This window comes from Typha latifolia, chromosome 8, assembly GCF_019914945.1.
Source record: "Typha latifolia isolate L0001 chromosome 8, TyphaL0001v2, whole genome shotgun sequence".
In the NCBI taxonomy this organism is placed as follows: domain Eukaryota; kingdom Viridiplantae; phylum Streptophyta; class Magnoliopsida; order Poales; family Typhaceae; genus Typha; species Typha latifolia.
This window is the reverse complement of record NC_133093.1, coordinates 7,724,629-7,775,308: the sequence shown is the minus strand read 5'-3', so window position 1 is coordinate 7,775,308 and position 50,680 is coordinate 7,724,629. Positions and strand designations below refer to the sequence as shown.

At 34.9% G+C, this 50,680-nt stretch overlaps 4 protein-coding genes across 10 annotated transcripts; all 4 read left to right on the top strand.

Annotated features, from left to right (window-relative positions):
* The first annotated feature begins 500 nt into the window (after positions 1-500).
* LOC140794289 (MLO-like protein 13) lies at positions 501-14,339 on the top strand. 3 transcript variants are annotated; one of them, XM_073146264.1, is made up of 15 exons: positions 524-637; positions 721-938; positions 2,932-2,989; positions 4,307-4,530; positions 9,507-9,623; positions 9,707-9,767; positions 9,866-9,972; positions 10,180-10,254; positions 10,358-10,446; positions 10,529-10,578; positions 12,782-12,822; positions 13,074-13,286; positions 13,358-13,425; positions 13,531-13,591; positions 13,693-14,339. In XM_073146264.1, the coding sequence occupies exons 2-15, from the start codon at positions 816-818 to the stop codon at positions 13,975-13,977; spliced, it is 1,572 nt and encodes a 523-aa protein (XP_073002365.1). In that variant the 5' UTR covers positions 524-637; positions 721-815; the 3' UTR covers positions 13,978-14,339. The 3 variants fall into 3 exon arrangements, with proteins under 3 accessions (XP_073002366.1, XP_073002365.1, XP_073002367.1); XM_073146265.1 differs by lacking the exon at positions 721-938 and having other exon boundaries at positions 501-637; XM_073146266.1 differs by lacking the exon at positions 524-637 and having other exon boundaries at positions 655-938.
* A 1,390-nt stretch (positions 14,340-15,729) lies between these two features.
* Positions 15,730-30,942, top strand: LOC140794095 (uncharacterized). 2 transcript variants are annotated; one of them, XR_012110058.1, is made up of 13 exons: positions 15,730-16,625; positions 17,512-17,641; positions 17,730-17,832; positions 18,399-18,522; positions 19,350-19,415; positions 19,635-19,673; positions 22,771-22,851; positions 22,990-23,037; positions 27,082-27,132; positions 27,223-27,291; positions 29,513-29,752; positions 29,941-30,524; positions 30,611-30,942. XR_012110058.1 is itself a non-coding variant. In XM_073145958.1 (12 exons), exons 1-12 carry the CDS (start codon positions 16,467-16,469, stop codon positions 30,193-30,195), a joined length of 1,365 nt encoding a protein of 454 aa, XP_073002059.1. In that variant the 5' UTR covers positions 15,730-16,466; the 3' UTR covers positions 30,196-30,942. The 2 variants fall into 2 exon arrangements, 1 of the variants encoding a protein (XP_073002059.1); XM_073145958.1 differs by having other exon boundaries at positions 29,941-30,942.
* Positions 30,943-31,830: 888 nt separating this feature from the next.
* Positions 31,831-35,825, top strand: LOC140793315 (uncharacterized). Of its 4 annotated transcripts, none has more exons than XM_073144723.1 (3): positions 31,831-32,352; positions 35,257-35,439; positions 35,545-35,825. In XM_073144723.1, the coding sequence occupies exons 2-3, from the start codon at positions 35,364-35,366 to the stop codon at positions 35,655-35,657; spliced, it is 189 nt and encodes a 62-aa protein (XP_073000824.1). In that variant the 5' UTR covers positions 31,831-32,352; positions 35,257-35,363; the 3' UTR covers positions 35,658-35,825. The 4 variants fall into 4 exon arrangements, with proteins under 4 accessions (XP_073000824.1, XP_073000823.1, XP_073000826.1 ...); XM_073144722.1 differs by having other exon boundaries at positions 31,842-32,352; positions 35,338-35,439; XM_073144725.1 differs by lacking the exon at positions 31,831-32,352 and adding an exon at positions 32,365-33,079 and having other exon boundaries at positions 35,338-35,439.
* Positions 35,826-47,916: 12,091 nt separating this feature from the next.
* LOC140793760 (UPF0481 protein At3g47200-like) lies at positions 47,917-49,822 on the top strand. Its single transcript, XM_073145443.1, has 2 exons — positions 47,917-49,593; positions 49,775-49,822. The coding sequence occupies exons 1-2, from the start codon at positions 47,917-47,919 to the stop codon at positions 49,820-49,822; spliced, it is 1,725 nt and encodes a 574-aa protein (XP_073001544.1).
* The last annotated feature ends 858 nt before the right edge of the window (positions 49,823-50,680 follow it).

Sequence of the window (50,680 nt, the reverse complement as noted above, 5' to 3'; positions counted from 1 at the left end):
TTATAAATATTTTTTATTCCTATCGGTATGTATTCGATACAAAAGATGATAGAATAGTATAATTTACTTAAAAAAAGTTAGAATATATTAATGCATAGCATGCTTATTTTTCATCAATCATTTTCGAAGAATAAAGTTGATAGAAAAAGAAAGAAAATCTCACATGCAATGGAATTTTTTTTTAAAAATTCTTCAATGTATTGAAATACTTATAGTGAAGTGAGTCTAGTCCTACAGACTAAATAAAAATTCCGGTGTGTTTTTTATTACTTATAAATTTATGAGCTGGGGACATGACCGTGGGATTCTTCCACTCGGCCGCCTCCACCCCTCTCTCCCGTTTTCTCCCATCTTTTACAAACGTGTTCGGGTCGGATCAAATTCGGGTTGGATCAATTTCACCCAAGCACGAATAGGACCCAATTAATAAACAAATTACATTTGATAAACACAAACACATCCAAGTATTAAATGGGTAACAAATCAAGATCAGTCGTCTCATTTAACAAAGGTTGTTAACACGACAGGGATTGGTGTCACCGTACGTCTTCCTCCGCTCAGAGAGAGAGAGAGAGAGAGAGAGGGGGGGGTGTAACGGTACGATGTCTTCTCCCACTCTGCAAGCAAGAGCAAAGAAGTAAGTACCCACTTAGCCTCTGCTCTCCATCTCCACTTTATTCCCTCCACCCAGTGACCCCGTGGTTCCTTCCTTCTCCGGAGAGATATCCATTTCCTTCCCTTCGTTTATTCGGTCGAGCACAGTCATAAACCATGATAAATCCTACTGCTTCTCTGAAGAAGCGAGAGGAAAAGAAATGGCTTCCGAAGGTTCTTCGTCCACTCTGGAGTACACGCCCACTTGGGTCGTCGCCGGGGTCTGCTCCGTCATCGTTATCATCTCTCTCGTTGTCGAGCGAGGCCTACATTACCTCGGAAAGGCACGTCTTTAACGAAACCTTTCTTCTCATCTCCTCATTTGATCATTTAGTAACTACCCAATTGCGCAAATCTCAATAAAATCGAGTTGGATCCTTCAAAATTTTGTAAATTTTGCTCTTTTTTGAACTTTCCTGATGCTTTGCCTGTGTTTTCTTGTCATTCTTGTTTGCCTGTTAGTATTAATTTCTGGATTTGAAATCTTTGTGTTTGTACGTTTCACGACAGGTTACTGCTCTTGGTTCTAATCACGTTTGCAGTTTTGTTTTAAAGAACGTGAATCGTAGTAGAAAACGTTGAGTGGTCTCACCCTACTCTATCAGGAAAGGGTAAGATGCGCTAGTATAGGAGTCTCTTTTAAGTCTAAATGCCGGGTAAGGTAGGAAAGAGCGTAAGAAAGTCTGAAGACTAGAGAAGAGAAATAATAAGGTTTCCTGTCTTTGTCTCGTACTATTTTCTTTTGGTGGACATTCACCTTACATGCCTTCGAGTCTACCACATTTGATAAGTTCATTAACCTTTCTTTAGTTACTTAGAATCCATGACCTTTCTTAATAGCTTCTTTTCCAAGTTTTTTGTTGGAAATCTAATACATTCTGATTGATAGGTACCTTCTTTGGAACTCTTTATCTATCTTCTTGAAATTATGACATTTGTAGTGGAATCCTTGTTCTATTTTCTATAAATGCAACTAATAATCTCACTTGGCTCCTAACGTGTTGCACCTGCTTAGGGAGGCCATAAATTGAAAATCACAAGGAATGTTCCCTGAAATTTGAAGGTCTACACCAGTTAATACTTAATAGAGAACTAGCTATCTTATACCCAACTAGTAAAGTTATAAAGTATATAGGATAACTGTCACCAGTCATAAGAGACAAGTTTCTATACTTCTTACTCATATCTAGCAACCAAAGATATCTTCTTGATTCCAAGCCTTCAAATCTATCACATTTGACAAATTCATTAACTTTTCTTGAGTTACTCAGAATCCATGTCCTTTATTATAGCTTGTTTCCCAAGTTTTTATTGGAAATCTAATACATTCTGATTGATAGGTGCCTTTGAAAATTTTATCTATCTTCTTGGAATTATGATATCTGTACTGCAATCTTTGTTATATATTCTATAAATGCAACTAATAATCTCACTTGGCTCCTAGCATGTTGCACCTGCTTAGTAAGGTCATTAATTGTGAATCACAAGGAACTGCCCCTGAAATTTGAAGGTCTACACCAGTTAGTAGAGAACTAGCTATCTTATACCCAACTAGTAAAGTTATAAATTATATAGGATAACCCACCAACGCATCCCACCCTCAGCTCACTCCATTCCCTAGTCTCCCTCACCCATCTCTCAATTCCTTCCTCACCCCCACCGATCTCTCTCCCCTCCTTGTCACGCACCCCTTTCCTCCACCCACCAAAACTCATTGTTGTTGGAAAATCCTAGCGACATCGAGAACTTTGCCAACACGGAGAGAAGGCAAAACCACAAAAGAAGCATGATTACTTGATTACACAGCGTGTGTAGTGATGGCTGATGGGAAAGGCATAGAGGAAAGATTTAATAGAATGGTGGAAATTGACAAAGTGGAGGTGGACAAATAACAAAGAGAATGGGTGAGGTGGAGGAAGAGTGGCTGTCTTTTTGTGGGTTGGGGGTGGAGTAGAAAAGGAGGGGTCAGAGAGATGGGAGAGTTGAGGAAGAAGATGATAATATGGATAATGATAATGAGTTGGCATGTGAGGTGGAGGGAACAAACCTATGCATGTAAATAGTTTGTAAATACTATCATTTTTGTAATTTTTCAAAGATAATATTAAATTAAAAAAAGTCACTTAGCTTCGAAATGTCCGTAAGCAAGAACTCATTGTATCTTTTATTGATATGATTATTGTCTGTCATGCTGCCTACATTTTTAAGGTGTTTATTTAGTGGTACTTGATTTCTTTAGAGAATTCCTTGATTTTATTTCTCTTTTTAATGTTGCAGTTTTTGAAACATAAAGGGCAAGTGGCACTTTTTGGGGCCTTAGAGAAATTAAAAGAAGGTTAGCATGGTGCAAGAATGTTAATTTTCTTTTACTTTATATTTACAAATCCTGCCTTGTGCCTTTGCCATCCTATTGCCGTTTGTGATGTTTTAAGGATAAATACAATCAGACATTGGTATGGTGTTATGAAGAAGGATATTAAATTGATTCGGAATTGTGGATCTATATTCTATAATTGTTTATGCAGAAACATCTAAGAAATATGAAATCATAATTTTAGTATGGGTTTTTTGGTCACTGAATTGCTGCTGCAATGGGTTGATTATGTGAATATGGTTCTTCTTAGAGATTGTCCACCACATATTACAGGAGGATATACAAGAATCTAAACAACAAATAGTGTAAAACATGGATCCACAAGCAGGCTCACCAAGTTATTGAATATCAGATTGACCTTATATGACTGATTTAAGGCACCATCCTTGCAATATGATAAGGTAAATGTCAGATTTCTGACATGTTTCATGCTATTCTGAACTTCTAGAAGATCCAAAAGCATCCAAGAGCAGAGTCTATATTTACAGACTTTGCCAATACAGTGAAAGGAACTCAATGAACTAGAGTACACAAAAAGTATATCTTCTAGGCAACTTTACTTCTTAACTGCCCTTATAAGTCAAAGCACATTTCTCATTTGTTTCATCATTTTCCAAAAACTTGGTGTGAAATTTTATAGCATAGATGCCTGTCTAACAGTGGGTCATCATATGTGGCAAGTCATCCATCGAGCCTTTTTTAATGTTGAGTTATGGTTTAGCCAACTCCATATTGTTGGAAAAGGGCTGAAATCATAATGATGAAAGTTTTCCATCAAATACATTTCAATTACGTTGCAAGTAATCTTGTATCCACTGTCCAAATTCGGATTTAAATATCAATCTAGACTTAGAGATCTGAGATCATGTCATCTGCATTTCATATTAAAACTGATTCATCCTGGGGTCTTGAAGTTCAGCTAAAAGTTTATACCATATCTTGTCTTGAATTCAGACCAAGTAAGTTTTAAAGATTTGTCAGAATTTATTTATATTAAGGAAAAATCATCAGATATTTTTCAATTCTTTTTAAGCTCCATTAACTTGATCAGTTTAGCCTTTACATTTATCTAGTAAACATTCCCTAGGGTGCCATATATTGCTTCTTTAGTATTTCAATTTGTTACTTTTCCTATCGCCAATTATCTTTTCATTTAACTGTAACTTGATATTTCTGATTATGCTTTGTTGGAAAGACTAATTTAAGTTATATTGTTTTCCCAGTATAAAATTGTTGAGGAACTGATCTGACGAAATGACTGACCATGTTTGCATGCAGAGTTAATGCTTCTCGGCTTTATCTCCCTTCTCTTAACTGTCTTTCAAAGTGTTATTACCCACATTTGCATCCCAGAAAGTCTCTCATTGCACATGCTTCCATGCAAGAAGGAAGCCACTATTTCACAAGAAAATCATCTTGGATTAGGTTTTTCTGTTGTACATAACCGGAGCAAGAGGAAGCTCTTATCTGCGGATTCAGATTCTAACTTTTGCAATACCAAGGTATAATTCGTCATTTGTATAATTCTTTAGAAATTCTTGGAGAAAGGATAAGAAGTGATTGTAGGCATTTATTTTACTCAACGCAAGACTTTCTTCGTAGTTGAATACTTGCAAATAAATGATTGTAGCACTTCATACAAACGCTTGCCTCCCTCTCACCAAACTGTGGGGAGGCCAATAGGCAACTTGTGACCATTACCTAGTGTGCAATTTTCATGACTAGAACTTGTGGCGCTGCACCAAGATGATGGACATGCCTTAGCAATCCTTTTGAAGCAAACCATGATTGTCACATGATCGATATGGGTGAGCACGGTCTGATACAAGATTCTCCTCGCCTTCCCACATATTAGTGCCAGTAATTTACTGCCACCTTATTTGTTGCCTCGTGCCTCTTGCCACACCCAACTTAGCAATTTCTGAGTGAGATAGTAGAAGACATAGGAGCAATCTGGTTTTAGCATTATCCCAATTACCCAATCTAGTTTTAGCATTATTCCAATTACCTCCGCTAATGGATATATCGTACCCATGATTTGAAATATCCTCCGATACTTTGAACCCTGCTTAGAACCTTGATTGTACCATGTAAGATCAGTATATGAAACCACAAAGTAGAAGACCAATATGGCTATAGTGACTTGAGCTTTACCAAGGAATTGCAATTGCCATTTTGATTGTTAATGCGTTTTGAAATTTTCCTGCATCAACAGAAGTACATAACTCTATAACTCTATAATCTTCATGAGTTTTCTTGCTATGTGATACTGACATAGATAGTATGGTTGCTAGTAAGCATGAAAGTAAGAAACCTAAGGCCCCATTTGGTTTGCGATTAAGGGGAAATCTAGAGTAACTATTCTAATTTCTTACTCTTAAAATTATACCTCTAATCTAGAGAAAGGTATTCTAATATTTAGTTATAATCTAAAATAATGGTGTAATAATTATCTTTGAAGTGAAAAGTTAAGGTAAAATTATAAACAAGAAGGGAAATTGACTCAAATTGACTAAAAAAACTCTTGTTTTGATTAGAGCTGTTAGAAAAGCTCGTGAGGCATGGGAGCTCGGCTCGAGCTCTAAATGTGCCGAGCCGAGCTGGATTTTTGAGCTCGAAAGGTTAATCAACCCGAGCTCGAGCTAGAGAGCTTGGCTCGAATAGACTCGATATATAATATATGAGATGACATTATATATATATGTACCAAAATAAATATATAAATATATAAATGTCATATAGCATAGTTGGTTAAAACAATTTCTAGTAACTTAGTCAACTTGAGTTCAAATCCTATCATATACCAATTATTCTTTATTTTTTTTCATAGAGACTCTTAGATGTTTAGACCCATACCGGAAATTGGGTAATGTAGATATGCCTTTATAACTCTCATCCCCTCTAAATGTAATGAAATTGGCTATTGGATTAGCTTATTATAACACATAGATTTTGGATTGAGCCACTAGTCCATGTATGCCCATGAGCCATCAAGCCAAGCTCAAGCCGAGCCTAGCTGAGCTTTTTCAGCTCGAATCGAGATCGAGCTCGAGCCGAGCTGTGTTTTTCCACCTCTCGAGCCAAGTTGACTTGGGTCCAGTTCGCTCAAGCTTGGCTCATTTACACTCCTAGTTTTGATATATAAATTTAAATTAAAGTATTGCCAATAATTGTAGGTATGTATTTAGGGGTGAAAACGGGTCGGATTAACTCCGACCTGACCCGCTATCCGATCCGATTCGGATCGAATTCGGATAAAAAATTTCTATCCGATTCGGATATGGATAGAATTTTTGAAAAAAATTCGGATACGGATTCGGATACGGGTCAGATATATTTTTCGGATTCGGATACGGATATCGGATATCCATTTACCCGCATTTTTTTAAAAAAATTTACAATTTTTAGTTTGCTTATCTAAATAGTAAATATTAATATTGTTACTAATAATACGTTATATATTATTTATAGAGATTAATTTCTCTAATTTTATAAATTTGACATACAAAAAAATCATTTGTCGTAAAACTCTTAATAATTTTATATTAATTATATCTAAATAAAATATTATAATTATTTTTAATTCAATCAATATCCGTTTAAGATCCGATCCTCTATCCGAAAATTATCCATATCCGTTTAGTTAGGATATGATTTTAAATTTTGCTATCCGTCCAATATCCGTATCCGAATTCGTATCCGGACTAAAAATATGGATCCGGATATGGGTTGAGCACTATCCGATCCGTATCCGATCCATTTTCACCGCTATATGTATTGCGTAAGTATACATTTGTGGACAGTAGGAGAGAGAAGATGGTAAAAAAATTGAGTATGGATTTTTAGTTTAGGTGGGTGGTACGAATGCGGACAGAGGATTTTTGAAATAATTTAGTCAAATCAAAAATAAAATTGTAATAAGGTGTATGTGTGGAATAATTTGAATATTGTTTTTAATTTAGAGTAAGGATAATTTGATGTTTGGTTTCTAACATGGAGTAATGTTTCTTAATCTAGAATAGGAAAAAAGATAATTCTGAACCAAATGGGGGCTAAAAATCGGCATAGCTAGCTGTGCTTTTGTGCAATTATAAGTGAAATAGTCTATCACAATCAAGGCCCTCATGAAAGTTTTGTTGCCAGCAGCAAGTCCCATGGACTTTTTTTTGTTGTTCTTTTCAGATGACGTCTTGACTTTTGATGACTATATTTCTGGATCTGAATTAGTCAAATTGCAACTTACACCTCTCTAGTGTGTTTTAATGTTGTAGTTAGTCCATTGTGATAGGTCAAAGCAACCAAGTAGTTCCCCTAAATGGAGTGGTATGTCAATAGAGCAAGTCAAAAAGAATTATATTACTGCATAATGAAGTTTGTTGAATCTAAGAACAGAACAGTTCTCTTGATAAAGATTTCCTTATGAAAAGAATTAGGTTGTAAAGTATAGACAAAGTAGTTTATAATTCTTGTTACTGTTAACATGTATCGTCAAAAAGGACCTAAAAGTTAATCATTGAGGCCTTTCCCCTACAACATGAGGTCAACTATAGAAGAATGCCAAGTTCAGATGTTCCAGTGGAAGGGTTACACAAGTTTCGAAATTGATTGTGAGCGGGACCTTGATGACACTGAGTGATTATAGTTGAATTGCTTGAGGCAATTAGGTAAGGTAAGGCTGTGCATAGAACAAGGAAGGCCAGTAGGCCTATTCTGTTACATATTGTTTGAGCTCAGTCTGACTTGAAGGAACCTCCCAAAATTCCTTGGGGAAAAGAATCTGGAAAAAGGAGGGAAAGACAAGATTTTGTACAAGGAACTGCATTGATACTTGGGCATATAAAATCCAAATTCAAACTAAAGACAATCTTTGACGGCAATAAGCACGTAAATGATGAGAGAGAATTTAAATTTCTCTTGCTGCTGCATATTTTAGAAAGTTTGCTCTAATAAAGAAACAAGGAAATCAGCTTAATTGAGTTAATGATAAAAATGTGCCTTAAGATGTCTAGTCATTCCTAGTGCACTAAAGGAATCTGTTCCTTCTTTCAATACTTTTTAACAAAGGGAAATAAGGTCAATATTCATATAAGTACACTGCTGTATGATCTACTGGAGATAGCTCTAATTGGGGTTGTTGGTTTGTTAAATAATAGGTTGATTTTCAGGGTTGAGGAATATGTAACGAAGCAGTAGAATAGTAATTTTACATGGTAGTACTACACTAATTAGGATAGCAGCTTATATAGTAGGATCAATTTCACAATTTTTGGTATTCTTTTGTTTGGTTGTTCTGGAATTGACATTTATGCAGAATGACTAAGATATAGAGCAGGTTGAGTTCCTTAATAAATAATAATGATAAAAGGTGATGGAAGACCAGTCAAGAATTCACATGTTCAGTAAAGATGCAACTGAACGAGCAAGGCAGGTGCTTGGATTTGTACAGAAAGGCAGACAGAAGCTAAGATTATAGAAAGACTATTGTAAATTTATGAGATAAATCTGAAATGTTCAAAATGACCTGGGTCCCTATTTTTCTTGGTATAATCATGTGGTCCCTCAGGTTTTATAGGCTACACATCAGTTCCAAGTAAATCAGTCCTTTTCAGGCTTTCTAGGGTATATTACATTTTGAAATTGGCACATATACACATGATTTATGTGATGGAAGTTCTGCCATTTACATCTGTCTCTTTCTCTCTCTTTCTCTCTACTATGTTTGGAGTACCGTTCTTCTTGGAACAAAATTGATGCTGATTCAGTAAACCTTTAGGCTGTTTTGGAAGAGGGATAAAGTAGCTTTATCCCCCTTTATTTCTAAATGTTCCAAACAATTTTCCTTTTGGGAGAATAAGCTATGGGCAAGCGTGGTAGTCTAGAAAAGTGAAAACGGTAAAAAATTATTATCTTTATCCTCCAAAAATGTTGAACTACTTTTATCCCCTAATTTATCCCCATTTATCCTTGATAATTGACCAATAAAAGGAATTGACCCAGCTATTCCACTTCCAAACACAGCCTTATTGTCTACTTTCTTAGGAAATAGAAGTTACCTAGATATCATTCTTTCTTCATGGAAAGGAATCCAGTCTGTCATAGAATGAAATTTAGACGCTTTATATGGGATTTGTATTTGTCATGATAATTTTTTTTACCCGAGCGACTACCTTTGAAGACTATGTAATTGACTATGTTGAGCTAATTCCCCTTAAATTTAGAAAGATAAAAGAAAGAAAAGGAAAATAAGGAGATGTGCTGCAAGAATATACAGCTCATATTACACAAGTGATGAGAAGTGATTGTTTGTGCAGTTTTGTAGCATTTTTCTAGTGAAGGTTTACTATTTTTTTCACTCTTAATTTCCACCTTACAGCAATGCAAAAGTTTTCTATGTGATGAAGTTCTGTGCTGTCACTAAATTTTAGCAAGTACTGAACTTGTGATGTACACAATGTGCCACATCTTTCTGCAATTGTAGGGGGAGGTTCCATTGTTATCACTCGAGGCATTACATCAGCTACACATCTTTATCTTTGTACTTGCAGTAGTCCATGTTGCCTTCTCTGCCACCACGGTGATTCTAGGAGGAGCTAAGGTGTATTTTCATATGTGAGCATCTGCATTGGAAATAATATTGCTAATGAGAGGAACTAAACAACTTTGTTCAATTTCTTGCAGATCAGACAGTGGAGGAATTGGGAGTTAGAAATTCATAAGGAGATTCCAAAACAGGAGGAAGGTAATATCTTTATATTCTTAGATTCATAGATTTAGTTCTACACATTCTTGATGATTCTATGTATTTCTTTTGGCATGAAATGAAAACCATACTAATAGGGACAATTGAACACCACCACCACCACCACCATCACCACCACCACCTTGAGTTTGTTACGGAGCATGTTCATGGATATTGGAGACAATCAGCTATTATAAGCTGGATGGTACATGTTCTTGCTCATGTTGTATGCTTGTTACGTTGAGAAAAAGCCTTTTCTCCCCCTAAAGTAATTTCATTGTATTATGTCATGGGTAAAACCATTGTTATACTATATCAGGGGAAGCCTACATATATACTAGCTACTTTTTTCCTTAAATATCTGACTCTTAACTACTGAACTTATAAATTTCTGATCATGCTTCATTTGTAGATGGCTTTCTTCAAACAATTTCATGCTTCGGTGAGTAAATCAGATTACAGAGCACTAAGAGAAGGATTTATCATGGTAAGATTGACAGTATAAAAATTTTGGTTTGTCTATCTTACGTTTCCACATTTGATTTTTGTGCAGAGGGAATTCATGAATTGCTGGTTTTTGATAATTTTAGAAACATTGCCAGTCAAATCCAAAGTTTGATTTCTACAAGTACATGATGCGTGCTCTTGAGGATGATTTTAAACGGGTTGTTGGAATAAGGTAGGTTTCTAACTTTTTTTGGCTTCTAATTTTACTTTTGGACTTGCTGGTATCTGCAAGCACTGATGAACTGCATATACAGCTGGTATCTCTGGCTCTTCGTCGTCATCTTCCTGTTACTGAATCTGAATGGTAAGTTTAAGGCAATGGTAAATATTTCTACAAATTTGTCAGTAGTGCACTAGTAAAAATTCTTTCTGAAAGTTCTTCAGAAATGTGGATTATGGTAAATGAAGGCCACTTCTATAGTTCTATCTGAGTTTAGTCCTCATTTTTTATGTAGTGCATGCACTGACGCACATACAAGCCTACATACATATTTTATGTATCAGTAAAGTGGAGAACATTAGCATATTGTATTATGCTAGTATGCCATTTACCGTTTAGGTTTTTTTGGGCCAAGGTGGTTGCAAAGGCCAGCAGTTTAGAGGTATATAATTTTTTTATATAAAAAATGCTAGACCGGCTATCCGCGGCCACCTTTCAAAACATTAGCTAAAAATAATAGGGATGAAATTAGAACGACGAATACTCTTAATGTAGAGACTAGTAAATGATTTTAGAAACTTGACAACTGATCCATATTTTCTCAGATCCGATGATCTAGAGATGGTTCATAATTATATTTACATAGTTTTATCATGTAATCCACAGTTATTAAAATTTTTATTTTTGGGAATTTCATAATTTTCTTACGTAATTCTAATTATTGAACACTTGTATTTTTATGAATTTAGTAGTTAGTTTACCTAGTTAGGGCGTTTGCAATTTAATTGCATTTGATTTTTTTTTGTTGCAATAATAGACTCTAATATGCATTGTAAATATAAATTGTGTGCATTCTAATATAACAAAATGTTTATCGACTATAGAAAATATATGCACTCAGTTTTATATGTTAAATCAAAAAACTAAATGCAATTAAATTGCAAAAGCCTCACCTAGTTTCTAGTTTGTACTGGTCTAGGTCCGTAACTATAACTACGAATCATCTCTGGATCATCGGACCTGAGAAGATATAGATCAACTATCAAGTTTCTAGCATCTTTCTAATTTCATCCCTTCTATTTTTGACAAACATGTAAGTATTGTTGGAAATAAATTCACGTTAAATATTAGTGATTATAAAATAAGTCTTCATATTTTTGAATAGAGTAGTATCTCTCTCACTCCTCCTTATCCTCCTTTTTCGAATTGTAATTCAGAGTTATATTACGTTATTCACAATTTATTTTACATAATTCACAGTTATTTTTACACAATTAGTATTTTTTTATTCTTCCTTTTATTGTTAATGTTTAACTGCATTAAAAATAACTACAAAATTCGTAAATATAATTGTGAAATTGTGTTAGTAAATATCTATTACTGTCCATGTTTCCTAAGGCAAGCATGAGCTGCATGACACAATAGTACATTTAAAACAAGTCAGACTAATTCGCAATTATTTTACATAGTACGTAAATATATGAGAGAGAGCAAGCATTTATTACTGTGAGCATCTTCTTAAGACAAAAATAATGAAATAATATAATTTAGTAAAAAAAGTTAGATTGTGTTAAATGCATAACATGATTCCCTCTCTTCACTACTTAATGAGGGCAAAATTGAAAGAGAAAATAGAAAAAAAATTCACATGCAACAGAAACATAAGTAGTAGGCCTAGGTGACAAAATCGAAAACCAAGTATTTAAAAAATAGTCCAATATTATATTTATCGATACGGCCGATGTATATTTTCAAATGCATAATTCAGACCCTTATCTTGAGTTTTGCCTTAAACATACCTATGGGAATGAAGGCTCCATGATAAATTTGTTTTTTCCCCTGAATTGTTGAGTAATATTGCACTTCTAAATCTGAAATTTCTTTCTTATATGAAAAGTGTGGCAGTTGCAGAGTTTATTTGTAGATTACATAACTAGAGAAATAGTTAAAATAGGCATAGGTTTATGTAGCGAGGACAATATGCTCAGTATCTCTAATTAGCTGAACATGGTTCTAATGTTACTTTCACTGTCCATTTTTGGTGGAAAACTATATTTTATATTTTATGATCTTTCTTTTTGGTAGATAACCAATTGATGTAAAATCTTAAACTGTTAGAGAATGATAGTTTTTTTTATCTTTTTATCTTTTGACATTTTTATTTTTAATCAAGTGCATTTATGGTTTTATGGTTACGTCTGCCATGTTTTGTTCTGAGAGAAATTGTAGATTAGGCATCAGTTTATATAAGCAATATCATGATCTTTCTTTCATTCATAATCAAGTGCATGTTATGGTTTTATGGTCATGTATGCTATTTTATGTTCTGAATTACTTTGCCATGCAGGATGGCACACATACTTCTGGTTATCTTTCTTGCCTCTTCTCGTAAGTATATGGAACTATGGTACAAAAGTACCGCTTTGTTCATAATTACCAAATTTCTAAATCAAATTTCTAAATCTGTACTAGCTTTATATGTTCATCTAATTTGATTTGGTACCTGAAGATCAATAGGTCATGCCTGACCTGAAAAGGTCTATTTTGCAAAGCTGTTAAGCTTTGGATGTAAGTTGTGCTACAGTTTTAAGTCTTGTATTCATAGACAAAATGCTTAAGACTTACTCGAATAATTGCAGCTTCTTCTTATTGTTGGGGCAAAGCTAGAGCACATAATAACCCGGTTAGCTCAAGACTTAGCAAAGCATAATCTTAATCAAGTGGAAGGAGCACCAAAGTTGAGGCCATCTGATGAGCATTTCTGGTTCCATTGGCCTGGTCTTGTCCTCTACCTACTCCATTTCATCTTATTTCAGAACTCCTTTGAGATTGCGTTCTTCTTCTGGATTTGGGTAACTAAGTTGTGGTCTAATAACTTCATTGTCAAAGTTCTTGGTCACTAATCAATCCTAAATTTTTGCAGAGTACTTATGGTTTTACCTCCTGCATCATGGGTAAAACTGCTTATCTCATTCCCAGGCTTGTTATTGGGTTCGTAACTTCTATAAGGAACTTTGTTTACTTGTCTATGTATCCTTGAAAAGTACAAAGCACTATATTGTACTAACATTTCATGAATAATATTATTATTAACAGTGTGATCATACAAGGGCTCTGCAGTTATAGCACTCTTCCTTTGTATGCCATCGTCACCCAGGTACTATCTCATCTCTTCTCCTTCAGTATACTTCAAGATCTCTCTTTTAGTGTGAAGTGGGCTGGCTCTTAGTTCTTACTAATTTTGTTCATGATTTTCAGATGGGCGACATGTTCAAAAGAGCAGTATTCAAAGAGAATTTGCAAACAACACTGCATGGCTGGGCTTTAGGGGCGCGAAAGAAGAACCCCGCCTCCAGTTTATTTCCATCCCTGCCGTCATTAGGTCGGAGAAAACAGAAGCCTGACCTTTCTGGTGAAGAGCCTGAGGTGCAGATGCAGAGAATGGAATTTGAATACTCTGAAGCTTCTCACAATATCCAGCAACCAGCTGAGCTAGAAGGCATTATGTCAGTAATTGGAAACTCACCAACACACTCAGTGTAGAAGAACGGAAACCAGCAGAGCCTAGGCAAGAGATCTGCAGTAAATAATTACAAATGTAATAACTTCTTAAGTCTTCCCATACTATGCAAATGACTCCTTGTTCTTAGAGTCAAGTTATTATTGAATCTTTCAGAGAAGTATGTTGTGAAACTAAATTCTCATCGCCGTTTGACAGTTCGAGCAAGTAAGATTCAAGACCATTTTTAACTGCCTGTAGGTTTGTAGCAAGGTCTCTCTCTCTCTCTCTGTGTGTGTGTGTGTGTCTGTGTGTGTATATATATTGGTTGTAAGCAAAGTAACTCGAGAACTTGTATTCAAATGGAAACAATCTAAATGATAAGCAAATTGTGTGTTTTTCCAAAGTTTATTTGGCTTTGTGGAGCGTGGGCGTGGGATTGTTGTAAAACTCTTTCGTCGTTCTTTGCTTAAAAGCTCTGCAAATCTCTCTCTCTCTCTCTAATCCTTGCACACGATCTCTTTTCTTTTGCACACCTTCTATTTCTCATGCATATTTCTTGTTTTTTTTTTTTGTCATTCTGAGTGGAGATTTCCCATTCACATTTTATTTCACAAGTTGGGCACTAAACAAGAGTTTCTTATTTCTCCTTTTCTATTCTTTTCCAATATTAAAGCTGGACAATGGAGCGATTAGGGTGGGTATATTGGAGAATGCACTAGAGAATATTACTGTATATACAAGATTTTCCAATAGGGGTTAAAATAGTAAGAAAAACACATAAAAATAAGGAATGTATATATATTTTATAGTTTGGTTAAATTTTAAAGTGTATGCTGAACTTTTATTTATATTACTCAGCTCTAAGACTCTTATGTCTTGTTTAGTTTGAAACTAAGTTCCGAACTCGATTAGTTAGTCTTATTTTTTAATTTTAATAAAAAACTTTTATTTACATTACTCAGCTTCAAGACTCTTAGGCGTTGTTTAGTTTGAAACTAAGTTCCGAACTCGATTAGTTAGTTTTATTTCTTAATTTTAATTTATTAAAGAATAAATTTGATTAGATATAAAAATAATAAAAAAATATTTAATTATCGAACCGGTTCATTCCGAGATTTCTAAACATAAAGCAAACATGGCTTTAAAAATTGAGATATTACTCTAATCCTAATATAACTGAAAGATTTGAATATAAAATTCTCAATATAAAATAAAATAATATATATCTAATTATTGTACTTAATATCTCTAAGTACAATTTCGAATCGGATCAAACTTGTTCATAACATAAAAATAAGAAAATATATATATATATATTTTATAGTTTGGTCAGATTTTAAACTGTATTTGTGAACTTTTATTTACATCACTTAGCTCCAAAACTATTAGGCCTTCTTCGGTCAAACCAAAGCTCGAAATCGATTAGTTAGTATTATTTTTTAGTCTTAATTTGTTAAAGAATAAATTTAATTAGATATAAAAAAGTAAATAAAAATTTAATTACTGAACCAGTTGTTCAGCAAACAAAGCCTTAATAAGGATTGAGATATTAACCCTAATCCTAATATAACTAAAAGATTTGAATATAAAATTCTCAATATAAAAAATAAAATAATCTTTATTATCATAATGAATCTCCATACTTTTTTTTTTTTCTCAAAAAAAGAATAAAAATAAAAGTTTGTATTTTTCTCAAAGAAGAAAAGAAAAGGAATAACTTTTGCATAAAAAGATGATGTATTTTGTCTACATACGAAGCATATACTCCATGCGTATACTCGACCGTATGCGTTTCCGAGCCATCGAGCGAAGAAGACTCCTTCGACACCCCCCCCACCTCTCTCTTCTTCGTTCCACTTCCCTCCTTTTTTTTTCCTCCCTTTCAAACCCTAGAAAGAGCTCCACCCCTCCGAACCCTAACCAATTCCAGCTATTCCTCACTTCTTTCCTCGCGATATCTCTAATTCTCTTCCTTCTTCGTTCTCCCTTCTCGGTTCCCCCAACGCAACGCCCATTTCTGCCCGTTCGATCCCGTGCCCTAAATCCGCCTGACTTGGCTGCGACTGCAGTCGACTGCAGTGCCAGAACCGACCTCGAATTGCTCCCGGAGGTCCCTTTTCCTACCTTAACGATCATTTCCTGGCCTGAGGAGTGGGGATTTGTCGGAAAGGTGGCAACTTGGTGGTTCCTTTCTTCGCTTGCTTGGAACTAGGGCATCCCCTGGGCAAGAGAGGAGTCGCGTTCTTACGTTTTCTAGGGCAGCTTCGGCAAGTGGTTTGGTGTTTCGGGTCTCGAGCTTCTAGGGTTTCCTTTTCTTAGACCTGTTTTTTGAATTGGGTGGTATTCCATTTTGAGTTGGTTCGTACAGTTGCTCTATTGGAACATGAGGTGAATTGTGAGCCCTAGTGCTCGCGAAGTGATTTGGAGCTTCTGAGTGATCGAAAGTGCGATTATTAGTTGGTTTTGAGTGCAATGGTGGTGGTATGAGCGGGGGAGTGAAGTTGGTGTTTGTAAGGGAGATGAAGTGGATATGAGTAGGTTGTCATTTAGGCCTCGTCCCCTTGACATCCACAAGAAGCTACCAATCGTCAAATCCATCAAAGAGTTCGAGGATGATGAGGCACCGAGCACTGGAGCTTCCACCCGCAACTCCCAGCTGCAGCGCCTCGCTGTGGAAGCTGACATTGAGGTGATACACGTACCGACTTCAGCATTTCAGTGTAATTTGGCTAGCTGTAATAGTGTAGTTGACTAACATCATGTTGAATCATGTGCTCTGCCGCTGCTTCTTGCTGAATTTTATTTCTTAATGAAGGTCGTTGGGAAGCTATACTCGTGCTATACGAGTCATTTGCAGAAATAATTTTACTTAAGTGGGATTTCTGGACAGGTGGCTTTTGCCACATGTTTGCCTAACTGTTCATGTTCTTCTGCTAGTTTATGGTTTGCTCTCTAGAGAATCAGGTTTAAAGAACCATTATTCATGAATGCAAGAGCAGTTTGTTATGGTGCTTGGCCCTTTTGTCATCTTCTATAGGCTCTTCATAGTGCTGAGAGGATTGAGTATATATATTTTTTTATTCATGAATGCAGAAGTAGTTTTCCTCTTCTATCATTTTTAATCAGTCTTTCATAGTGCTGATAAGAAAGGAATAAGTAATCAAGATGTGCATAGAAATTTAAGATATGAGCTTACTTTTTCATTTGCAACTCATCCTGCTTTGTTTGTTAACAATTTTAGTATTACTTTTTCATCCACTCAATGGCTAATTAGTGCAAAGAGCTAGTTCACATGTCCACTTAATTGAAGCATACGAGCCATAAGAAGTTGCTTTGTCTAGTTGTTTCCGCTGTGTAGCTTTTATGCTATTTTTGAAATTTGCATAACATTCTTTGGGCATTTTGATAGTAAGAATTTGGAATCGTGCAGAATATCTTAAATTTTGGATGCTTATTGCTTGCCTTGTTCTCATGAATGGTGAATTCTTTTGTTGGACTATGAAATTTGATTTATACCTTTATCTCAAACAAATGCTCTTTGAAGTCATTGCCATGTTACTTTTGCAATCTTACAGGTGCATCCAGCTCCTCCAAAGAAAAATTCTCAAGAGATACCTACTCCTCAGTTCAGTGTTGTGGATACTTATGAAAGAGATTATTCTCGCACCTTTGCACAACCTACATCATATTTACGAGGAAGAGGAGGTTTGTCGCAACTGTCTCTGGAAGATTAGTTATCTTTAATAATACAAATCTAATGATACTTTGTCTAACTATTGATTATCTTTTGCAGCCAGGGCTGAGATTGGTGAATTTGTTGAGTATGATGTGGACAATGAGGACGAGGACTGGCTTGAAGAGTTCAACCATGAGAGAAAGATTCTTCCAACTGAAAAGTAACCTGATTTCTGAATGTATATTTGTAAAAATGTGTTTCAGCATAAGCCGCATGTTGTGCTTTCTATATGTACTTCTAGTTGCCAAGTTGGAAACTTTATTTTTATACTAAAAAAAAAATCCTATTTGCTTCTACACTCCTCAAGTTCTGGTATTTTGTGTACTGTATACCCTTCAGAACCTTTCATATTTGCATAGATACTTCTCAAAACTCTTTTTGAACAGATGCCACTCAAAGCTAATTGTTAGTTAAACTATGAGCCTTTTGGAAATAAAAACACAAAATACCCATTTTTTATATATGTATACATCTCTGTTAAAGGCATTTACATCTTCTGTAATTAAATATTATGTATTTTAACTCTAGATTCGAGCGCTTTTATTCTTACTCATCTCTATTTTCTATTTTCTGTTTTCTTCTTTCCTCTTTCTAATCTCACTTTATCTCATTATTCTTAGTAACTACTGCTTACTTCACAAACTGAAGTTCTTCATACATTTCGCATATTTGTACCTTTCCCTTTTGTCATTAAGTATTATAGAAATTTTTGTTTCTTCGATTCAGATTTGAGATCCTTCTGTTCAAGTTGGAAGTTTTGGATCATAAAACTCGAGAAAGAGCTGGAGTCATAACACCCACTTTCGGATCACCTGTTCCTGTCCTTTTGCAGATTGATGCTGCTATGGAGGTGAATAGTTACCTCTTTGATAATTTATTAGTGTTATGTAGCACACAATTTATTCTGGCAATGGCTGGATTTTATTTTATATTATATATAACACTAAATAAATCTCCTAATTATTGATGTTAGTTTCAATGGAAATAAAACAACACAAGGGTGCAAATCCTATTTATTTAAGTTTGTTGATGTATGTCAAAATATGTTTGTACTTCTAAGTAAGGACATCTTGTTTTAAACATTACAATCATCTTTCTAAATATTACTTCAAGAGCTCTTTTTCATCCTTCGTTTTATTCACAATAATGATTGATGCACAAATGGTCGCACTAGATGGATATTGAAAATTTGAGATCATTATAAAGACTTTACAAGTAGGCATAGTTTTTCTAAGATTGCTATGATGATACATTTGATTTGACTTTTGCACGATTTGCAAATCATTTGATAAAATCTGACTGTCTATTTCTAATGTTGCTAAAACTCTAGAGTAAGACAAATTAGCATGTTAATGCAGAAACTGGCCTTTGCAATTTTAATGCATTTTGTTTTTTGATTGACAATAATGGGATCTAGTATTCACTGCATATATAAAATTATGTGCATAGCAAAATGTGCATTAGTTATAGAAAATATATGCACTCAGTTTTCAAAAGTCCAATCTTGTCAATTACAAAATATCTGCAATTAAATTGTAAAAGACCCACACAGAAACACATTTGGTAGTGAATCTTAAACTGTAAGGCTTGATTTTACTGTATAAATTGATCACATTGGAAAATATGCTTAATTTTGTTTAATCATTTTGTTGAATCTTACAGTTACTATATTTGCAGGCTTTACAATCCTTGTCTGTACGGTTTGCAGTTTTTCAGTCTGTATATAGTTATTGGAAAGCAAAGGTATGCTTTATATTACTATTACTCTAGGCTAACTTGTATATCTTCTTTTTGAATATCATGCAAACCTTGTTCAAAACCTATACCTTTGGTTTGTTTGGTTTTGTTATGCAACAAAATTTACTTTCATTTGTTGCGAATTTGTGGTAATCCTGCTTTTAAATTTGGTACTGGATATATGTGATGCTTTATCTATCTTTTTATATTTTTCTATCTTATCAGCGAGAGCGATGGCAGAAGCCTATTCTGCGGCGGTTGCAGGTTAGGTTCTTCACCTTGATTGTAGAATCATATTTATAGTTTGTCTTTTCTCCTTAGATAGATTGTATGTTGGTTGTTTTGGCGTTGCTTGAGTATGTTGATTATGTATTATGTGAAATTCAGTTTTTTTGTTTTTCCTATTAGTACACGCTTTACAATTGCTCTATAGAATCAACTCCCGGTAAGGACCACCAATGCTCTTCAAGGTTCAAAGTTATTTTGCTTACGAGGAAACGATATGTTTCATAGCTTCTGTTGATGAAGTTTCAGATTTTTTTTTTTTCAGTTTCATTTCTTTTAAACAATAAAAGATAAAAAAGTTGAAAATTCTTTTGGAGTTAAGGTTTTGAAAATCGGAATCGGTCATACTCATATCGGCCGCTCATATCGAATCAGACTATTTATTAAGTACGTAAAATTTTAAATATTATCTAAAAATATAGTTTTTTTTATTTTAGAAAAAATGAAGACAAAATAAGAAAATAATAATTACTCATATATGTAGCTGAAAACTAAAAAAAGTATTTGTCCAAAGATTATCTTTTGGTGCCATTTTAATTTTCAACGGAAGGCCGTAAACCAAACCTAAACTGAGATCAGATTCAAAATATAATTCATAATGAAAGGCAATGTAATCCTAAATTTTTAGTCTCTCCCTCTAATAACTCTTTAACTCTATACTTATCTCTATAGTCTCTAATCTACTGCTGCAGAATTGAGATGACACTTTATCATCATAGAGAAAAAGAGGGGTTATTGAAACTTAGAGAGTGGGTGAGAGAGAAAGAGAAAAGAACTTAAAAAAGAAGACCAAAATAAAAGAAGAAAATCAGCTGCTGCTGCAGAGAGTTTGAGTGGGAAAGAGAGATAAAGAGAAGAATTAAAAAAAACTTCTATGGCGCAAGCTGAGAAAGGCTTTGGTGTTAGAGAGTGGGGGAGAGAGGGAGAGAGAGAGAGAGAAAGAGAGAAGACACATAAAAAAAACTAGATGTTGCAGAGAGACTAAGTTAGAGAGAGAGAGGAGAAAAAATTGCGGTAGCACAAGTTGAGAAAGACGATTCAATTCGAGAAAGGGAGAATAAAAGCAAGAATTTTTTTATGCTTCTGCAACGAAGAAGAGAAGAGAGAGAGAAACAAAGGAAATAAAATAAAATAAACTATACCCAAGGTTGCCAGAGTTTTTGTCGGATCTGTGTCGACAGAGTTTGAAGGATGTCGACCGGAGTCAGATCTACATCTGAGAAGCACCGGTGCTTTGGTTGAGAGAGAAAAAATTGGAAATTGGAGGAAGAAGACAATGGGGACATCAAAAAATTGATGTCCATGGGTCGGATCATAGCGGATTCGACTGTTTGGGCCCAAATCGGTCAATCCTAACCAGGTATCGTCCAATACCCACCCGAAACTAGTCAATTGACTAGTTGTAGACCCAAATTGGGATCTGCCGATCTGATTTAGGATCGACCAATCTTGGGGACCTTGTTAAGAGCCATTCTTAAATCTTAATCTGTTAGAAAAGTTAGTAAATTACATGAAAATTTTTAACAAGAATGGAGACGGAGCATTGCATGACGTATAACAAGTAATAACATTTTAATATTATACTACGAAGTCAATATCAACCGTCAGGTGCAATAAGTCCATGTCAAGACATAATTTGTATTTGCATTATGCAAGTAGGCAACTATGGCATAGGGGGTGCTTCCAAATTCCCCACTTCCTTGCTTCTCTCCACCTTGCTCGAGGGAGAAAAAAACCGAAAGGAGGAGCTGAGTGCATGGATCATGGAGATTGCCGGAGAAGAAAATAGAGAGAGAAAGAGAGCTTGCCACCACCGGAGATGAATATTGGAGAGAAGAAAATAGAAAGAGAGAGGACCACCGGTGGGATTTAATGTGTCGGCTAGGTCACAGGACAGAAAAAAAAAGTGAAGGGTCACGAGCTCACTCTGTCTATTACCAGAAATTTTAACTTAGGTAATCGGGTCAGATCTGGGTTAAAGGGTTCACAGCAAACAAGATCCATTTCAGATGAAACTAGCACGTTTTGGCCTATAGTTACGCCCAATTTTGTTATTTCTTCCCATTTCGGTTGGCTTTTTGGATCACTTCCAGCCAATCATCGATTTATTTCGGCCAAGAGTTCAAACCGTGGTGCTTTTGACTAAAGGTTCGTTCAAGACTTCCAAGTAAACTATCAGCACATGCTCTACCACGTTTCATCAAGCAAATACATGCTGTACAATCTAAAGCTGTTACTGTTTTTACCTGCTTTGGTAGTGTAGGAAGAACTTTCCTTTACATGACTTTGGACAGATTCACCTGTACTTCTGAAACCTTCCAGCTAATTATCTGATTTTCCTTTTGCTGGCTCACCTGAAATTCTTTTGCAATATATATGGTTTTCCTGTCCTGTCAGAGTCTATTCCTAGAAAAGCTCTTTCTAGATGGCTTACTCTGCATTAAAAGCTTATCCTACTATTAGGGCCTCTCAGGATGCCAGAACAGACTGTTCCATTGATAATTCTCGAATAATTTTCTGAGGCCTTTTTGAGAGGCAACATAAGAAGGAACGTGGAAGTTCACACTCAGTATATTTTAATCTTGATTAGTGGTTTTAGGGCTAGGACAATTCAAGCAAGTCCTTCAGTGCTTAAAGTTTTGTTAAGTTTTGTAGAGTTTTGTTCATTGGAGAAGAGGTACAAACATATAAAAATTCTTTCCCCCAAAATTTCATATTCATTCAGATGAATAAAGTGTAATGACACTTGGCACTCAGCAGAGTGTATGTTGGACAACACATGCTATGCTAAATCAAGGCATGTCAATTGACCTGTGTATCATGCATCAGCTTGTTTTCTATTGTACCTTGCCAGCCCAATATGGAAGTCACCATAGGCTTGCTGTGAGCCAATGCAGTACATGCCGGTTGGCTTGCCCTGTGCTACTTAACATAGAAATCCTTATAGTTAATTGGATTCCTTCTCATCCTATCTATTTACTAGTTACTACTCAATGTTCAGCTTGTTATCAATTTCATAGTTCCTTTTGGTTTCATGCTATTCAAAATACTTACTGTTAATTTGATGTTTCTGTAGCCTCCACCACCAGTCAATGATACAAATCCGTACAATGTGTTTAGACCGAGGGAAAAGGCTCCCCGTCTGCACACAAGAAGGGTGAGGGTTATAGCTAATTGCAAATGGTTATCTAGGAAGTATTTGAAGATAGTGGACAATCATTTCTTTACAGTCTCTACAATATTGTGTGCAACACAGTATTGTTTGTTTTAATTCTAACTCGTTTTGTCTTTTCAGATGCAAAGGAGAGAAAATAATGTCCATTCGTTTGAAAAACTTCGCCTGGTAAAGTCATTGGTCCCTATAGCACTATCCTTACTACTTTAGCTGCTTATGTTAGTGCATAAATGGAGTAGAGTTTGCTTCTCATGTCAATGCGGTTGCTTGCTTCTCTTCTGAATGAAGTGAATAAATTTTTTAAGAGAACTATTTGTTATAGTATTTACCTTTTTCTGCCATTATCATGTGCCCCAGATCTAAGAAACCAAGACATCACATGCATTTAATGATTACTGCTCATCTAGAAATTTTACTGGCTGTGTAACTTTTTTGACAATATATTGGGTTTCCTAATTTCTAAAGTTAATGTGTTTGTTTTTTATCCTACTTACATTTGATGTACATCATACATTTATAGGGTAGCCAGCATTGTAATCTGTATAGTTCTTTCTATTTGGTATAGGACTCCATATAAGATGGAATTATTATGTACTTGTCAGTAGCGACCCTTCAAGTTAGTATGTTAAAAGCAAACCTGTTCAAAATACAGAGTTGATGAGAAAATTTTAAAGTAACTGTCAAGATTACCAATTTTCCTGAAGCATATTCCTTATTATGAAGTTAGATGCTGATTCAGATGCTTTTCTATAAGAAAGCAAGAAATTAGGTAAAATAAGGGAAATACATTTTATTGAATCAGTTCTATTTGAACTTGAAAAGAGGTTTTTATTTTTTAATCGTTACTAGTTAATTCTCACACGTTAAATATCACAACGGCACATAGAAGAAATGGACCACTTTTCCTTTCATATATTATGTGATTGTTATTTATTTTATGTGTACATTGGAAGTGTAATCATAGTCAAATCCTCTTATGACCTGAAATTAATCAGAGTCTGATAAATAGTATTTGAAGAACAATGAAAGGAGAATTAGCATTGCTGGGAAATGGGAATATTTCTGCCATCTCATAAAATCTTTGGACAAGTGAAAAGGATTATGAGTGATGCCTTTTGCAATTAATAATACCATATAATTTTTATAATGTCATGGAATGATTTCTATAATTCCAAAATTCATCCTCAATCAATCTCCAAAATTTCAATGTCTAGTTAATATCACCTCATGTGATCTTTGGATTAACTATAGTTTGCTATGTCTATAGGTAGGATTCTTAAGGTAGATCAAAATAGAAAATGGAAGAAAAGTTTAGAAGGTCTAGATTGTTCTTCAAGCTATTTTCTTCCCTTAATCTTAAGCTGATTTAATGATTTAATCCCATAGAGTTGAGTTAGAGAGCTCGTTATAGAATGTTTGATGGACTGTAATAAGTAGTGGTTTGTGTCATTGTGCAGGTCAGCACCAGATTGTGCCTCAAACTGCATCATATGATGGATTGTAATATTGTATCACAGATTGTTATCCTTTTGATTTCTTTTCATGTGAATGTCCTTAGAGTCTATGATAGTACAGGAATTCTTTATAACCTGAATGATATATGACTTGGAAACTATTATTTGTTAACACCATATACAGTCTTCTTTTTTATGCCTTGATTATTAACAAAACCCGCCTACAATTGTGTAGATGCTGCATAGGGATCTGTATTACATTTATTACAATGTTTTGCTTCGGGCAATTCCATCATTGCCTTGCACAGTCTAAAGAAATAGAAAATCATTAGGATGCACTGATACACCCATGAGTGGGAGGATGATCCAGCTACCACATCAAAATAGACAAGGAAGACGATTAAGCCTACCATATATACTTAGGGTTCATTATGCTCTTTCTTGATCATGAACTAGCAATGCACAGTTAGTTAGGACATTTTGATCTAACTTAGATCTGAATGAATTATCAGAATTTGAGAGTAAATTGTGCCTTGGGTTGCAAAACTAGCCCCTTGAAGATGAATTAGTGTTCTTACAAATTGGTCGATTCTCCACTCAAGTGAACTAATTGACCTTGATAATCTAGTGGCTTTCTCTGTTTACGTGGATGAAGTACTTTGCCATAGCTAACTGTGAGGACTGAGAACCTAGAATATTTTTGTTCCCCTGAAAATATCCAAGTGTCATACTGCAAAATCTTACTTGCTTTTGTCAACATTAAGGGTGGATTGGACCCTTATTTAACTAGGTGAGTTACACTTACAGTCTAGGAATTAGGACCAGCTAAGCCAGCCCAACCCTCAAACTAAAGAACTAGGAAGACCCAGGCCCATCTAAGTTACTCCATTCTGCTATAACAAAGGTTTTGAATATATAATCTCAGTAAAAAAACAGTAGAAAATATTCTGACAAATTTGTATAAAACACAGTGAGTGTAGGCACGACTGGCATATATAGTGTATAAGTGCTTACCCAGATATAGTTTCTTAGCCCTGTGTACCTACTAGCAACTCTGCCTCTTCTTCTATACTAGCTGAAAATTTAAAAAGTCCTGTATAGACCAGGTCTGCCGTGTGTTCGTAAAGGTCAGTAATTGTCACCTGTAGTCGATATGGCTGCTCTAGGTTATACTGGGAACACCGCAAGAGTGATCACAAATGATCAGCAGCTGCAGCTGGTGTCTGATCTTGGTAATTTGATGCTATCTGGTGCATGACATGCCAAGCATACTTAGTTTAACTGCAAATCTTGTTTATTGTGTTGGATCAGGTTTCTTTAACTAGACATTGTTCAAACCTGAACTGTCTTCAAGTACGCGATTAGATCCATGCCGAGAACTTACCAGTTAACGATAGTGCGATATGGACTAAGTAAAACAAAATCTTGAAGGTATTCAGTAGAGGAAATGAAAAAAAAGAAAATCAAGGAAGTGTGAGTTTGATAGCTTGAAGCATTTTCAGTGGATAAGATGGCTAGCTCTAGCTTATTAATCATTCCTTCAATAAAAGTTTTGGCTCTTGGGAGTCTCTTTGTAGGATACTTGGCTGCATCTCCTTTTTCTTTGTTCTAATGAAGGCAAGTGGGTTCAGCAATTGACCACTGACTGAGGGTAAATGGCAGTGGTCCGCTGGCAAGCTTGTTCTGATCTTGGATGCAGTATATTGGAATCTTGAAGCACCACCGGTAGCGCTACCACGCGTGCGCCTGTGGTGCGGTAAGGCACCACCCTGGAGACCAGCAACTAACTCCGGCATTTCAGCTTAGTTATCGTCGTCAAGCCACAACTTTGATGTCTAGCTTCCCGAGTGATAGACGGTTCCCATCCCCCAGATCAATGAAGCAATGGAGAAGCCAGTTTCTTCTTCCAAAGAACTGGAAGCGAAATGCTATTAGCTGTGTTTGCTTGTAAATGAGGCAAAATATTAAGTGAGAGCCTATTTATTCTTGTTTTTGTGCATTATGAGACCTTTTTCTTAATATACGTGAAAGATTAAAACTCTCCGTAGGAATATTCGCAAGCACTGGTTTATGGCTTTATTCGTGATCAGCATGAACTTCTGGTTCTTGGTCATAAACATCAATATGTAATTTTGTGCTGGTCATCAGGGTTGTCAAGTGATGTATTATTTACTTGGCTTATTTGGATCTGTTGAGACAAAATAACAGGAACTATGCCAAGGAGCTGCTGATTATAATTTTACTACCTACTAGTAGATGCATAGAGGTCAAAATTGAAGATTGTTTTTCAATCCACAATACAAATAATTCCATCTAAATGTATTATATCAACAAAAGCCATAAATTCTTTACATCTGTGTACAGTAATAATAGATCAATAATTCAATATTGATCTCTATGCTATGATGCAAAAGTTAAGGTAGCACATCCTCGGTTGTCACACCTCTGGGAGGCCAGTCTTTCACTTCTTTCCTTATCATCTTTGGTTGATATTGTTCATTTTGTAATGCTTTTGGTAGAAATTTTATGATTAGAGAAAAGAAATATGCAATGTTTGATGTTTCTCATTGTCATGAGTGAACTTCTGCAGTGTGAAATGGAGCACTTATTTTCTCATCTAGTTTTTAAATATGATCTTGATCTTGAGACATTCATGAGAAGTACATCTCAGTAGTATTCTGATATTCTGTTTCTGGTTAAAATATAATGAATTCTACTTTATGATGAGTTGCTTATTGTCTGTCAAATTCTTCATCAGGTAAGGCGCAACTTTGACCAGGCAAAGATACTACTGGAGGCTTTGATTAAGGTTTTCTTTTGAACAAAGACTAGTTAATCCTCACAAGTTAGTTTACTTTGGAATGATTATTCAGAAGTGAAAATAATTGTACTCTTGCAGAGAGAAGAGAAGAAGCGAGAGGTAATGGAGTGCGAGGTCAACCTTCAACGAATTCAGATAAAATATACTGTAAGCTCCACAACTGCACTCTTTTTTGTTCTAAAACTAGTAAACTTTAACCCACAGTGAAATTCAATTCATTGTTAAATGCTATTTGTTATGGTGTCTCTATTTTCTGTCTATCCTGCAGGACCTGCACTGTTCCCATATAAAGATGTAGACTTCATCAAATACTAAAAACTGTTAGCTTTGAGATAGCTTTGCATCTTATATGTTAACTTAGTTTGACGAATACACTTACTGTGTTATGGTGCAGTAAGAAGGTTGTTAAGGAGATTCTGATATTTTTCACTCGATCCTCCAGTCCTTGTTCCTTTTGGTCTGTCTAATGGCTAGATCAAATCACTGTTTTGAAAAGTGGAAAAGGCGGCCGCCATGGCGGGGCGGTGCACCGGCTGCCTCGCCATGTTGAAAGGCGTCGGCAAAAGGCGGCCAAGCGCCTTGGCGGGCTGCTTAGGCGCTAAATAGTGCAAGGTGGGCCGCCTGGCCCGACTTGGCGAGCTAGCGCTTCGGCCCGCCAAGTCGAGATGCGGTTATTAGTGAGCGGGTCGGGTTTTATAGCGGACTGGGTTTAATAAAACTAACCAATTTAGAGGAGTTAATTGCTAATTGCTTTATGAATTATTAAATTAAGATTATAGAGAATGAATTTTTTTTCACTGTCATGCATTATTAATTGGGGGAATTACTAATTGCCTGCTATTTAAGTATATAATTTCTGATTAGAGTATTTTGAAATGTGATTCATGTGAATAAACTAGAGTTAGTAAATAGATATCTCAGTTATTTAGTTATCACTAATAAGCAATTAGCTAATGTGATTATGTTATTTAGTGTTTTGGTTTAGTGCACTATTAAAATTTATGTATATATTATACTTATTTATTTATATTAAAAATGCTAGACCGCCTGTCACCCGCTTTGTCGCCCGCCTGCCACCCGCAGCCGCTTTTTAAAACATTGGATCAAATAATGCAGCTTTTGGGGTGTTTGAGTTCACTTTACCAGATTTAAAGGGATAGTAGCTTACTTTGTTATGCTGTCATGAAAAAGGACTCAGTACATTAAATTCAAGAACAACTGATAACATTTAAATATATCCGGACTTGACTCACAAAAGACCTGCTGCTAATTAGGTCTGCAGCCCTAAAATGTGTTGGATTTGACTCTGAGTAATCTGAGAAACAAAAGGTACTTGATTTTGGTTCGTAAAGGACTTGACATTGCAACATGTTGGATGTCGTTGCAGGTCATTAGAAACATATGGGCAAATTTCGAACTAGATTTCAATCTTTTGTCATCTTCATGATACCTTTTCTTAATCCACTTTGGGAATAGGTAGTGTCAAAGGACACAGATAACCAGATTGAGACTATTATTGATTGACGAGATGGGTTGTAGTTTCTACTTTCCAAGAGACCCTTCAGTCAAGATTATCACTTCAACTGTACTTTCATGCCACCGGGCTGCAATTTAGGTAGAATTATTGCGGCAAGAGTTGTTTGCATTATGTTATGCCTATTGATGTCCATAAACATTCATAACAGAACAAGGCTGAGCCCAAGTTTCTAGAAAGAAAACAGACAACTATATAAGGCTATGGTAGGATGATCATCTTCAATTATCACTACTTTCTGATTGTGTTTAATGTTCTCAGAAGTGTAGTTTGTCCTTACATGCACAGATGATTGTCTTCGCAAGCTTTTCTATGAGTCAATTTGCTAATTACATGCTGAGCACTGGAGTTTCCATCGATAGTGGTTTAAACTTTATAGTTATTTAAACTTTCCTTTTATTGTTCTATTTTTGGTGAGGAAACTTCCGTTGGTATATAAAGGCCAACAGTCTTAACTGCTAATCATATATACCTAATGGTATATGTCCTCTATGAGAAAAGTAATTTTGAAAATATCATTAACAATGATATTTCTTAATAAGTTGGCTATTATTTTGAAGCTAGTTAGTCACAAACTTGCAACATATTCTCCTTTTCATGAGGGTCTAATTCAAAGTTGGGACTCCGTCAATGGATGTGACAGATAGGTAGGTTTTAAGCAAAAGAGATCCTTATATTGTGACTGAAGAATACTAGGTCTATGACTAATTACTGTGGTTTTCTCATTTTGAAATATTACAATGTAAAGGAGCTGGTTGTCAAGTTCTTTGCTAGTATACTTGCTACCTTTACATTGTTTTCATTTGTGTGATACTAACTATAAAGTATTTACAGCATGAGGCGCAGCTTGTTGAAGATGGCATCACATTTTCAGGCTTCCAACCAGCTTCCAAGTTTGGGTCAAGTGAAGATGATTACATGGACTCAGATGATGCAACAAATGATCGGACGTATGCTCGTCCTGCTACCATCCATCCTCGATTCTCAGATAGCAAGCTTACAGTCGTTCCTACTGTATGCATAAAGCGAGAGTTGAAAAGAAGACCTCCTCCAAATGGATGGCTGCGCCAGAAGGTAAGCTTCCTTCCTCCATCCTTAACTTTCCATTTCTTCTATTTCTGGGACTCAAGGAGAAACTTTGATTCGTAGAAGTTGTCAGTCATATTGTTGACATGATGTCATACTATGGGAGCAAGTGGATTATATTTTTAGTGTATTGTTTCACTTATTGTATTACTCTGTAATGTTGGCAACAAGTGTAGGACCCAGGAGAGCCAGTCTTGTTATTCACAAGACCGCTGGATCAAGGGAGGTTGGCTGCTGCCGGCATCAAACAGCCGTCAGATCCACCTGTTGAAGATGGTTCAGTTACACCACCGTATCACTTTCATGGAAGGGTTGGGCGAGGAGGGCGCATCATCTTTGATCGTTATAACCCTCTTCTCCAAGCTCCTATCACCCATAGGAGCTCCCCATATGTCTCGCATAATCTCAGACCGCCCCCACCAAATGGTTAAACCAGTGCCTCATGCTGTATTTTGATGAATCAGTTTCAGAGATCAATCCTCTGAGGAGAATATTTGGCTGAAGAACTGATCAACTCTTCGACAGCTCAATTTGTTAGAAAGAAGTCCGAGCATCATGATGTTGCGAAGCTTTGATTGAGGCACATCTGGGGAGGCTGCTTTACAAATTAAGCAAGTGGAACGGGAATGATCTTTGTTGGGAATTTCCTTCGCATTTCATTGTCTCATCATATTGCTTTCCCCATCATTGTACAATTATTTACATTGCAGGTGAAAAGCCAGAGCATTATTTTCCCCAATTTTGTCCTGCTTTTGGCTATGTAAGGTTTAATGTCATGCTCTTATTCTTGATTCATCTTTGAGAGAAAAGAAAAAACTCACTTTATCATTGTTTGTACGGTTTTAGACCGTGTCACGGAAGTTGCCTGAATGCTGGATATGCCACAAACAAGGGCAAAGTTGCATCTGTACTTAGAGATTTCATGGTAAGTGATATTGACCTGTTGGAAATTAGTGATGAGATATTTGGAGTTGTTGGCCGACCATGTTTGCAAAGCATATAGAAGGAGCAAAGATGAAGTTAAAGTGCTCAATTTGGAAATCAGCATTGGAGGTAAGATCGAAATGCCAATTGGCTTCCTTACAATTTGATGCTATGTAATGTCTTTTTTTTCTTTTTCTTTTTGATAAAAATGTGAATCCCTATTAGAAATTTATAGTGATGTTACAAGTTACAAAGTTCACTGTTATGTAATGTGTTGATTTAATTATCTCACCTTTCTTCCAGACGGTTGTATCTAATTGTTTATAGGATTTTGGCCCTATATATCCACTCATGTGGTACTTCATCATACGATTCATATAAGATTGATTTTGGCGAGTTAATTCTAAATAGATGGCTCGATGGAGTTTTCAGCATTGCCTTCTGTAGTGCTTGCATGAGCCAAGAGATTGTGATACTTGGGACATGATATAGAGTTTGATTTCTTGGAATACTTGGTTACTAATAAGTAAATGGGGATGCTAAACAATGACTTAGATGGATCGGTCCGGATTCCAAAGTCGAAATCGGTGTAAAATTTTAGGATAATTTTGTTAAAATTATCCTTGAGTTAACTTTTAACTTAACAACACCCCATAAAATAGATAATATTATTACTTATGCCCCCGTTCAGTGGTCAGTGCAGGCTTAGAGTATAATGCAGGGAAAAAAGGGAAATGTGAGGAAGCATGCATTAAATACAGTATAATGCGATTTATAGAAACTTATTAAGTCTGCAGTATAATAAAATAGTATTTAGTAGTACTGTTTTAATAGATATTTAAGGGTATTTTTATCATTTGATTTAAAACATTTATTATTTTTTAATATTTTAATATTAATTTTATATCACATCAAATATAATTATTACTTATTATACTAATATTGGATTAAATATTAAAATAATTTATACTAGTATTAGCTCTTTTCTTTTAGTATTAAAAATTAGGATAGTTATGTTTATTTCACAGTAATTTCAAGTGAACACAGCCTTTGAGAAAAAATAAAATAAAATATCTAAGATATCTCTTATTTGATATTTTAGACTTTATTTCTCTTGTATTTTATCTAAATATTAAGAAGCTTACTCAATGGTATTAGATGATCTTATACGGTGTTTCAAGGTATTAAAGTAAATTACAGGAGCTAAATGAAAACGATAAAAAGTGTGAATAATTATGACCAACAAAACGTGGGGTTTGAAGGAAAACGGGTCGGATTAACTATCTTTTTAACCGCAAAAGGAAATAACTAACTTTACAACCCAACTAAGTACCCAACTATCCAACCGGACCCGACCCGACCCACTAACAGTGTAACCCTAACAGCTTACCATTAGCCGCCTCCATTTCGCTTCCTCTTCAACCGTCACTCCGTTTCCTCCCCATCGCTGCCGCCCCTGCCACCACCTATTCGCCGGCTTCTCTGGCCTCGTCGCCAACTTTCTCCAGCGCCGCAGCCGCGGGGTCGTCGGTGTTGGGGAGGAGTGTGAAACCATCGATAGGGGAGAGGAACGCGAGCCTGTGGGATTTCGAGGTCCCCTTCTTGCTCCGACGCCGTCAAAGAGGCCTTGTGTTTTGGAAGGAGATTCTTCAATCATTCAGCAGGTATGTGGGATTCATCTGTTTCATGAAATGCCTTAGTTAACATGATTACATTTTGTTTTATTTGATCGTATCTTTGTTTTCCTTCAAAGCCTATGCTGCCGCATTGCTTTTGAGAATTCTTTTCCAATTTGATCCAAGATGTCAGCGCTTTGAATTGGGCAAATGTTCTGGATTGAGATGATTTTAGCTTAATTCTTTCTTTATGTTGTTTGCAATAGGCAGAAATTTAGGTCGTTGTATGCAGACAAAACAATTTTTTTTTCATATCTTCTTTCTCTCCTAGGATTAAGGGTTTAGATGCTAGCTTTGATGACTAATTTTGAGAAAATTTGCAGTTAAATGTTCTTTATATACCCAAAACATCCTATTTTCTTGACCTCTGGCTTTACTCCAATAATCCAGTTTTGAGAAAATTTCTCAGCTTCATGGTTTGTTGCTGTAAATTAGTGTCGAGTACATGTTTTTGACTTAAATGATGCTAATTTTCTTCCTTCAAGAGGAACATCTCTTGTTGTTTTGTTAGGAGGGTTTTCATTCATCTCAGCTTTTTAATTTGCAGCCCTTTATGGATTTCTTTTGGTAATCACTATGAAGGATTTAATAGACATATATTCAACATTGTGTATAACCGGAGAGCACAATCTGTTCTTTTGATATTTCAATTTCCGCTGGTTAAGATGAAAAGCAGATTCCAAATTCTTCTGAATCTGGGTACCATCTTTTATAGGTAATCGTTTCTCCACTTCCAATATTGAAAATTGCAATTTGTTCCCGTCATTTTTATACATAAAGTGCACACATACTCTTGTAAATTCCATTCTTTTAAAAAACTTCCACCTTAACGCATAGGCTCCCGCTTAGATAGAATATAACTAGGCTCCGCTTAAATCCCACTTTGGTGACCGGTCGCCTTAGCATTTTGTATCATAGTTTAGAGTGTAGATTGACTCGGAAATTCAATATTATTGTGCATGTTAATGAATTAGAGGATTCTAGTAGCTTACGGTAGTTCTTAACAAGAATGCATTAGTATATTGTTTAGATTGTATGTATTAGTTTTTACTTCTTCTCTATCTATTATTTATTTTAATTTTAGCTTCTAATCATCTTGAATTTTGGGCTCCCGCCTAGCGTCTAGGCGCTACATGATCCCTTGTCTGCCTATTTGTCGCCTATAATCTCTTAAAATCTTAGTAAATTCTAAGGATGTCTAGTTTACATAGAATGAAGTCTGAAATGTGAAAGGAAGAGGGAAGATATGTCCTGTAAACTCATGATTTGATTTGTTCTCACCTTTTGCATGTTGTTACTATAGAATATGAGATGATTTGAACTTGGATTAGTTCTAGTCTTTCTAATTGTAGGCGATGTAAGAGAATATTATGACTCTTTTGTTCTGGTCATTATCTAGTTTAGTCTAAATATGGTTTAAGATATGTTTTGGCATTCATATCCGATTAAGGTCTGCATTCATATTTGTTTAATATCCAATCCGTATTTGATATGTGTATGTATCCGTTTAAAATTTGATTCATATCTGGTTTATATTTGTATCCATTTAGTTAGGATATGTTTTTAAATTTTGTTATTTGTCTAATATCCATATCTGAATCAGTTTCTTGGAGCAAAAGCATGAATTCGAATATGGGTTTAGCACTATATGATTCGTATCCTATTTGTTTTTCACCCCTAGCCATTGTCCATCAAACCTAGTTTACTTGGTGTAGCAAAAAGATGTAAATAACCACATTTATAAAAAAAAAATCTTAAAGAGGAGTTCGGATATAGTAAGCTCTGATTTGTGCCTGATCAAATGTACCTTAAAAATAGAGAAAGCGTGGAGAGAAATAGGATTTGTTTTCTTAGTATATATATATTAGAGTAAACAATAAAATTGTTGTAAATGTTTTAGCATTTTTTTTATCATTGACTGCATCTAGTTGGGATTATCTTTATTTTTTTGTTTAAGTTTGAAAGGAAAATATATATGGGGTATGTGTATGTCACATCTAATTGGGATGCCTTTTTTATTTGAAAATTTAGGGTGTAAAATGCAGTAAACATATATTGCAAGGGATGAAATGAAAAAAGTTGAAATAACTACACTTAGACCTCTTAAAATATCGTTCGTTTTCACAGATAAATTATTATTCATTTTCACATATATCTCCTTAATCCTTATATTTTTCATGGCACATTAACCTTATTAACTATGTAAAACCTTCGACATGTTATCTGTTTAATTTTTCTAGTTAAAAAAAAAAATCACAACAATTATAGAGTAAGATAGATAGTTGAGAAATTCAAAATGTTACAACTCACAACAAAATAAAGTAGGAGGATCTACGTGAAAATGAGCAATAATTTTAGGGCATTTTGGCGGAATTACCCCCCGGTGGTATTGTTTAAAGCCTTTTCTCTCCTACGATCCCACAAGAACTCCAACTCTAGTGATTTGGCAGCGGTGGCTACTCTCGCCCATTCTCGATTACAGTGTTGGTTTCATAAATTTATCTAACCTTGTTCTAAGGTCATTGCGGGCACTTCTCTTTCTTTTTGGTGCTACTGTTGATTAGACTAAAGATTTTATTTCCTCATTCTTTAATTCCTTTTTTATGATTTTTTCGAATACCAAATTGGAATTTTGATTGAAAATCGATTCCTTTCCTCTGCTGATATGGGTTCTTTCTGTCTTGTAAAAAAGTTTGGACTTTTCTTTCTTTCCTCCCTTTTACAATATATTTTAAGGTTTATATCTGGTTATTTTGTTAAACAAGGTTGGTCGTTTGGTTCATTGTTGTTCTGTTGGGTTTGTTTGACTTTGATTTAGTTGTTTGGTTCATAGTTCGGCATTTTGATTAGAAATTTGTACTAGTGTTGTTCTTCACTCATGAATTTCTACAGGTAGAGAGTACCAAATAGGGATTTTAGTCGACATTCGACAATTGATATTGGGTGTCCTTGTGGATCTTGATTTGTGTGCAGCAAGCAATATCGATTTGTAGTCTGCAATGATGGGAAGAGGTGTTGTTGGGGATAAGTGGTCGCAGAGGATTCTCTGGATGTGTGCAATTGGGACTGCTATAAGTATGTACTTTGTTGTGGATGTCCATATTTTCCAGTCTCAAGAAGAAGACATCTTTCATCCATTTCATCTTTCTTTAATTGTAATTCTGAATTTTGATTTGAAAGGCTTATACTTCGTGGCTGTCGAGAGGCATGCACAGAATAGGCAGCGGATGATGGCTGAAGGTTTGAAGAGTATGGATGGTGCGTCGAGTCAAACCGACGGCCAGGATGTTTGATGTAGATAGGAGACTTCTGGAACTTTACTTTAGAGGTTGCAAGCTAAAAGAAAGAGTTTGAATTTCTTCCTTATTGATCCTAATTGTTAAATTAAATTATTACATGCATTTGTTACGTTTAATATGTAACAGATATTCTTATGAAATGGGAGAAAGATGAACAGGAAACTCTATCACTGCACATTCTGATTGTTATATGTAGAAGAACATTTAGATGAAGACAAGCAACTAGCTTGAGGATTCTTGTAGAAATAAACTTGATTTAGGGAAGAGTGCTTACTATATTGATTTTGAAGGAACCATGTTACATATGTGTTAGCAACTTGGAATCTTGGGACCTTAGGATACTTATATGTCAAAAACTAACCTTTTGGGGAAGTGGAGTGTGTTTATTCCAAGGATTTCATGGAGTATGTTTCCCATGTCGGTGACCGGTGGGATCAAGAGGAAAAGAAAAGAAATAATAAAGGGAAATAAGATGAATTGACTAGAAGCTTGGAGAGGTGGAGAATGTTTTTGAAGAATCTGTTTGTGTTAACATATGAATTAAATTTTTTTTCAGGTAGTGTAGGTTTTTGGCCTGATTTATATGTTGCTTTTGTAATTAAGATTTATACACCCATTTTTATCATCCCCTTCAGACAAATAAATGTTTTCAGGATAGTGTAGATTTTTAGCCAGATTTAGTGGTTGTTTTCTAATTATTGGAAGATGTTTTTGATCATTTTCATCATCCTTCTGACCTCCTCTTTTGCAATAACCGCAGAATTTTTTTTGACCATTTTTGTCCTGAATCCTTCTGATCCATTTTAGTTGTTTTGTGATGAGATAGAATCAGTGGCTTTTTTTTCCTTGGTTTCAATTTCAAAGCAATTGCGGGGATTATGCCATTAGCGTCATTACTTTCATGCGAAATTCGTATGTTTCCTCTTTGGTGTATCAGTTTCAACCACCTCCGATTTGAAAATGCCCCTTGAAACTAGAAATTCAATTGGTTTTGGGGGTAAATAGTGTTGCTTCAGTAGAGTTTTGGCTGGTTCAGAGGAAATGAGACATGACAGACTCTAGGGGATAGGAGTGTACGCCCAGGCTCGGTAAGAAATTAATTTTGAGCCTACATTCAAGCTGATCTCAAGCTTGAATTAAGCATATTATTCTAGTCTAGCCGGATTGAGCCTGAATCGAGTCCAAGCTTGAAACGACGAGGAGATGAGAAGAAAAAGGAGGAGGAAGCTTGAAACAACGAGGAGGTGGAGAAGAAAAAAGAGGAGGCGGAGGCAGCGGCTTGAGGACGAGGTGGACTACTCAGCGGCTTGGAGATGTAGACTTGAGTTGAGGACTACAAGTTTTTGAGATAATTTCACTTAGATAATAATAAGATTAAGCTTAGGTTTAAATGTGCACGATGACTCAATTCTTACTACATTAAAAATTTAATGGCTTTTTAATAAATTAAGCTTGTTATGACCATGGGTAACATATTGCTTGCAAATTCTGCACTAGTGAACGGTGAAATGCCTGGTTAGGGGCTCTCTAAGATGAATATGTTGAATCTAAAGTTGTATAATTCGTGCTTATGAGAATGTGAAAAATGATTTATGCCGAGTCCTGTAGTGCGTGCTGTACCTGTATATCAATATAGCGGCTTATTTTTCTCCCTTATATTGCATGAAAAAGCTTTCTAATTATCTTATTGGCAGTTTTGGGCTCCTCAGTTTTTAAATCATAAATTGAGAATTTTTCACTCAGTTAGCTCTTATTGAAAGCGTACATTTATTTATGTACCTTTACAAAATTAATATTGTACTTCTTGTATGTAATTTGCTATAATTTAGATAAGTAATGCATGTTGTCTTTTTATTAGATTCAGATGCATGACTTAGTAAAATTAAAAGCGTACCTTTTATATAGTCTTTGAGTATAGTTTTTAGATGCAGTAGTCTTTTTTTTTATTAGGGCTAAATGAGTAGAAAGTGATCCTTTTACTTGAAAAAAGTAGTAGAAAAATGATCGAGTAATTCGTGAGGAGCCCAGCACTGTTGATACAATAACTAAATAGTTTTTTTTCATACACTTTTCTAGTTATAGATGGAAAGATCTGAGCTCTTCTTTTTCTCCCTCGTAAATGGCAAAACTGATGGACGTAAAATAGTTCATGCATAGGAACTGAGTATGAGATGAATTCCGAGTAAGAAGTAGATCAGCCAATAAACAAAATATCATTTTTAGATGTTTTTAGTATACTGAGATTCTCTAGATAAACTATAAGATTTGCTGCATACTCTCAAAGATGTGTATTTTGTCTCAGTGAATTTAAGAGGATCCTGTACTGCTTTTCAGACATATGGTTCAAATAGAGTAGAGTAGAGGTGATTATCAGGCCGGCAAGCCGCGGGTTCAAGCTGGCCTTTTCGGGCCAACTAGGTTGAGCTCTTTGTTAGAAGCTCAACCTGCAAGTCGCTCAGCAGAGTCGAATTTGGGCCAAGCTTGAGAAGTCTTGTCCGTTATTACCCACTAGCCTATGAGATAATAAACTTAGCTGGACATAAGGGGTCGAATATATTAAAATTATGTAAGCAATATAACTAAAGGGCTAAGCGTAATGGATTGGTTTATCATACTTTTTTTGCTAGTTTTCATAAGAAATATATATATATATATATATATATATATATATATACTCTTCAAAATAATAAGCTTTCTCAAAGTGTCAAACTCATTAAGTGGTGAATTAGAAATTACTTATTGAGATGAGAAGAGATAAGTGTGTTATACCTTCAATACGTGTAAAATGTACTATTATGTTACTTTTGTTTCAAGAAGACACAAGCAATAATAATTATTTGCTGTCTCACATATATTTATATAATAATAAAATAATTTAGAATTATGTTCTTCGAATTACATTTAATAATTACGAATTATGTTAAATAATTGTGAATTACTTTCCATAACTAGAAAAGATAAAAATAATAATTGTGAACTAGAAAAAGAAATAACTGTGAATTACAATAGTAGTAAGTGTGAACCATAAAAGTAATAATTGTGAACTATAAGAGTAGTAATTACTAACTATAAGAATAATAGCTACAAGCTATAAGAATAATAACTATGAACTGAAGAGTAATAACTGCAAATTAGAAAAAATAGTAGCTATGAATTATAAGAGAAATAATTGCGAAATACAAAGAGTAATATGGGAGAACTATTAAGACTAATAACTTCAAACTAGTTATTTTATTTTTCCCCTTGATTGGAGGAAGAAGAAAATATTTATTTTTAATTAATATAGAGTACTTGCATATCCAATCTGTTACTTCTTTTTGACAGGAAGAATAAGAAGAAGATAATTTTATATTATTATAGAATATCAGTATGTCCAATCAGGTGTAAACTATATTGAAGAAGACAGTAAAAAAGCTTACCATGAAAGAAAATGTAAAATGGGTTTGTGGTCCAAAAACGAAATTGAAGTGTTTTTTTTTTTCCAAATCACCCAATATAGTTTGATACTATCCATTTGTAGATTCTCTTAGCTTGAGTTAATGAGTGCTAGATAACAGCATATTATGCCTTAGAAGTGAGATTATTAAGTTATTACCAATTAAAAAGGTTATTATCGATTGCTAAGTGGGACTGAATTATCCATGGAAAAGTTATGTCCTTTGCTACTCTGGTAATGACTTCTTTATAAGATAGACAAAGGAGCTAGCTCTATATATGCTTATAATAATTGAGCTAATATTTTAAAGAAATGGGTCACCTCACTTCTAAATTATGCTTATCTAGTATTTAAAAAGTTTACCAAATATCAATCTCAATGTGCATAGAGGAAATCAAACATATGAGCTTCCTCATGAGTTGGTAATATCTAACTACTGACCTACATTGACGATTGACGACTTCTTTGGCTCCTTACTTGCTTGTATATCTTTCTAAATTTTAGATGGGCACACGTACATTTTTAAAGCTACTATTTCTGCATGGATATCCTTAGAGTTACTTTTTTTATAGCTATATGTTAAATTCTAAATTATTAAATAGATGAAAAGATAAAGATGTCCTTAATTAAAAGTAATATGCAAAACATAGTAAGGGTGTATGTTAGTTAATTTTTATGGATATCCATGCAAAATTTTATCCATATAGAAATCAAGTGTTTTGAGAAGGTATATATATAAACTTTGGAAGGGTATATATATGTTTATATATATAAACTAATTAAAATTTAAATATCATTTACTCTTCCCTCGTCGTTCTAGCAGAACTGCAAAATCTTAAGTACGTAAAAAAATTCACATGAATTATCTACTCTTAATTCCAATTTCACCGTCGCAACCCTTGGTGTATATGTGATTGTTTCCATAGAGTCAACTGTGTATTTTCCGTTGGATTAAATAAGTAAATCTCCCTTTTTACTGGTTGATTAAGTATTCCCCATCAGAAACTCAATAGAAAATTAATATTAATCTTGCAATTTGTGATCGCTACAATGGGGTTGAAGTCTAGAATTGGATTGCATGTATATTTTGAGGGAAATTTTGAAATCACACTCTATATTGATTGATTTTATGATTGACATCCATCTATGAGCAGCAATTTGTCACGCCACTCTTCTCAACAAATAATTTTTGTGTCACACACTGTATTAACTTCAATTAACTTAAATTAACATAAACTGACAAATCACATTTTGATCGAAATTAATTACTAAAATCTGTGGAAGAACTATGTCTCAACAGTCACTGAAATGGAGATACTAACTGCGAGAGTCTTTCAGGTTTGAAAAATTATCATAAGAATTATATATCGATGGAGTCTAGCGAGCAAGATTGCTACATATTGAGTCGTGAAGACCTGATATAGATGCATTGAAATGGGAGCGATTCAGTAGGTGATCTCTAGTAGCCTCCAAAATATAATATCATGAGATAGTAGATAACTTTTCTAGGATTAGATTAAAACTCATTTATATACCTCTTATAGATATGATAATTTAGATTATGATTAAATATATTTTATCCTTGTGTACTTATGCTCAAAATCACTTTACCCCCATACTTCAAAAAGTCTTAAACTAGTCTATGTTCTTATGACTAAAGTAAAATTGTTTTGTTAAATTTAATTAGGCACCATGACTATTTTGGCATTTAATTGCATTATCTCAAAATCTGTATGTCTTCCCTAACAAACACGATAGGGGTATTTTGATCTTAAGTTTACATGTCTCACTTTAGTTATAAGTACAGATACTAGTTTGAAACTATTTGAAGTATAAGAGGATAAAATAATTTTGGGTATAAGTACATGGGGTAAAATGTATTTAACCTTTTAAATTAAAACCCTTTATATACCTCTTAGAGATAAGATAAATATAAATATTTCTTCAAAGATTCTCTATGGATTCTAAGAATATTCCTTCAAATATTTTCCATGAATTCTATTAGAGATAAATAGGATATTTTTTAAAGATTCTTCATTGATTCTCTTTGAGATATGGCAAATACCTCTTCAAAAATTCTCCGCAAAAAGATCTCTACATAAATTTCATTGAGTAGCAGATTTTATGAAAATTCACAATCTTGTTCGAATGCAAAGGTTCCGTTACAAATGGATGACTTAAATATGTGGAACTATGTCTGTAACTTCTATCGACTTCTACGATGTATTTGAATGGCCTTTTTAATGCTTCTGTATTCAAATAATTTTTAAAGTTCCTTCGAACGGGCTGAGTGGATAGCTGAATAGGTAGTGGCTGAATTGTTCGGTGATGACTTTAAAATCACTCAAACGTTTTGACTTGAAATCCTCCAAAATTTAAAAATCTTCAATTTACATCTTCAAATCACATGCATATATAAATTTCTTAGCTTCAAAATTAATTTCTCACTTTAATATTAGATAAATACAAATTTATTTTGAAATATAAGTTTTTAATTACATAAGTATAAATAAAATTTTACATTCTTAACATGGGTTGTCGAGAAAAATTATCAGCAAATGTGTTTCTATATTGTGTAATTAATATCTTGCTTCAAATTCAGTTAATAATAGTTGGAATCGTTGCTATTTTATGTTGTTTTTAAATTCCTTGAAGATACTTTAAAAATGAAGATTAGAGAAAGATGAATTCAACAAGAACTATGAGTTGATATTTGAGAAATTGTTATGATGTTTTTAGTATGTTAATTCATAAATTAGAGAAATTTTTTTACAAATTATTGTCTAGAAAAGTTTATTTCAATTTAGCATTACAACCCTAGTTTGGATAAGTATACATAAATCTCAAAAAAAGTATTTTGAGGCTTATATACTAAATGTTTATTTTCAGATTTTAGGTTAGAATAGGTCTTTTTGGATTTGATTGTTTAAATAAATAATTAAATTTGGTGCTTTTGATTCATTATCTATAATTAGATGATATATTTTTCAGTTTTGATGTTGTTTGAAGGGAATAATTAATTTCATGTTTTGAGTTCTTAGTCCATGATAATATAGTGTATTTTTAGAGTTGGGTTGCAAAGGATTCGATTTTTTTTCTAGTAAGAGGTTTATATTACTGTAAATTAAAAAGAATAATATTATATATAATTCAGCTAAAATTACCTAAAAGGATTATATCCAAATAATTAGAAATAATTAAATTTATAGAGTACAAATAGCTATATGTGTCACCCTATCAAGATTTTAGTCAAAACTGAAGAGCAAGGATATTCAAAGATCGAAGCAACGTCATAATAAGGCTAGAGTTGAGAGACACTGATAAATAAGCAAGAATGATACTTATCCCCTGTTGTATTTTTAAATGGATATCTAGTAGCCGCTTTATTAGACTTTGGGGGAAACCAAAGCCCCACTTGTGACCTTATCTAGTTAGATGAAATATGTAGGACTCTTATTCTTATATTTAGCCTTCTAAATATCTAGAGGAAATATTTAGAACTTTCATCTTATATCTAGCATTCTATATATCTTAGAGAAGATATTTAGAAATCTTAGTAGCTAAGTTATATTTGGCATCTATATAAAGGCTTACTCACTTTACTTGTAAATGGATCTAAAAAGAGTGAATTGAGGTAGAAGTGGTAACTTCATGAAGAAAGTTGTCTTCTCTAACTTACTGAAATCTCTTTCTTTTTTCTTGCTTCTATACTACCTTTATTTCGAGACCTACTTTATCTTGCAAAAAAGTTGGAGTATTGCACGGACTAGCAAACCAATAAAAAATATTAAGTTTGTGACAAGTGGTGTCCAAGCCATCTACGATCTGATACCTTGATCGACGAAGTCTTACTTAGACTAATAAATCCAAAGAGGGCCTCTTATTTCTAAAAGGATATACTAAATTCATCGAGGTTTTCTAAAGAGGGGAAGTAAAACCAAGTCAAGATGATATGATATAGATCACCCCCTCTTCTTGCTGCTATGATGTCTTCTTCTGATGTTGCTATCATCGTGGTTGTGCCGGAGAAAAAGAAGCACCCCAAGTGAGACAAAAGCATGAAGCATCTAAGTGAGTTTGTACCCATAAAGGACCGCACGTCCGTACATGAGGGCTACTTTAGGTGCCGCAATGATCGACTAAAGTTGTTAGAGAATCTCAGCATCAACTTCGAAGAAAATATGCGATTAATAGAAGAAAGTGTTCAATCTATGATGGATGCTTTCAAATATTAATTTCGCAAGTTTAAGGTAGAGCTTAATCGATGAAATAATAAGAGAGTTGTTACGGCAACTACTTGTGAAGAGCTTTAGTTTAAAGTTGACGAGGTCAACGATCTCAAGTTGAGAGTAAGTCTTCTTGAGAGGGCTATTACACATGGAGGTGATATTGTGAAAAACACACCTATGCCACATATCTTAGAGTCGTAAGCATTTAAAGGCATGCACGACAAGAAGGGCGATGAGAACTTCCTATGAGACATGGAATTGTATCTTAAAGCATTGCGATTTGAGGATAATGGTGAAGAGGTCCAAACCACATCCATGTACTTCATCGACGATGCCACGCTGTAGTGGCATCGATGACTAAGAGAGATCAAGAAGGGTTTTTGCCATATTGACTCTTGGGTGGAGTTGAAGAGCAAATTAAAGATGCAATTCTACCCAAAAAATATTGAGTTCTTGCCCTGGAAAGATTTGTGGAGGTTAAAGCATAGCGGGAATCTTGCCGACTATATCCCTTTTAATACTATCCATCTTAAAACATGTCGGAAGACAATCACTTGTTCTTCTTCCTTGATAGATTGCAGCTATGGGCATCGAAGGAATTAGTGGCCAAAGGTGCTAATAATCTCAATGCCGCCATCTCCAATGCAATAAAAAGGCCTAAGTACGAGTAGAGAAACGACCACATTACCAAGCCAAAACATTTTTATGTTTGGCAGTGGTAAGGAAGAAGTCCTTAAAGAATGTGCCAAGGAACCCTTCAAGGGATGCGACCAAGGGTCGATGTCTCAACCCTAAAATGTGAAGATTTCCTGCTATGTTTGCGAGAAAAATCATTGGGCGGCACACGATTGTCAAATCAAAAAGGAACTGTATGTTGAATAGGTCGTGAAGGAAGAGAACAACGGAGAAGAGATAACGATTGGAGCCATTCAATGCATCAATGCCATCTAAGGATAAACTTAGGACGGCAAGCCGATTGAGCAGAAGGGAATTATGTATATTGACATGATGGTAAATGGTGAAGTCACTTGAGCGATAATCGACACTGATACAACCCACAACTTCGTGTTGTTTACAGAGGTCAAATAGTTTGGCCTCAAGCTAAAAATGGAGGATAGCCCTGTGAAGGCAGTAAACTCCAATGCTTGGTTAGTGTAAGGTGTGGCAAAGGCATTAAAATCAAACTTGAGATATATAAAGGGCAAATTGGCATAATAGTGACAAACATTAATGACTTCCATCTCATCATTGGTTTGAAGCTTCCTATTGCTAACAAAGTCATGCTAATACTATATCTTGGAGCAATGAGGATCTTGGATAAAACAATGTTATGTGTGATATGAACCAACGAATGCTAAGAAGCAACGAGGGTGTACTAAAAAAATTGCGAGTTCGCGATCGAAGCAGTTGTGCATGAGGCAGGAGAGAATATGACACCCCATCAAAATTTTGGTCGAATTCAAAGTGCCAAGGATGTCCAAAGGCTGAAGCAACGTCGTAGCAAAGCTAAACGCAAGAGACACTGGCTAATACTTATCCACTGCTGTATTGTTAAACAAATAAACATGTATTTGCTTTCCTTGACTTTCGGAAAAAAAACTAAAGCTTCACTTGTGTCCTTATCTAGTTAGAAGAGATATTTAAGATTTTTAGTCTTATCTCTAGCCTTCTAAATATTTAAGATATATAAAACTTTGGTCTTATTTTTTGCCTTTTAAATATCTAGAAAAGATATTTAGAGCTTTGCTTTATCTCTAGCCTTCTACATATTTCAAAGAAGATATTTAGGAATATTCGTAAGTTTTCTTTGGCCTCTATATAAAGGTTTAAGTACTTTATTTGTAAAGGGAGAGTGAATTGAAATAGAACTGAAAACTTCACAAAAAAGATTGTCTTCTTTAACTTCTTGAAGTCTCTATTTATTTTTTTTCTTTTACACTATTTTTACTTCAAGGCTTACTTTATCTTATAAAGTGGAGCATCACGCAGACTAGCAAACTAATTAAAAATGTTAACTCTGTGACATGCAGCTTTATTATCTCCCCTGGTTCTATCTATCGCCAAAATTTTTATGTGGAAAAACTCAAACGAGAAAAAAAATCACGGATCTAAACTCAGATCAGTACCAATTACTAAAACTGACTCACAAAATAATCGTCGATCCCCATGACTTTGTTTCTCTCAGTCTTACTCGCTAGAATCCATAATTCACCACTTCCCTGATTGATCTCCAATCTCGATAGGTCTCGAGATTAATCCTTCGTCTAGATGACCCTTAAGATAAAAGCTTGATGCGATGTAGAAAAGACGAACTTTGTTGGTAGAAGAACGATGTAGCCTCAAGAACTTTCTTTCAAAAACATTCACCAACCATCCTAAAGTTAGGGCATCACAATCTTTATATATGTTATCAAGATAAGGGCCAAATTCAAGTTATATCAGAACTCACGGAAGTCCAAAATTTTACATATTATGTAGGCACATTTGAACGGGCTCAAGTGCGTTCGAACGCAATGACTTGATTTTCACTAGATGAGTTCGTAGTCACAAATACACTCCTCTGTAATGTGTGAACATGCGTTCGAACGGCAAAAAAACGTTCCCTATATTTGCAAATGCCTATGCACACGTTCAAATGACAAAAAAATGTTTTCTGTATTTATAAACGCCTATGCATGCGTTCGAACGACCCGAACGCATTCTTTGTATATGTGAACTCTTGAGTGTGCGTTCGAATGCGGTGCGAACGCAGAAACTTTTCTCCTCTGATATTGAAATTCTTCAATCCAAATACTTTCAAAACGTGTATAAATGCTCATGTACATGTATAAAAATACTTAGAATATTTTGTACATAATTGCCAACACTAAAAACCTAACAAAATAGATGGTTGCTAAAATTCACGAATGTAAAATGCCATTCTTTCTTGAATATTTATCACTATTTTTTTTTACAAAGAATAAGAATTTTCTATTCTTGTACTATGAATTCTGGTAATAATAGATAGCTTTTAAATCATTTAAACAATTTATATGAAGGTAAAATAATTCTTTTATAACTTATATTAAATTTTAACAGTAATTAATTATATTTAAAATGGAATGACATTTTAGAAAAGCTCAATTATTTCGATGACAATGATAAAAAAAAGAAACGCAGGGTTGACGTTGAGATGGTGCTTATTATCACGTGAGCATTACTATATAACTAAATTAATTAAGTTGCAAGATGAGACTTTTTTTTTTCTATTACTTAAAAAGGAAGAAGGCGAGAGTTAGACATTGAGACAGACAGATTACTTGTTGTCATGTACGTAAGCATCACTAACTAATTAAGTGGCTGGCAACAAGATGGCATATTCTTTCTTTGTTTTGTTCTAAACTTAACCAGACGGAATCGTGATGACATTAATGATGTTGTGGTGTTCTAGTATGTGTCCTAAGTCTTCCACCAACCTTCTCAGGACGTGCACCAATCAGTTAAATAAATTGACTACGTACACTTCTTCTTTCTCTTTATGGTTTTATTATCTTCTTGATTGGTCTAATATATAACGACCAATAATAGACAACATACTATAAGAAATGTGTTAAATTATCAACTCTCTCTTATCTTTTTTTTATTAAGGGAAAGGACTGAGAGAAATTTATTAATTTTTTAGAGATTATAAAAATACACTTTGTTTTAATTTTTTTAATATTTATTCCGCATTTTCTAAGCAAAGGGGTGATATCATTGCCTAGGATTTAGATACATACGAGTGTCTAAGTTTTTTTCATATTTAGAATATATTATGAATATTTCACAAAGAAACAACTTAGTAATAGCAATTTTGAAACAGTCAAGGTATTTCAATGGTAATTATAATATTTTGGAGAAATTATATTTTAACCATATTAGGTCTGAATTTACTTCACCCCTATAGTTTTATTTATCACTTTACCCATTATAGTTATATGCAAACTGAAATTTTACTTCTTTTTTTTTTTTTGTGTTATATTTGGCCACACCATAGATCGAATTTAAAAATACTTATTAGAAACAAAATTGTAGAGGATTGTATAAAATTTTTAACATATTTAAACTATTATCCATCAAAATTCAGTTGACAAAAATATAACATATATATATATATATCATTAATATTTAAATATATTGGAAAGCTTATTCAATTGTCCGTAACTCTATATCTAATGAGAATCAATAAATTTGACTTACAGACTTACAGTTTAATTAAAACATGTTGAAAAACGTAATGATTGTAATTTAATTTATACTACAAATGGGGTAAATTAATACAAATAAAATATATTGGGGGTAAACTGAATTTAGGCAGGATGTAATTTCCCCAGGTATATTAATATGTGATATTTTAAAAGTTTTCCGTGCAATTAAAAAGCTAGCACTAGCCTCTCCAGTCTTGCAACTTAATTAGTTAGCGATGCTTCACAATCCCATGCATGATAACGAGCAGAGCGACTAGCTACAGAGCTGGCTAATAAGGGAAGAATCACCTAGCAATCATCTAAGTTGGTGAGAACCATACGTGAGGGTGTAAGTAACGAGGTCAGTTCTCCTCCTCATGGAAATGACGAAAAGGAAGGATATAACAGAAGACGTCCGAAGTTGGAGTAGGGTGGTGGGAGCGGAGGCGAAAGGGGAGGGGATAATGGAAGACGTCCGAAGTTGGAGTACGGTGGTGGGAACAGAGGAGAAAGGGAAGGGGATAATGGAAGACGTCCATGGTTCAAGTACGGTGGTGGGAACAGAGGTGAAAGGGAAGGGGATAATGGAAGACGTCCCTGGTTCAAGTACGGTGGTGGGAACAGAGGTGAAAGGGGAGGGGATAATGGAAGACGTCCCAGGTTCAAATACGGTGGTGGGACCGGAAAAAGAAGAGTGGGTCTCAAGAATAGAGACCGGAATATTTGAGATGCCGGAGAAGGATGACGAATTTTGTGTACCTCCTTGGGAGCTGGCACGGTTGCTCGAACCCGGTCGTATGGAAGAAGGCCCTAACATTTTCAAGATAGAACAAAAAGGCCATGGTAAAGAGCTGCACCGCGTTAGGGTGGTGGCGATCGGACCTTATCTTCAAGCCCAGGTATTTAATTTGATCATCTCCGACTCGATCAAGCGTCGTTGTGTGAAATTCTTGATCCATTGGGGCGGTCTCAATCTCAGTGAGTACCTCGTGGAGATGAAGCAGGACGAACAGAGAGCTCGTCAATGCTACTCTAAGGATTTCTTTTTGGGCACCGAAAAATTTTTAGATAGGCTGCTGCTTGATAGCTGTTTCATATTGCTCGTGATGACCGGATTCTTTCGCAGTGATTATAAAAAAGAAATAATGGAATTCGTTAAGATGGGAGATACTTCGAATTGTGAAAAGAATGAAAATAATCGGGTGTGTCAGGAGATAACGGGAGAGATTTTCTATTTGTTTACGCTTGTACATCCAAACACGAAGTCAATCAAGCTCGACTTGCTGATGCTCGAGAATCAAATCCCTTTCTTCGCGATCGAACGTCTACTTCAAAAGTGTCAAGTATTATTGCGTCACCTCTCAAATTGCACCGTCGAAGAGCTTGCACTCTCTTACTTTGCTGATCTCTACCCACTGCAGTGCCGAAAGAGCATGCACGGTCCCTTGGCAAGTTGTCGTCATCTACTAGACCTTTTTCACTGGTCTCGGATTCCAATGGAGAGAGACCAAAGAGCAACGTCATCGATGATCTCTATATCGAACAAGCCAAGGATATCGATTCCTAGCGCGGTAGAGCTTCAAGAATCTGCAACAATGATCAGAAAGAAAACCTCAAATCACTTCTTTTCTGAGAAGTCCTCAATATTTGATATTACTTTTGAACGTAACATCATAGAGTGGGAGTTGAAGATCCCAACTTTGCATGTCTATGATTACACTAGCTCTATCTTTCATAACCTCATTGCCTTCGAGAAAGCTTATCAAATGCGCGGATTCTATGTCACAGCCTACTCAGCATGCATGGCGCGCATCGTTCAGACAGAGAAGGACGCAAAACTACTCCGCAAGGTCGGGATTTTGGCAAACACACCTAAAACAGACGCTGATGTGGTTGCTTTCTTCGAGGACTTATGGTCTGAGGTTGAAGATGCTCCCATGACGGACAAACTATATGATCTATTCTCGAAGGTCACGGATAATCATGGAGACGTACTGAGTAATTGCTATGGCGGAATGAAGCAACGCTACTGCGCTAATCCAGTGATAACTTTTGCGGCCGTATGTGCTTTTCTTCTTTTCCTTCTCACTTTTCTGCAAACCTATTATACTACGGCTGCCTATTATCAAAGAAAGCCATAGATTTTACTCATGCACCAAACTACAAACATGAAATTTTTGCTGCTCTTGTTTTATTTGTGAGTCTTTTTTTTCCTTTTGGTTTGTTTCATTTTCCTTCTAGTGTGTTGCAGTTCCTTCACAGGTCATGTATCGGTGTACTGGGGAATAAAGCCAGAATTATCTCATGTAATTCTTTTTTTATCATCTCATGTATTGAATTAATGTACTGCACTTCGTTTCCTCCCTCTGATTTTATTGGTATGTCTGAGATGACTAGTATGATGGGGTCGTTCATATGTCAGAATTCAAATTCGCTCATAGTTAAATGGGTCTCAACTAACTTATCCGATAAATCTAATCTCAAAATATATGTTGGAATAACAATAAGAATGTTGACGCCAAAAGAAATGTAGTTGTCTGTAAGGTACAGAATGACACATAGCTCACCACTTAACAAAGAATACAAGATAATCTCAAAAAGAAACAAACTTGAGTTTTTTTTTTTAAAAAAAAAAAAAAAGAGCTTTCCAAGCAATACTAGTGTTTTTCTCACAAAGATAATAATTAATCCCTGATACATGACTTATCTAGTCTTTCTCCGACGTGCTAATAATTATAAAATAAATCAAAACATTAAACCAAAATGAAGTCTTCAAATAGATCGAATCAGACCTAAACTACAACAGACATTCGAACGGGCATGACTTGAAACTTAAAAAAATAAATGATTAGCATTTGAACTAATTTAAGAGACATTTGAATGGATTTTTCCAAAACTATTCAGCCTGTTTGAAGGTGGTTTGAATGGTGGTATGACACGATGGAATTGGACTTTCATTCGCACGAACCTTTTTGTCGTCCGAACAAGCTACTTTGATACCTCCGCATTAGAGAATTCACCCTTATAATTTAAATAGAAATTGTTATGTATAGCCTAACACCGACCGTCAAAAATATTCTCGCATATTCGATTTACCAAATATCTAAAGAAAATAAAATAGTACAAAATAAAAAAGATATAAAAATT

Coding starts and splice junctions, on each gene's coding strand:
- LOC140794289 (XM_073146264.1), top strand. CDS start 816: ATGGCTTCCGAAGGTTCTTCGTCCACTCTGGAGTACACGCCCACTTGG. Junction 9,624..9,706: donor TGATTCTAGGAGGAGCTAAG/GTGTATTTTCAT, acceptor AATTTCTTGCAG/ATCAGACAGTGGAGGAATTG. Junction 13,426..13,530: donor ATTCCCAGGCTTGTTATTGG/GTTCGTAACTTC, acceptor TATTATTAACAG/TGTGATCATACAAGGGCTCT.
- LOC140794095 (XM_073145958.1), top strand. CDS start 16,467: ATGAGTAGGTTGTCATTTAGGCCTCGTCCCCTTGACATCCACAAGAAG. Junction 17,642..17,729: donor ATATTTACGAGGAAGAGGAG/GTTTGTCGCAAC, acceptor TATCTTTTGCAG/CCAGGGCTGAGATTGGTGAA. Junction 18,523..19,349: donor AGATTGATGCTGCTATGGAG/GTGAATAGTTAC, acceptor CTATATTTGCAG/GCTTTACAATCCTTGTCTGT.
- LOC140793315 (XM_073144723.1), top strand. CDS start 35,364: ATGATGGGAAGAGGTGTTGTTGGGGATAAGTGGTCGCAGAGGATTCTC. Junction 35,440..35,544: donor TGCAATTGGGACTGCTATAA/GTATGTACTTTG, acceptor TTGATTTGAAAG/GCTTATACTTCGTGGCTGTC.
- LOC140793760 (XM_073145443.1), top strand. CDS start 47,917: ATGACGAAAAGGAAGGATATAACAGAAGACGTCCGAAGTTGGAGTAGG. Junction 49,594..49,774: donor CAGTGATAACTTTTGCGGCC/GTATGTGCTTTT, acceptor TTTTCCTTCTAG/TGTGTTGCAGTTCCTTCACA.